Here is a 72,089-nt window from a genome sequence, read left to right as displayed (position 1 = left end):
AACTGAAAATGTTCTGGATGAATCGGAATATGAAGGTATGCATCCTGCAAGTCTATTGTGGACATATAATGTCCTTGCTGAACAAAAGGCAGAATAGTCCTTATAGTCACCATCTTGAAAGTTGGTACTCTTACATAACGATTCAAAATTTTCAGATCCAGAACTGGTCTGAACAAATTTTCTTTCTTTGGTACAATGAATAGGTTTGAATAAAACCCCAAACCTTGTTCCTGAGGAGGAACTGGCATGATTACCCCTGAAGACTCCAGGTCTGAAACACACTTCAGAAAAGCCTGAGCTTTTACTGGATTTACAGAGATGCGTGAGAGAAAAAATCTTCTCACAGGAGGTCTTACTTTGAATCCTATTCGATACCCTTGAGAGACAATGCTCTGAATCCAATGATTTTGGACAGATTTTATCCAAAAATCCTTGAAAAACCTTAATCTGCCCCCTACCAGCTGAGCTGGAATGAGGGCCGCACCTTCATGCGGACTTTGGGGCAGACTTTGGTTTCCTAAATGGCTTGGATTTATTCCAATTTGAGGAAGGCTTCCAACTGGAAGCAGATTCCTTGGGAGGAGGATTGAGTTTTTGTTCCTTATTCTGACGAAAGGAACGAAAACGGTAAGAAGCCTTAGATTTACCCTTAGGTTTTTTATCCTGAGGCAAAAAAACTCCTTTTCCTCCAGTGATAGTTGAAATAATAGAATCCAACTGAGAACCAAATAAATTATTACCTTGGAAAGAAAGAGATAGTAATCTAGATTTAGATGTCATATCAGCATTCCAAGATTTAAGCCACAAAGCTCTTCTAGCTAATACAGCTAAAGACATGGATCTAACATCAATTGTGATAATATCAAAATGGCATCACAAATAAAATGATTAGCATGTTGCAGTAAGCGAACAATGCTAGAAATGTCAAAATCCTATTCATGTTGCGCTAAATTTTCCAACCAGAAAGTCGATGCAGCCGCAACATCACCCAAAGAAATAGAAGGTCTGAGAAGATGACCTGAATATAAATAGGCCTTCCTTAGATAAGATTCAAGTTTCCTATCTAAAGGATCCATAAAGGAAGTGCTATCTTCCATAGGAATAGTGGTACGTTTAGCAAGAGTAGAAATAGCCCCATCAACTTTGGGGATCTTTTCCCAAAACTCTATAGATTTTGCTGGTAAAGGATACAATCTCTTAAACCTTGAAGAAGGAATAAAGGAAGTACCTGGCTTATTCCATTCCATAGAAATCATATCAGAAATAGCCCCAGGAATGGGAAAAACACCTGGGGAAACCACAGGAGGTTTAAAAACAGCATTTAAACGTTTATTAGACTGAACGTCAATAGGACTGGTTACCTCAATATCCAAAGTAATTAACACTTCTTTTAATAAAGAACGCATATACTCTATTTTAAATAAATAAGTAGATTTGTCAGTGTCAATATCTGAGGAAGGATCTTCTGTTTCAGATAGATCCTCATCAGAAGAGGATGAATTATTATGTTGTTGGTCATTTGAAATTTCATCAGCTAAATGAGAAGTTTTAAAAGACCTTTTACGTTTATTAGAAGGTGGAAATGCAGACAAAGCCTTCAGGATAGAATCAGAAACAAATTATTTAAAATTTACAGGTATATCATGCACATTAGAAGTTGAAGGAACTGCAACTGGCAATGTACTATTACTGATAGAAACACTATCTACATGTAAAAGTTTATCATGACAACTATTACAAATGACATTCGGTGGAATCATTTCTACAATTTTACAACAAATGCACTTAGCTTTGGTAGGACCGATGTCAGGCAGTGTTATAACTACACTATTTAAATGTTGTGTAGTTGTAATAGCGGAACAACCACAGGAAAGGCTTAGCCTGCAGTGTCAGTAATAGTACAGCACTTTAATAGTAATGGATGATTCCCAGCAGTGGTGTAAGAGTGAAACTGAGTGTTTGCAAAGTAATACAGCAGGTAGAGGTTAGGATAACTGCTGATATAAGTATAAATGACACTATGCAAAAATATACGGCTGATATGTTCTTAGTACTTTGATTGTTGCAAAGCATAAGATATGGATAGAATGCAGACTGGAGATTTAAGCAGCAAATGATAGAAAACAGGTTATCCAATAGATAAGCAAAGTATTGCAAGCAAGGAATGGCAGACAAATAACAATTAGAAGTTCAATACAGATTGAGATATACTTGCAAGTACTAGCAGCTGTAGCAGAATGAATCCGGTGGTTGGTGTATGTTAACACGATGAGAAGGGAGCAGTAGCAGTGTCCGTGAAAGCTACTGGAAGGTGTGAGCGTGAAACAGCGTGTAGATCCGGCTGTACAAAGTCAATCCGCTGGGAACAGGAAGTGTTCTGTAGCTGAGAACGGAGAGGAACTGAACAGCAAAATGTGTAACAAAAGAGTCAGGTACTTTGTTCAGGATAGCGATGAAGGCAACAAGTAGCCTAATAGGTAAAAAAGGCTTGAGGCTCAATATCTGTCAGCTGGAGTGGAGGAGTGTATCCTTTAACCTGTGCCAAACAAAATAATCAAGCAAAGAGGATAGCAGGAAGTGCACTTATAAAGCAAAAGAAGGTGGGGCTGAATTAAAGGGGACATTACAGGCAGCAATGTTCCAGCAGAAACTTCAGAGGCAGGATCAGATTGGGACATCTTGCTCAATGTAAGAGAAAAAACAACATATAAAGCAAAATTATCTATTTCCTTAAATGACAGTTTCAGGAATAGGAAAAAAATGCAAAAGCATAGGTCTCTTGATAGACAAGAAAGCAGGAGGCAAACAACAATGGGGTATTGAAATAATGAAGAAAATTTGGTGCCAAGTATGACGCACAACGTAACGTAAACTTTTTTGGCGCCAAAAATGACCGGAAATGACACACTTGTGTCACTAATGACGCCGCCGTGTGAAAGGTCTCGGCGTCACGTATGATGCCGGAAATGACGAAGTTGCGTCAAAAACGTATTTTTCCGTGCCAAAAAAGTTCACGCCAAAAATGACGCAATAAAGTCTAACATTTGACGCACCCGCTGGCCTAATACAATATTGCAAAAAGTAGTCAAATTGAAAAAAGACTAAACCCCAGGTAAGAAATACATTTCTTAAAGTGCTTATATTCCCAAATATGAAACATACAGTCTGCAGAAGGAAATACATGAACCTTACTCATGGCAAATATAATTACAATACATATATTTAGAACTTTATATAATTTGCATAAAGTGCCAAACTATAGCTGAGAGTGTCTTAAGTAATGAAAACATACTTACCAAAAGACACCCATCCACATATAGCAGATAGCCAAACCAGTACTAAAACAGTTATTAGTAGAGGTAATGGTAAATTGAGAGTATATCGTCGATCTGAAAAGGGAGGTAGGAGATGAATCTCTACGACCGATAACAGAGAACCCATGAAAAAGACCCCCGTTAGAGAAATCATCGTATTCAATAGGTGATACTCCCTTCATGTCCCTCTGACATTCGCTGTACTCTGAGAGGAATCGGGCTTCAACAATGCTGAGAAGCGCATATCAACGTAGAAATCTTAGCACAAACTTACTTCACCACCTCCACAGGAGGCAAAGTTTGTAAAAACTGAATTGTGGGTGTGGTGAGGGGTGTATTTATAGCCATTTTGAGGTTTGGGAAACTTTGCCCCTCCTGGTAGGATTGTATATCCCATACGTTACTAGCTCATGGACTCTTGCCAATTACATGAAAGAAAGGGTTGCAAAGGTATATGGGGGAAAAAGTTTGAAAAACCCTGGCATAGAGCATATAAGTGAGCAGGGTTCCATTTTATTTAGTTGCTAACAACACTCACAACTGCCATGTCCTGAGCATTGCTTTCTCACCTGAATAGCTGTTTAGATTATCAGAAAGGAGGTTTTTGGCCTGATATATGTAACCCCTCAGCTGGTAGTAGGTTGGATCTACAATAAAATGGAAGAGCAGAAGATGGGTCAAACAAGCAAAATAACTAGTGGGATCAGAGACATTTAAAGGGAGCAATATTACTACATCCAGTATAACATTTAAGAATTTCTTCATTCTTATTGTTCACATAAGATTCACAAATATTTATAACTGCTTAAACATGTTATCTTTTACAAATGTCATTTAGAATGACTAATTCACTCTAATTAATAAATGTGTTGTTTGGAGGTGCACTATTTTATGAACTATTTATATACTTACATTTTCCTTTCTATACAGAATACATCAAACAAGGAGAATACGCAACTGGATCAAAACCACAAAGCAGCAGCAAAAGAATTAGAGTGAAAGAGTTTACAGAAAAAGGCTTCTCAGTCAGTTTTCATACCTCATGAAATGTAACTGAGATTCCCATTGCTAGCATATTACAGGCACACCTCGTTTTATTGTGCTTCATTATATTGCGCTTTGGAGATATTGCTCTTTTTACAAATTGAAGGCTTGTGACAACTCTGTGTCAAGCAAGCCTACTGGCACCATTTTTCCAACATACTGTATATACACATATATAAACATAAATACACAGGAATACACACACACATATATATATATATATGTGATATGGGTTTTTTTCAGCTCCCTCAAGCGTCTTCAGCCTCGCTAGCCTCACCAGTCCTTATGTTATTAAAAGGCTATAATACCCAAATGTATAAACACTTTAAAGTGCTGCAGCATAGCTGTAAAAAGCTGACTAGAAAATATCTCCTGAACATCTCTATGTAAAAAAGAAAGATATTTTACCTCAAAAGTTCCTCAGTAGCCACCTCCCATTGTAAAGGATTTCTAAGCAGCATTTTAGTGTGTCTGTCCTGGGACAGCTGAAAGGATGAGCCTCGTGAACTCTCATATTATTTCACCAATCAGGTAAAGGAAGCTTACTATGAAATCTCATGAGAGTTAAGTCAAATCTCATGAGATCACAGTAAGAGTTCATGACCTCAGCACTGCTGATGCTGATTGGCTGCTGTTAATTTCTTCATTTTTTTTATTTTTTTACCTGCAGCTGGGAGCAGCCGAGTATAACTTTTTACACAGAACTTACTCTGCTGAGCTGAGGAAATTGTGAGGTAAAATATCTTCCTTTTTTACATAGAGATGCTCAGGTGATATTTTCCTGTCAGCTTTTTATAGTTATACTGCTTCAGTTTCAAGTGATTTAGCATATGAGTATTATGTCCCTTTAAATACTATTTAATAACATAAGGGCTGATGAGGCTAGCGAGGCTGAAGACACTCAAGGGAGCCGACAAAAAAAAATATCGCAAGTGTGCTGCAGTCAGCGCGCGACTTGTAATCTAGGCGACAGAGATGTGCTGATGGAATATACAGAGCAACAAAGTTCTTTTTTTTTTTGGAGTCTCACATATGCAAAACATGTGGTCCCATGAATAACTCCCATGGTGGCACTTGATTGGCTGCCACCATAGTCTATACAAGAATAATTCACAGAACATCATTTTATGAGGACAAAGGAAAGACGTAGTGCCATCATTACTTTAAAAGCAGGAAGGAAGAAGTCTCCAGAGTAGCATTTTTCATGTTAAAAATATAACAAAAACAAAATTTATGCTGATCTGATTTATTCATTACTCCTGGGATTGAACTCTTGGCGACTAGGAGGAGGCAAAGATTCCTAAAGCTCTAAGAGCATTTAATTACCTCCCATCTCTTTGGTATTCTAGTCTGACATAAAGCCAAGAAAGGAGAAGTAGAAAGGTAAGAAAGCAAAAGGTAGGGAAAATTAAGTGCAAACAAGAAATGCTGCAAGAAAAAAATAATTAAGTAAAAAATGAAAATGGGCGGGTCTCATGGACTGTCACCATCATGAAAGAAATGTATCTATCAGGTAAGCATATTTTTTTTCTTTTATATGGTGGTGAGATTTCAAGAGCCATTACTCTTGGGAATTGCCAAAAATGTTCAAGGAGTATTAGCACGGATATATAAAACTATACATAACTTATATACAACTAGATTACAAGTTATGCGTGCTACAGGGAAATTAACGAACGCAACAAAAGTTGCATTATTTAACCCCCTATAGCGCAGTCATTACAAGTTTTGAAAAAATGGCTTGTGCATGCAATATGGTGCTTTTAAGCTCCATACCACACAAAAAACAAGAGCTATTTTGACGTGCTCGTGCATGCTTTCTCCATAGACATCAATGGGGAAAGCGGGTCAGAAAAAAGTCTAACACCTGCGATTGCGGAAATAAAAGATCCATAACGCAGCCCCATTGATGTCTATGGGGAAAAAAACACCCCTAATATGCTGCCCCTGGCATCGCCGACACCGACATAATGTTATTAACCCCTAATCTGCCGCCCCGATATCGCCGCCACCTAAATAAAACAATTAATCCCTAATCTGCCGCTACCGATATCGCCGCAACTATACTAAAGTTATTAACCCCAATTCCCCTGCACCCCAACATCGTCCACACTATAATAAATCTATTAACCCCTATTCTGCCGCTCCCTGACATCGCTGCAACTAAATAAAGCTATTAACCCCTAAACCTCTGGCCTCCCACAGCACTACCACTAAATAAACCTATTAACCCCTAAACCGCCCGCTCCCCACATCACAACAACCTAGATTAAACTATATAAACCCCTAACCCTAACGTAACCCTAAGCCTAACCCTAATGGTAACCCTAACCCTAATACCCCCTAACTTTAACATAATTAAAATATAGCTAAATTAAACTTACAATTATTAACTGAATAATTCCTATTTAAAACTAAATACTTACCTGTGAAATAAAACCCAAGCTAGCTACAATATAACTAATAGTTATATTGTAGCTAGCTTAGGTTTTTTTTTTATTTTGGGGTGTTTTTTTTTTTTTAAAGGGTATTAGAATAGGAATCATTTTTATTGTTTTGCATAATTTCGTTTGTTATTTTTTGTAATGGTAGGTTTTTTATTTTTTGTAATTTTAGTGTTTTTTATTTTTTGTAATGTTAGGTTTTAGTGTAGGGCAGCTTAGGTTTTATTTCACAGGTAAGTTTGTATTTATTTTAACTAGGTAGACTAGTTGGTAAATAGTTATTAACTATTTAATAACTACCTAGTTAAAATAAATACAAACTTACCTGTGAAATAAAACCTAAGCTGCCTTACACTAAAACCTAACATTACAAAAAATAAAAAACACTAAAATTACAAAAAAATAAAAAAACCTACCATTACAAAAAATAACAAACGAAATTATACAAAACAATAAACATTATTCCTATTCTAATACCCTTTAAAAAAAAAAAAAACACCCCAAAATAAAAAAAAACCCTAATCTATAATAAACTACCAAGGGCCCTTAAAAGGGCCTTTTGTAGGGCATTGCCCTAAAGTTAACACCCCCTAACAGTATACAAACCCTTACCCCCCAAACCCACAAAATAAAAATAAAGTAAAACCAAATCTACCAACTGCCCTAAAAAGGGTATTTGTATGGGCATTGCCCTTAAAAGGGAATTTAGCTATTTTGCTGCCCAAGCCCTAATCTAAAAATAAAAACCCACCCTAAAGTGAAAGAAATACGTTACACAAAATAACAAACAAATTATCAAAAATAATAAAAATTATTCCTATTCTAATACCCATTTTAAAAAAAAAACACCCCAAAATAAAAAACATAATCTAGAATAAAATAAAATAAAACCCCAAACCCACAAAATAAAAAAAACTATCTACAAAACCTAATCTATCCATTGCCCTGAAAAGGGCATTTGCATGGGCATTGCCCTTAAAAGGGCATTTAGCTCTCTTGCTGCCCAAACCCTAATCTAAAAATAAAACCCACCCAAAAAACCCTTAAAAACACCTAACACTAACCCCTGATGATCCACTTACAGTTTTTGAAGTACCGCTTGAACGATCTTCATCCAGGCGGCAAGAAGTCTTCATCCAGGCAGCCTCTTCTATCTTCATCCAGGCGGCAAAGTCCTCATCCAGGCAGCGAGAAGTCTTCATCCAGGCGGCCTCTTCTATCTTCATCCAGGTGGCATCTTATATCTTGATCCCGGCGGAGCGGAACGGGTCCATCCTGAAGACATCCGGCGCGGAGCATCCTCTTCACACGGTCGCCACCGTACACTGAATCTTCAATGCAAGGTACACGATTCAAGATGGTGTCCCTTGCATTCCTATTGGCTGAAAAATTTGAATCAGCCAATAGGAATTAGAGCTGCTAAAATCCTATTGGCTGTTCAAATCTGCCAATAGGATTTAAGCAGCTCTCATTCTATTGGATGATTCATCAGTTAGTGTTAGGGTTTTTTAAGGTTTTGTTGGGTGGGTTTTATTTTTTGATTAGGGTTTGGGCAGCAAAAGAGCTAAATGCCCTTTTAAGGGCAATGCCCATACAAATGCCCTTTTCAGGACAGTGGGTGGATTAGGTTTTTTTAGAATTAGGTTTTTTATTTTGGGGGGTTAGTTGGGTTGTGGGTTTTACTGTTGGGGGGGTCTTTGTATTTCTTTTTCAGGGAAAAGAGCTGATATCTTTGTGGCAATGTCCCACAAAAGGCCCTTTTAAGGGCTATTGGTAGTTTATTGTAGGCTAGGTTTTTTTTATTTTGGGTGGACTTTTTTATTTTGATAGGGCTATTAGATTAGGTGTAATTCTTTTTTATTTTGGATAATTTCGTTTGTTATTTTTCATAATTTAGTGTTTGTTATTTTTTGTAATTTAGTCTTTTTTATTTTTTGTAATTAGATACTTTGTAATTTTTAGAGTAGTGTTAGAATTTTTTTAATGTGTAGTTTAGTTTTATTTAATTGGTAGTTAGTTTAATTTTAGTTTAATAATTATATTAGTTTAATTGTTAGTTTAAACTTAGTTCTTTTAATTTGACAGGTAAGTTTTAATTTAATTAAAGTTACGGAAATTTTAATTTTAATATAAAGTTAGAGGGGCATTAGGTTTAGGGGTTACTAGTGTAATTTAGTTTATTGTGATGTGGGGGGCTTTCGGTTTAGGGGTTAATAGTTTACTTTAGTATATTTCATTGTGGGGGGCTTGCGGTTTAGGGGTTAATAGGTTTATTATAGTGGCGGCGCTGAAGGGCTTAATAACTTAAGTATAGTGTGGGCGGATGGCAGATTAGGGGTTAATAATATTTAAATAGTGTTTGCGATGTGGGAGGGCGGCGGAATAGGGGTTAATAATTTTTTTCAGTGGCGGCGATGTCGGGAGGGGCAGATTAGGGGTTAATAAGTTTAATATAGTGTTTGCGATACGGAAGGGCCTCGGTTTAGGGATTAATAGGTAGTTTATGGGTGTTAGTGTACTTTGTAACACTTTAGTTATAAGTTTTATATAACAGTTTTGTAGCGTAAAAATCATAACTACTGCTCTCAGATGGCGTTTATGGATCTTGTCATTATAGGGTGTAACGCAGGTTTTTTAGCCTCACTGCAAAACTCGTAATGGCAGCGCTATGGGAATTCCATAAAAAAACTTAATTTTTACGAGTGTGGTACTGACGTTGCCTTACAGGCTAAAAGGCTTGAAGTACAGCTATACCGACAAGACTTGTAATGGCTAAAGTGCTGCTTTAATGCTGAAAAGTCCATTTTTTCAGCATTAAAACACAAACGCACCACTCGTAATCTAGGTGATAGTATGTTATTGGAGTATAATTACAGGGGAAACACTGTGATGAACAGATTAAAGAAAGTAGTCTGCTTCTCAATTGTTCTATTATTGTATCTGAAAAATAAATTGTGTAGAAATCAAAGGGTATCTACATGTCAATAACAATTTACAAATTCAGTTAAGATGATATGTTAGTCATTTGTACATAAATCGGTTGTACAGAAGGTATAAAGGTATATACCCATCCTAAGGATGCTAGATAAGAACTATCCTGTGTCTCATTACAGAATAAAACACCAAAATGCCTTAGAATCCACTCAATCAAATTCACCAGAGAAGGTTAAAAGGTTGTCACTGAGAGGGCTGGGGCTTTTCACCATACAATACGTAGACCCAAGTCTTGTGCAGTATGTTGAAAGAAACTATCTTTAACTATTTAAAATTGAGAAAAAATAAAAACACCTCTCCTAAGGCCATTTGTGTCCTCCTGCCCAACTGCACTATGAGAGATTTAACTGATAACTGCGCAAAGCAGTTACTGACTATTAAATAGATAGTACACATTTGTAGAAAAATGTATAAATAAGGTTTTTGAGGTAAAAATGGTAAATTGAGCTGCTGAGGAGAAATAGGATGACAAATAGGAGACAATTGTGAGCTTCCTCCCCCTGCAGAATGCTAGTCACCTCCTTTATGGCCAAGGAACTCCGAGTTCCTCCTTGGTGGTTGATGTAAGCCACTGAGGTGAAGTTGTCCGACTGGAACCTGATAAACCGGACTAAAGATAATTGAGGCTAAGCTGACAGGGCATTGAAAATTGCTCTCAACTCCAAGAAGTTTATTGGGAGAGAAGACTCCTCCCGAGTTCACAGGCCCTGAGCATTCAGAGAAGCCCAAACAGCTCCCCAGCCCGATAGGCTGGCGTCCTTAGTCACAATCACTCAGGAGGGTTTCAGGAAGTAAGTTCCCCCGAGACAGAATGTCCTGAGAAATCCACCATGAGAGAGAGTCTCTTGTAGGGGGTTCCAGATTTATCCTTTGTGATAAATCTGAATGGTCTCTGTTCCATTGACGGAGCATGCAAAGTTGTAGCAGTCACAGATGGAACCGAGCAAAAGGAATTATGTCCATGGAAGCCATCATCAGACCAATCAGCTCCATGCATTGAGCCACTGATGGACGAAAGGCAGACTGGAGGGAAAGACAAATAGCAAGAACCCAGAGCTTCTTACCTCTGTAAAGAAACACCTTCATGGAGAACGAGTCTATGACCATTCCCAGTATTTGGTACCAAAGGACTCTATTCCAAAATCACCTTTCACCCCAGTGAACGGGGAATCGACAACAGAGATGCAAATGAGATATTAAATGGAAGGATGGCGTCTGAACCAAGATTTCATCCAGGTACAGAGCCACCAAGAATTTCTGATCTAGCTAATGCTAGAAAACAAAAACTAGAACCTTCGTAAAATTTTGAGTGGCAGGGGCAAGGTCAAAAAAAGGACTACAAACATGTAAGGGTTTGTCCAAAAAAACAAACCGAAGGAATTGGAAATGTTCCCAGAGAATAGGAACATGCAGATACATGTCCTTCAGGACGGTGGTAGACATGAGCTGTCCCTCCTGACTAAAGGGAAGATAGAACAGAGTCTCCATATGAAAGACGGATTTCTCACTCTTGAATCAAACACCGAAAGTACAAAATCCATTACAGATAAAAAAAGAAAAAATTAAGCCACAGTTATAGGCCTAAAAACCTTCTGAAATGAGAAATATCAAGAAACCCTATTGAAAAAAAAGAAAGAAAAAAATGTACACACACATTCGAGAGACAAGTAGCTGGAGCAGATTCAAACTGCTCATCATGCTAGGTAACTAGACAAACTGTCCGACTACTAAAGTCCAAAAGGATTCCTTAAGAAATAATTCTCCTAGAGCCCCAAAAATTACTAGGCTCCTATATATATATATATATATATATATATATATATATATATATATATATATATATATATATATATATATATATAATATAAAAAGTCCAAATAGCATATAGCCCAGCACTCCAACCAGGTGGGGCAGCCACAACCTGGGTGCAATCCTTATGAGAGATAGTTAGAGAACAGTGTGGAAGAAGGGCACTCTCAGGGTTTGTATAGAGAAAAATATTTTCTTTATTCTTAGAACATTAATACATGGTCGACGTTTCGGCCCTCAGTTGGGCCTTCATCAGGACAGGTATTATCTTTAAACTGCCGAGTGGCAGTAATCACAGATCCAAGAGAAACATTAAATTACAAAAAATAACAAACACTAAATTACGAAAAATAAACTAAATGATCAAAAATAATAAAAAATTAAACCAAATCTAATAGCCCTATAAAAATAAAAAAGCACACCCAAAATAAAAATAAAACCCTAGTCTTCAATGAACTACCAATAGCCCTTAAAAGGGCCTTTTGTAGGGCATTTCCCTAAGTTTAACAGCTCTTTTACCTGTAAAAAAATAAAAGACCCCCCAACAGTAAAACCCACCACCCAAACAACCCCCAAAATAAAAAAACCTAACCCTAACAAAAACCTAAGCTACTTATTGCCCTGAAAAGGGCATTTAGCTCTTTTTCTTGACCTTAAAAGGGCATTTAGCTCTTTTAGGAAATGCCCAACCCCTAATCTAAAAAAACCCCACACAAAAAACCTTTGGATTAGGGTGGGCACTCTTAAAAGAGCTGAATGCCCTTTATAAATGCCCTTTTCAGGGCAATGGGTAGATTAGGTTTTTTTAGATAGTTTTTTTTTATATTTTGTGGGTTTGGGGGGTGGGGGTTTGCAATGTTAGTGGGTCTTGGTATTGTTTTTTAGAAAAAGAGCTGATATCTTTAGGGCAATGCCCTACAAAAGGCTCTTTTAAGGGCTATTGGTAGTTTACTCTAGATTAGGTTTTTTTTTTATTTTGGGGTAGGTTTTTTAAAATGGGTATTAAAAAATGAATTATTAAAAATAATAAAAATTATTCCTATTCTATTTTGTGTAATGTTTTTTTTTTTTCGTTTTGGGGTGGGTTTTTATTTTTAGATTAGGGGTTGGGAATTTCATTAAAGAGCTGAATGCCCTTTTAAGGCCAGGAAAAAGAGCTGAATGCCATTTTAAGGCCAATGCCCATACAAATGCCCTTTTCAGGGCAATGGGTAGATTAGGTTTTACTTTATTTTTATTTTGTGAGTTTGGGGGTTGGGGGGTTGTATACTGTTAGTGGGTGTTTGTTTTATTTTGTAGCAAAAGAGCTGTTAACTTTAGGGCAATGCCCTACAAAATGCCCTTTTAAGGGCCCACAAAAAGGCCCTTTTAGGAGCCCTTAGTAGTTTATTATAGATTAGGGTTTTTTATTTTGGGGTGTTTTTTTTTTTAAAAAAAAACAGGGTATTAGAATAAGAATCATTTTTATTGTTTTGGATAATTTTCTTTGTTATATTTTACAATGGTAGATTTTTTATTTTTTGTAATTTTAGTGTTTTTAATTTTTTATCATTTTAGTGTTTTGTTTTGTTTTTTAATGGTAGGTTTTAGTGTATGGCAGCTTTAGTTTTATTTCACAGGTAAGTTTGTATTTATTTTAACTAGGTAGTTAGTAAATAGTTAACTATTTGCTAACTAGTCTACCTAGTTAAAATAAATACAAATTTACCTGTGAAATAAAAATAAAAATAAAACCTAAGCTAGCTACCATATAACTATTAGTTATATTGTAGCTAGCTTAGGTTTTTTTTCACAGGTAAGTATGCATTTAAGTTTTAAGTTTTAAATAGGTATTATTTAGTTAATAATTGTAACCTTAATTTTAGCTATATTTTAATTATGTTAAAGTTAGGGGGTGTTAGGTTTAGGGTAGAGTTACAGTTAGGTTTAGGGTTAGGTTTAGGGGTTAATAGTTTAATTTAGGTTGTTGCGATGTGGGGGCTGGCGGTTTAAGGGTTAATAGGTTTATTTAGTGGCGGCGATGTCAGGGAGCGGCGGAATAGGGGTTAATAAATTTATTATTTTTGGTTCAGCACCTGGGTAGCACTTTCTGATTGGTGTCTAAATGTAGCCAGCTCTTAAGCTTACATTCAAATAAAGATACCAAGAGAATGAAGGTTAATGAGAAAGTTGCTTAAAATTACATGCTCTATCTGAATCATGAAAGTTAATTTTGACTAGACTATTCCTTCAAATCCCTTTTACTGTTTATATAACAAAGGTTGCATTGAGATGTAACTTAGATGAATAGTAAATAGCAGATATTATGCAATAATAAAGTTTCCATAATAACTAGCCCGAGGCCTTGTTTCTATTGCTGTTGTAAACTATGTAAACTGGTCTAATGTCTATGGGGATGTTTTATGTTACCACCAGTTTACACAGTTTACAACAGCAATGGAAACTAGGCCTAAGCATGAAAAGTCTAAGTAATAAAGGTGGAATTAGTCTGTTACATGTGTATGTCCCCTGGCTATGATGTACCTCAAAATTGGTGTAACTACTAATAGCCTGTGGGCTATGTGAGTGCAAGAAATGGCTGCACTTACCTCAGATGCACCCACTCTACCATGCATACTGGCTGCAGAGACCGGTAGAGAGACCATCCAGTGCTGTGCATGTAACAGCAGAGGATCCATGTATGGAGTATATTGACGACCCAACAGGAGGAGGGTAAGGGACCGGTCATCACAACACCAGTGACAGGTTTGTGACTAACTCTTTCTCTGGGAGGAATTGCATCACTACTCTATACTCTTCCCTATGTCTCTCAGTAGCAGCTCTCTGAGGGGAAAATGGGCTTCAATTCAGTCTGAGGACCTTCTTAACAAAGAATCAGAAGCAACTCAATTCTTCACCTTCCTCTTGTGGAGGCAAAGAAAAGACTAGAATACTAGAGAGGTGAGAGAAATTAAAAGGGAAATTAAACCCAAACATTTTCTTTCATGATTCAGATAGAGCATACATATGTAAACAACATTCAAATTTACTTCTATTATCAATTTAGCTTCATTCTTTTGTAATCCTTTCTTGAATAAGAAGCAATGAACTACTGGGAACTAGCTGAACACATTAGTTAGCCAATCACAAGAGGCATATATGTGCAGCCAGGCCTGGCGCTTGCATAAGGCATTTCTAAGCAGCCGCCTTAATGTGCCCAAGCAGGGGGAATTTTTATTTTATTTAGCCAGCCCAGCAACATTTAGTGAGAGTGCTGGTCTGTCCCGCATTACCTCGAGTCCACTGCAGTGTAAAGTTTAATTATTTTTTTTACATAAACGACTTTCTATTGGTTCCTTTTTACCGCTTAGGTAACTGGCATTGTCATGTGACGTTTTCCCCCAATGACATCCTGACCCTGCAGTGACATCCTGACATCCTGCCATCCTGACCTAGATCTCAGGTGGGTGATAAATAATAACGTCAGTTCCGTCCAGGTAGAGGTAGCGGAGTGGAGTGGTTCACTCACTCAGAGGATTCATAAATTATTTTTACCACCCGGTTCTCTTGTGACTGTCTTTTACTGCAGTGTGTAACCCAGCCTCTTCCTAACTAGTAGTGCTGAGGGTGGCAGGCCGGCAGCGGCTGTCGGCAAAGGAAAACAAACTTACTAGAATTAAATTGTAGGTGTAGCACTGGAGGATCAGGTAGTACTGAAGAGGGTCTGTGGGGCATGAGATTGCTATTGAGTGCTGTGCTGCCTAGCTCTGGGAGGAGGGTGTGGATGAACTGGGGTCAGCCGCACAAAGTGACAACAGATATGTGTGCAAATTGCTGTGCATGATTCCAGGGTCCCTAGAATACGTTCTGTGAGAGGTAGGTTTGTTTGTCAGTCGCCAGTACATGCTCTACATCACTCACATTTTGTATGGTACCCACAGGGCTTTCTCTCTCTCTTTTTTAATTTATTTTTTATTTCACATGAGGTTGGTATTTTCCACAAACTGTTGCCAGTACAAATGACCTAGAACACATTCTGTGAGAGGTTGGTTTACAAATAGCAACCTGCCTGATGCATAATGGCAGCATATGTGAGTGGACCCATAAATCTGAGGGCTTGCTCTTAACTGCAACTTGGTTGTCCCTTCTGTGTTTATACAAATGTCCATACTATGCCTAGAAGTACTTGAATATGCATGTATGATTTGTGTGTATATTGTGTGTCTGCATATATGTGGTGTGTGTATGTTGTGTCTGCATGTATATGTATGTGATGTGTTTATGTTGTGTCTGCATGTATGTGAATACTATGTGTCTGATTTGTTATGCAGCACTACCACTGTCTGATTTGCTATGCAGCACTACTGTTTGATTTGTTATGCAGCACTACCACTGTCTGATTTGTTATGCAGCACTACTGTTGTCTGATTTGCTATGCAGCACTACTGTTTGATTTGTTATGCAGCACAACCACTGTCTGATTTGTTATGCAGCACAACCACTGTCTGATTTGTTATGCAGCACAACCACTGTCTGATTTGTTATGCAGCACAACCACTGTCTAATTTGTTTTACAGCACAACCACTGCCTGATTTGCTATGCAGCACTACCACTGCCTGAATTGTTATACAGCACTACCACTGTCTGATTTGTTATACAGCACAACCACTGCCTGATTTGTTATACAGCACTATGACTGCCTGATGCTATGCAGCACTACCACTGCCTGATTTGTTATGTAGCACTACCACTGTCTGATTTGCTATACATCACTACCACTGTCTGATTTCTCATACAGCACTACCAATGTCTTATTTGTTATGCAGCACAACCACTGTCTGATTTGTTATACATTGCAACCACTGCATGATTTTCTATGCAGCGCTACCACTGCCTGTTTGCTATGCAGCACTACCACTGCCTGATTTGCTATGCAGCACTACCACTGCCTGATTTGCTATGCAGCACTACCATTGCCTGATTTGTTATGCATCACTACCACTGTCTGATTTGCTGTGCAGCACTACCACTGCCTGATTTGTTATGCTGCACTACCACTGTCTGATTTGCTGTGCAGCACTACCACTGCCTGATTTGCTATGCTGCGCTACAACTGTTTTTAAATTTAGTCACTAATTAGCAAGCGCTACCCAGGTTCTGAACCAAAAATGGGCAAGCTCCTAAGCTTACATTCCTGCTTTTTAAATTCAGATACCAAGAGAATGAATACAAATTGATAATAGGAGTTAATTTGAAAGTTGCCTAAAATTACATGCTCTATCTGAATCATGATAGAATAATTTGGGTTTCATATCCTTTAAACTAGCAATGGGATGGTATGTAATGGGGGTGGGGGAGGCAAAATGTATCCTCGCCTGTGTGGTCAAAGATCCTAGCACCGGCCCTGTGTGCAGCCACCAATCAGTAGCTAGCTCACAGATCCTGAGCCTATCTAGGTATGCTTTCAACAAAAGGATACTAAAGAGAACAAAGCAAATTAGGTAAAAGAAAAACATTGGGAAGTTGTTTAAATGTGTGTAATCATGAAAGAAAAACATAATTTATGTAAGAACTTACCTGATAAATTCATTTCTTTCATATTAGCAAGAGTCCATGAGCTAGTGACGTATGGGATATACATTCCTACCAGGAGGGGCAAAGTTTCCCAAACCTCAAAATGCCTATAAATACACCCCTCACCACACCCACAAATCAGTTTAACGAATAGCCAAGAAGTGGGGTGATAAGAAAAAAGTGCGAAAGCATAAAAAATAAGGAATTGGAATAATTGTGCTTTATACAAAAAAATCATAACCACCACAAAAAGGGTGGGCCTCATGGACTCTTGCTAATATGAAAGAAATGAATTTATCAGGTAAGTTCTTACATAAATTATGTTTTCTTTCATGTAATTAGCAAGAGTCCATGAGCTAGTGACGTATGGGATAATGAATACCCAAGATGTGGATCTTCCACGCAAGAGTCACTAGAGAGGGAGGGATAAAATAAAGACAGCCAATTCCGCTGAAAAATAATCCACACCCAAAACAAAGTTTAAATCTTATAATGAAAAAAACTGAAATTATAAGCAGAAGAATCAAACTGAAACAGCTGCCTGAAGTACTTTTCTACCAAAAACTGCTTCATAAGAAGAAAACACATCAAAATGGTAGAATTTAGTAAAAGTATGCAAAGAAGACCAAGTTGCTTGTTTTGCAAATCTGATCAACCGAAGCTTCATTCTTAAATGCCCAGGAAGTAGAGACTGACCTAGTCGAATGAGCTGTAATCCTTTGAGGCGGAGTTCTACCCGACTCAACATAAGCATGATGAATCAAAGACTTTAACCAAGATGCCAAAGAAATGGCAGAAGCTTTCTGACCTTTCCTAGAACCAGAAAAGATAACAAATAGACTAGAAGTCTTTCGGAAATCTTTAGTAGCTTCCACATAATATTTCAAAGCTCTAACTACATCCAAAGAATGCAACGATCTTTCCTTAGAGTTCTTAGGATTAGGACACAATGAAGGAACCACAATTTCTCTACTAATGTTGTTAGAATTCACAACCTTAGGTAAAAATTTAAATGAAGTTCGCAACACCGCCTTATCCTGATGAAAAATCAGAAAAGGAGACTCACAAGAAAGAGCAGATAATTCAGAAACTCTTCTAGCAGAAGAGATGGCCAAAAGAAACAAAACTTTCCAAGAAAGTAATTTAATATCCAGCGAATGCATAGGTTCAAACGGAGGAGCTTGAAGAGCCCCCAGAACCAAATTCAAACTCCAAGGAGGAGAAATTGACTTAATAACAGGTTTTATACGAACCAAAGCCTGTACAAAACAATGAATATCAGTTAGACTAGCAATCTTTCTGTGAAAAAGAACAGAAAGAGCAGAGATTTGTCCTTTCAAGGAACTTGCAGACAAACCTTTATCCAAACCATCCTGAAGAAACTGTAAAATTCTAGGAATTCTAAAAGAATGCCAAGAAAAATGATGAGAAGAACACCAAGAAATGTAAGTCTTCCAGACTCTATAATATATCTTCCTAGATACACATTTACGAGCCTGTAACATAGTATTAATGACGGAGTCAGAGAAACCTCTATGACTGAGAATCAAGCGCTCAATCTCCATACCTTCAAATTTAAGGATTTGAGATCCTGATGGAAAAAAGGACCTTGCGATAAAAGGTCTGGTCTTAACAGAAGAGTCCACGGTTGGCAAGTAGCCATCCGGACAAGATCCGCATACCAAAACCTGTGAGGCCATGCTGGAGCCACCAGCAGTACAAACGATCGCTCCTTTAGAATCTTGGAAATCACTCTTGGAAGAAGAACTAGAGGCGGAAAGATATAAGCAGGATGATACTTCCAAGGAAGTGACAATGCATCCACTGCTTCCGCCTGAGGATCCCTGGATCTGGACAGATACCTGGGAAGCTTCTTGTTTAGATGAGAAGCCATCAGATCTATTTCTGGAAGTCCCCACATTTGAACAATCTGAAGAAATACCTCTGGGTGAAGAGACCATTCGCCCGGATGTAGCGTTTGGCGACTGAGATAATCCGCTTCCCAATTGTCTATACCTGGGATATGAACCGCAGAAATTAGACAGGAGCTGGATTCCGCCCATACAAGTATTCGAGATACTTCTTTCATAGCCAGAGGACTGTGAGTCCCTCCTTGATGATTGACATATGCCACGGTTGTGACATTGTCCGTCTGGAAACAAATGAACGACTCTCTCTTTAGAAGAGGCCACGACTGAAGAGCTCTGAAAATTGCACGGAGTTCCAAAATGTTGATTGGTAATCTCGCCTCCTGAGATTCCCAAACCCCTTGTGCTGTCAGAGCCCCCCATACAGCTCCCCAACCTGTCAGACTTGCATCTGTTGAGATCACAGTCCAGGTCGGTAGAACAAAAGAAGCCCCCTGAACTAAACGATGGTGGTCTGTCCACCACGTCAGAGAGTGTCGACCAATCGGTTTTAAAGATATTAATTGAGATATCTTTGTATAATCCCTGCACCACTGGTTCAGCATACAGAGCTGAAGAGGTCGCATGTGAAAACGAGCAAAGGGGATCGCATCCGAAGCAGCAGTCATAAGACCTAGAATTTCCATGCATAAGGCTACCGAAGGGAATAATTGAGACTGAAGGTTTCGACAAGCTGAAACCAATTTCAGACGTCTCTTGTCCGTCAGAGACAGAGTCATGGACACTGAATCTATCTGGAAACCTAAAAAGGTTACCCTTGTCTGAGGAATCAACAAACTCTTTGGTAAATTGATCCTCCAACCATGTTCTCGAAGAAACGATACAAGTCGATTCGTATGAGATTCTGCTAAATGTGAAGACTGAGCAAGTACCAAGATATCGTCCAAATAAGGAAATACCACAATACCCTGTTCTCTGATTACAGATAGAAGGGCACCGAGAACCTTTGTAAAAATCCTTGGAGCTGTTGCTAGGCCAAACGGCAGAGCCACAAACTGGTAATGCTTGTCTAGGAAAGAGAATCTCAGAAACTGGTAGTGATCTGGATGAATCGGAATATGCAGATATGCATCTTGTAAATCTATTGTGGAAATATAATGCCCTTGCTGAACAAAAGGCAGAATAGTCCTTATAGTTACCATTTTGAATGTTGGTATCCTTACATAACGATTCAATATTTTTAAATCCAGAACTGGTCTGAAGGAATTCTCCTTCTTTGGTACAATGAAGAGATTTGAGTAAAACCCCAGCCCCTGTTCCAGAACTGGAACTGGCATAATTACTCCAGCCAACTCTAGATCTGAAACACATTTCAGAAATGCTTGAGCCTTCACTGGATTTATTGGGACACGGGAAAGAAAAAATCTTCTTGCAGGAGGCCTTATCTTGAAGCCTATTCTGTACCCTTGTGAAACAATGTTCTGAATCCAAAGATTGTGAATCGAATTGATCCAAATTTCTTTGAAAAATCGTAATCTGCCCCCTACCAGCTGGGCTGGAATGAGGGCCGCACCTTCATGTGGACTTGGGAGCTGGCTTTGGCTTTCTAAAAGGCTTGGATTTATTCCAGACTGGAGATGGTTTCCAAACTGATACCGCTCCTGTAGGGGAAGGATCAGGCTTTTGTTCCTTATTGTGACGAAAGGAACGAAAACGATTAGCAGACCTAAATTTACCTTTAGATTTTTTATCCTGTGGTAAAAAAGTTCATTTCCCCCCAGTAACAGTTGAAATAATAGAATCCAACTGTGAACCAAACAATTTATTACCCTGGAAAGAAAGGGAAAGTAAAGTTGACTTAGAAGACATATCAGCATTCCAAGTTTTAACCCATAAAGCTCTTCTAGCTAAAATAGCTAAAGACATATACCTGACATCAACCCTAATGATATCAAAGATGGCATCATAAATAAAATTATTAGCATGTTGAAGAAGATTAACAATGCTATGAGTATTATGATCTGTTACTTGTTGTGCTAAAGCTTCCAACCAGAAAGTTGAAGCTGCAGCAACATCCGCCAAAGATATAGCAGGTCTAAGAAGATTACCTGAACATAAGTAAGCTTTTCTTAGAAAGGATTCAATTTTCCTATCTAAAGGATCCTTAAAGGAAGTACTATCTGCCGTAGGAATAGTAGTACGTTTAGCAAGAGTAGAGATAGCCCCATCAACCTTAGGGATTTTGTCCCAAAACTCTTATCTGTCAGATGGCACAGGATATAATTGCTTAAACCGTTTAGAAGGAATAAATGAATTACCCAAATTATTCCATTCCCTGGAAATTACTTCAGAAATAGCATCAGGGACGGGAAAAACATCTGGAATAACTACAGGAGGTTTAAAAACCGTATTCAAACGTTTAGATTTAGTATCAAGAGGACCAGATTCCTCTATTTCTAATGCAATTAAGACTTGTTTAAGCAAAGAACGAATAAATTCCATTTTATATAAATATGAAGATTTATCAGTATCAACCTCTGAAACAGAATCCTCTGAACCAGAAGAATCATTATCAGAATCAGAATGATGATGTTCATTTAAAAATTCATCTGAAAAATGAGAAGTTTTAAAAGACCTTTTACGTTTACTAGAAGGAGGAATAACAGACATAGCCTTCTTAATAGATTTAGATACAAAATCTCTTATGTTAACAGGAACACCCTGAATATTAGATGTTGATTGAACAGCAACAGGTAATGGAACATTACTAAAGGAAATATTATCTGCATTAACAAGTTTGTTATGACATTCATTACAAACAACAGCAGGAGGAACAGTTACCACAAGTTTACAACAAATACACTTAACTTTGGTAGATCCAGCATCAGGCAGCAATTTTCCAGAAGTATCTTCTGATTCAGGGTCAATCTGAGACATCTTGCAATATGTAATAGAAAAAACAACATATAAAGCAAAATTGATCAAATTCCTTAAAAGACAGTTTCAGGAATGGGAAAAAATGCCAATGAACAAGCTTCTAGCAACCAGAAGCAAATAAACAATGAGACTTAAATAATGTGGAGACAATAATGATGCCCATATTTTTTAGCGCCAAAAAAGACGCCCACATTATTTGGCGCCTAAATGCTTTAAGCGCCAAAAATGACGCCACATCCGGTGACGCCGACATTTTTGGCGCAAAAACGTCAAAACAATGACGCAACTTCCGGCGACAAGTATGACGCCGGAAATGACAAGAAAATTTTGCGCCAAAAAAGTCAGCGCCAACAATGACGCAATAAAAACATAATTTATGTAAGAACTTACCTGATAAATTCATTTCTTTCATATTAGCAAGAGTCCATGAGCTAGTGACGTATGGGATATACATTCCTACCAGGAGGGGCAAAGTTTCCCAAACCTCAAAATGCCTATAAATACACCCCTCACCACACCCACAAATCAGTTTAACGAATAGCCAAGAAGTGGGGTGATAAGAAAAAAGTGCGAAAGCATAAAAAATAAGGAATTGGAATAATTGTGCTTTATACAAAAAAATCATAACCATCACAAAAAGGGTGGGCCTCATGGACTCTTGCTAATATGAAAGAAATGAATTTATCAGGTAAGTTCTTACATAAATTATGTTTTCTTTCATGTAATTAGCAAGAGTCCATGAGCTAGTGAAGTATGGGATAATGAATACCCAAGATGTGGATCTTCCACGCAAGAGTCACTAGAGAGGGAGGGATAAAATAAAGACAGCCAATTCCGCTGAAAAATAATCCACACCCCAAACAAAGTTTAAATCTTAAAATGAAAAAAAAAACTGAAATTATAAGCAGAAGAATCAAACTGAAACAGCTGCCTGAAGTACTTTTCTACCAAAGACTGCTTCAGAAGAAGAAAACACATCAAAATGGTAGAATTTAGTAAAAGTATGCAAAGAAGACCAAGTTGCTGCTTTGCAAATCTGATCAACCGAAAGCTTCATTCCTAAATGCCCAGGAAGTAGAAACTGACCTAGTTGAATGAGCTGTAATCCTTTGAGGCGGAGTTCTACCCGACTCAACATAAGCATGATGAATCAAAGACTTTTACCAAGACGCCAAAGAAATGGCAGAGGCCTTCTGACCTTTCTTAGAACCAGAAAAGATAACAAATAGACTAGAAGTCTTTCTGAAATCTTTAGTAGCTTCAACATAATATTTCAAAGCTCTAACTACATCCAAAGAATGCAACGATCTTTCCTTAGAGTTCTTAGGATTAGGACACAATGAAGGAACCACAATTTCTCTACTAATGTTGTTAGAATTCACAACCTTAGGTAAAAATTTAAATGAAGTTCGCAAAACCCCTTATCCTGATGAAAAATCAGAAAAGGAGACTCACAAGAAAGAGCAGATAATTCAGAAACTTTTCTAGCAGAAGAGATGGCCAAAAGAAACAAAACTTTCCAAGAAAGTAATTTAATATCCAGCGAATGCATAGGTTCAAACGGAGGAGCTTGAAGAGCCCCCAGAACCAAATTCAAACTCCAAGGAGGAGAAATTGACTTAATGACAGGTTTTATACGAACCAAAGCCTGTACAAAACAATGAATATCAGGAAGATTAGCAATCTTTCTGTGAAAAAGAACAGAAAGAGCAGAGATTTGTCCTTTCAAGGAACTTGCAGACAAACCTTTATTCAAACCATCCTGAAGAAACTGTAAAATTCTAGGAATTCTAAAAGAATGCCAAGAAAAATGATGAGAAGAACACCAAGAAATGTAAGTCTTCCAGACTCGATAATATATCTTCCTAGGCACAGATTTACGAGCCTGTAACATAGTATTAATTACGGAGTCAGAGAAACCTCTATGACTGAGAATCAAGCGTTCAATCTCCATACCTTCAAATTTAAGGATTTGAGATCCTGATGGAAAAAAGGACCTTGCGATAGAAGGTCTGGTCTTAACTGAAGAGTCCACGGTTGGCAAGTAGCCATCCGAACAAGATCCGCATACCAAAACCTGTGAGGCCATGCTGGAGCCACCAGCAGAACAAACGAACACTCCTTTAAAATCTTGGAAATCACTCTTGGAAGAAGAACTAGAGGCGGAAAGATATAGGCAGGATGATACTTCCAAGGAAGTGACAATGCATCCACTGCTTCCGCCTGAGGATCCCTGGATCTGGACAGATACCTGGGAAGCTTCTTGTTTAGATGAGAAGCCATCAGATCTATTTCTGGAAGTCCCCAGATTTGAACAATCTGAAGAAATACCTCTAGGTGAAGAGACCATTCGCCCGGATGTAATGTTTGGCGACTGAGATAATCCGCTTCCCAATTGTCTATACCTGGGATGTGAACCGCAGAAATTAGACAGGAGCTGGATTCCGCCCATACAAGTATTCGAGATACTTCTTTCATAGCCAGAGGACTGTGAGTCCCTCCTTGATGATTGACATATGCCACGGTTGTGACATTGTCCGTCTGAAAACAAATGAACGACTCTCTCTTTAGAAGAAGCCACGACTGAAGAGCTCTGAAAATCGCACGGAGTTCCAAAATGTTGATTGGTAATCTCGCCTCCTGAGATTCCCAAACCCCCTGCGCTGTCAGAGACCCCCATACCACTCCCCAACCTGTCAGACTTGCATCTGTTGAGATCACAGTCCAGGTTGGAAGAACAAAAGAAGCCCCCTGAACTAAACGATGGTGATCTGTCCACCACGTCAGAGAGTGTCGTACATTCGGTTTTAAAGATATTAATTGTGATATCTTTGTATAATCCCTGCACCACTGGTTCAGCATACAGAGCTGAAGAGGTCGCATGTGAAAACGAGCAAAGGGGATCGTGTCCGATGCAGCAGTCATAAGACCTAGAATTTCCATGCATAAGGCTACCGAAGGGAATGATTGAGACTTAAGGTTTCGACAAGCTGAAACCAATTTCAGACGTCTCTTGTCCGTTAACGACAGAGTCATGGACACTGAATCTATCTGGAAACCTAAAAAGGTTACTCTTGTCTGAGGAATCAACTAACTCTTTGGTAAATTGATCCTCCAACCATGTTCTCGAAGAAACGATACAAGTCGATTCGTATGAGATTCTGCTAAATGTGAAGACTGAGCAAGTACCAAGATATCGTCCAAATAAGGAAATACCACAATACCCTGTTCTCTGATTACAGATAGTAGGGCACGAGAACCTTTGTAAAAATCCTTGGAGCTGTTGCTAGGCCAAACGGCAGAGCCACAAACTGGTAATGCTTGTCTAGAAAAGAGAATCTCAGAAACTGATAGTGATCTGGATGAATCGGAATATGCAGATATGCATCTTGTAAATCTATTGTGGACATATAATGCCCTTGCTGAACAAAAGGCAGAATAGTCTTTATAGTTACCATTTTGAATGTTGGTATTCTTACATAACGATTCAATATTTTTAAATCCAGAACTGGTCTGAAGGAATCCTCCTTCTTTGGTACAATGAATAGATTTGAGTAAAACCCCAGACCCTGTTCCAGAACTGGAACTGGTACAATTACTCCAGCCAACTCTAGATCTGAAACACATTTCAGAAACGCTTGAGCCTTCACTGGATTTATTGGAACACTCGAAAGAAAAAATCTTCTTGCAGGAGGCCTTATCTTGAAGCCTATTCTGTACCCCTGTGAAACAATGTTCTGAATCCAAAGATTGTGAATCGAATGGATCCAAATTTCTTTGAAAAATTGTAATCTGCCCCCTACCAGCTGGGCTGGAATGAGGGCCGCACCTTCATGTGGACTTGGGAGCTGGCTTTGGCTTTCTAAAAGGCTTGGATTTATTCCAGACTGGAGATGGTTTCCAAACTGATACCGTTCCTGTAGGGGAAGGGTCAGGTTTTTGTTCCTTATTGTGACGAAAGGAACGAAAACGATTAGCAGCCCTATATTTACCTTTAGATTTTTTATCTTGTGGTAAAAAAGTTCCTTTCCCCCCAGTAACAGTTGAAATAATAGAATCCAACTGTGAACCAAACAATTTATTCCCTTGGAAAGAAAGGGAAAGCAAAGTTGACTTAGAAGACATATCAGCATTCCAAGTTTTAAGCCATAAAGCTCTGCTAGCTAAAATAGCTAAAGACATATACCTGACATCAACCCTAATGATATCAAAGATGGCATCACAAATAAAGTTATTAGCATGTTGAAGAAGATTAACAATGCTATGAGTATTATGATCTGTTACTTGTTGTGCTAAAGCCTCCAACCAGAAAGTTGAAGCTGCAGCAACATCTGCCAAAGATATAGCAGGCCTAAGAAGATTACCTGAAGGATTATCTAAAGGATCCTTAAAGGAAGTACTATCTGCCGTAGGAATAGTAGTACGTTTAGCAAGAGTAGAGATAGCCCCATTAACTTTAGGGATTTTGTCCCAAAACTCTAATCTGTCAGATGGCACAGGATACAACTTCTTAAACCTTTTAGAAGGAGTAAAAGAATTACCCAGATTATTCCATTCCCTGGAAATCACTTCAGAAATAGCATCAGGGACGGGAAAAACTTCCGGAATAACTACAGGAGGTTTAAAAACCGTATTTAAACGTTTAGATTTAGTATCAAGAGGACCAGATTCCTCTATTTCTAAAGCAATTAAGACTTCTTTAAGTAAAGAACAAATAAATTCCATTTTAAATAAATATGAAGATTTATCAGTATCAATCTCTGAAACAGAATCCTCTGAACCAGAAAAATCATTATCAGAAACAGAATCAGAATGATGATGTTCATTTAAAAATTCATCTGGAAAATGAGAAGTTTTAAAAGACTTTTTACGTTTACTGGAAGGAGGAATAACAGACATAGCCTTCCTAATAGATTTAGAAACAAAATCTCTTATGTTAACAGGAACACCCTGAGTATTAGATGTTGATGGAACAGCAACAGGTAATGGAACATTACTAAAGGAAATATTATCTGCATTAGAAAGTATGTCATGACATTCATCACAAACAACAGCCGGAGGAACAGATACCACAAGTTTACAACAAATACACTTAACTTTGGTAGATCCAGCATCAGGCAGCGATTTTCCAGAAGTAGCTTCTGATTCAGGGTCAATCTGAGACATCTTGCAATATGTAATAGAAGAAACAACATATAAAGCAAAATTTATCAAATTCCTTAAAAGACAGTTTCAGGAATGGGAAAAAATGCCAATGAACAAGCTTCTAGCAACCAGAAGCAAATAAACAATGAGACTTATATAATGTGGAGACAATAATGACACTCATATTTTTTAGCACCAAAAAAGACGCCCACATTATTTGGCGCCTAAATGCTTTTGGCGCCAAAAATGACGCCACATCCGGTGACGCCGACATTTTTGGCGCAAAATCGTCAAAAAAATGACGCAACTTCCGGCGACAAGTATGACGCAGGAAATGACAAAGAAAATTTTTGCGCCAAAAAAGTCCGCACCAAGAATGACGCAATAAAATGAAGCATTTTCAGCCCCCGCGAGCCTAACAGCCCACAGGAAAAAAAGTCAAATTTTTAAGGTAAGAAAAATTGATTATTCATATGCATTATCCCAAATAATGAAACTGACTGTCTGAAATAAGGAATATCGAACATCCTGAATCAAGGCAAATAAATGTTTAAACACATATATTTAGAACTTTTATATAAAAGTGCCCAACCATAGCTTAGAGTGTCACAAAAAATAAGACTTACTTACCCCAGGACACTCATCTACATGTAGTAGAAAGCCAAACCAGTACTGAAACGAGAATCAGTAGAGGTAATGGTATATATAAGAGTATATCGTCGATCTGAAAAGGGAGGTAAGAGATGAATCTCTACGACCGATAACAGAGAACCTATGAAATAGACCCCGTAGAAGGAGATCATTGAATTCAAATAGGCAATACTCTCTTCACATCCCTCTGACATTCACTGCACACTGAGAGGAAAACCGGGCTCCAGCCTGCTGCGAAGCGCATATCAACGAAGAATCTAGCACAAACTTATTTCACCACCTCCACGGGAGGCAAAGTTTGTAAAACTGATTTGTGGGTGTGGTGAGGGGTGTATTTATAGGCATTTTGAGGTTTGGGAAACTTTGCCCCTCCTGGTACGAATGTATATCCCATACGTCACTAGCTCATGGACTCTTGCTAGTTACATGAAAGAAATGAAGCATTTTCAGCCCCCGCGAGTCTAACAGCCCACAGGAAAAAAAGTCAAATTTTTAAGGTAAGAAAAATTGATTATTCAAATGCATTATCCCAAATAATGAAACTGACTGTCTGAAATAAGGAATGTTGAACATCTTGAATCAAGGCAAATAAATGTTTAAACACATATATTTAGAACTTTATATAAAAGTGCCCAACCATAGCTTAGAGTGTCATAAAAAACATAATTTATGCTTACCTGATAAATTTATTTCTCTTGTAGTGTATCCAGTCCACGGATCATCCATTACTTGTGGGATATTCTCCTTCCCAACAGGAAGTTGCAAGAAGATCACCCACAGCAGAGCTGTTATATAGCTCCTCCCCTAACTGCCATATCCAGTCATTCGACTGAAACTAGCCAAGAAAGGAGAAACCATAGGGTGCAGTGGTGACTGTAGTTTAATTAAAATTTAGACCTGCCTTAAAAGGACAGGGCGGGCCGTGGACTGGATACACTACAAGAGAAATAAATTTATCAGGTAAGCATAAATTATGTTTTCTCTTGTTAAGTGTATCCAGTCCACGGATCATCCATTACTTGTGGGATACCAATACCAAAGCTAAAGTACACGGATGATGGGAGGGACAAGGCAGGTACTTAAATGGAAGGGACCACTGCCTGTAGAACCTTTCTCCCAAAAATAGCCTCCGAAGAAGCAAAAGTATCAAATTTGTAAAATTTTGAAAAGGTATGAAGCGAAGACCAAGTCGCCGCTTTGCAAATCTTTTCAACAGAAGCCTCATTTTTAAAGGCCCAGGTGGAAGCCACAGCTCTAGTAGAATGAGCTGTAATTCTTTCAGGGGGCTGCTGTCCAGCAGTCTCGTAGGCTAAGCGTATTATGCTCCGAAGCCAAAAAGAAAGAGAGGTTGCCGAAGCCTTTTGACCTCTCCTCTGTCCAGAGTAAATGATAAACAGGGAAGATGTTTGACGAAACTCCTTAGTCGCTTGTAAGTAAAACTTTAAAGTATGGACTACGTCTAGATTATGTTACAGACGTTCCTTATTTGAAGAAGGATTAGGACACAATGATGGAACAACAATCTCTTGATTGATATTCTTGTTAGAAACTACCTTAGGTAAAAACCCAGGTTTTGTACGCAGAACTACTTTATCTGTATGGAAAATCAGATAAGGAGAATCACATTGTAAGGCCGATAACTCAGAGACTCTACGAGCCGAGGAAATAGCCATCAAAAACAGAACTTTCCAAGATAAAAGTTTGATATCAATGGAATGAAGGGGTTCAAACGGAACTCCTTGAAGAACTTTAAGAACCAAGTTTAAGCTCCATGGGGGAGCAACAGGTTTAAACACAGGCTTAATTCTAACCAAAGCCTGACAAAATGCCTGAACGTCTGGAACCTCTGCCAGACGCTTGTGCAAAAGAATAGACAGAGCAGAAATCTGTCCCTTTAAAGAACTAGCTGATAGTCCTTTTTCCAAACCCTCTTGGAGAAAAGACAATATCCTAGGAATCCTAACCTTACCCCATGAGTAATTCTTGGATTCACACCAATAAAGATATTTGTGCCATATCTTATGGTATATTTTCCTGGTGACAGGCTTTCTTGCCTGTATTAAGGTATCAATGACTGACTCTGAGAAGCCACGCTTTGATAATATCAAGCGTTCAATCTCCAGGCAGTCAGCCTCAGAGAAATTAGATTTGGATGATTGAAAGGACCTTGTATTAGAAGGTCCTGTCTCAAAGGCAGAGTCCAAGGTGGAAAGGATGACATGTCCACTAGGTCTGCATACCAGGTCCTGCGTGGCCACGCAGACGCTATCAAGATCACCGATGCTCTCTCCTGTTTGATTTTGGCAATCAGTCGAGGGAGCAGAGGAAATGGTGGAAACACATAAGCCAGGTTGAAGAACCAAGGCGCTGCTAGAGCATCTATCAGCGTCGCTTCTGGGTCCCTGGACCTGGATCCGTAACAAGGAAGCTTGGCGTTCTGGCGAGACGCCATGAGATCCAGTTCTGTTTTGCCCCAACGATGAACCAATTGAGCAAACACCTCCGGATGGAGTTCCCACTCCCCCTCTGACGACTTAGAAAATCCGCCTCCCAGTTCTCTACACCTGGGATATGGATCGCTGATAGGTGGCAGGAGTGAGTCTCCGCCCAGCGAATTATCTTGGATACTTCTAACATCGCTAGGGAGCTTCTGGTCCCCCCTTGATGATTGATGTAAGCCACAGTCGTGATGTTGTCCGACTGAAATCTGATGAACCTCAGTGTTGCTAACTGAGGCCAAGCTAGAAGAGCATTGAATATTGCTCTTAACGCCAGAATATTTATTGGGAGGAGTTTCTCCTCCTGAGTCCACGATCCCTGAGCCTTCAGGGAATTCCAGACTGTACCCCATCCTTGAAGGCTGGCATCCGTTGTTACAATTGTCCAATCTGGCCTGTGAAAGGTCATACCCTTGGACAGATGGACCTGAGATAGCCACCAGAGAAGAGAATCTCTGGTCTCTTGATCCAGATTTAGTAGAGGGGACAAATCTGTGTAATCCCCATTCCACTGACTTAGCACGCATAATTGCAGCGGTCTGAGATGTAGGCGCGCAAATGGCACTATGTCCATCGCCGCTACCATTAAGCCGATCACTTCCATGCACTGATCCACTGACGGGCGCGGAATGGAATGAAGAACACGGCAGGAATTTAGAAGCTTTGATAACCTGGACTCCGTCAGGTAAGTTTTCATTTCTACAGAATCTATCAGAGTTCTTAGGAAGGACACTCTTGTGAGGGGTGATAGAGAACTCTTTTCCTCGTTCACTTTCCACCCATGCGACCTCAGAAATGCCAATACTATGTGCGTATGAGATTTGGCAATTTGGAAATTTGACGCCTGTATCAGGATGTCGTCTAGATAAGGGGCCACTGATATGCCCCTTGGTCTTAGGACCGCCAGAAGGGATCCCAGAACCTTTGTAAAAATTCTTGGGGCTGTAGCTAACCCGAAGGGAAGAGCCCCAAACTGGTAATGCCTGTCTAGAAAGGCAAACCTTAGGAACCGATGATGGTCTTTGTGAATCGGTATGTGAAGGTAAGCATCCTTCAAATCCACTGTGGTCATGAACTGACCCTCCTGGATCATAGGTAGGATGGTCCGAATAGTTTCCATTTTGAACGATGGAACTCTGAGGAACTTGTTTAAGATCTTTAGATCCAAAATTGGTCTGAAGGTTCCCTCTTTTTTGGGAACCACAAACAGATTTTAATAAAATCCCTGTCCCTGTTCCGTCTGTGGAACTGGATGGATCACTCCCATTACTAGGAGGTCTTGCACACAGCGTAAGAATGCCTCTTTCTTTATCTGGTTTACAGATAATCTCGAAAGGTGAAATCTCCCTTGTGGGGGGGAAGCTTTGAAGTCCAGAAGATATCCCTGAGATATGATCTCCAACGCCCAGGGATCCTGAACATCTCTTGCCCACGCCTGGGCGAAGAGAGAAAGTCTGCCCCCTACTAGATCCGTTTCCGGATAGGGGGTTGTTCCTTCATGCTGTTTTAGAGGCAGCAGCAGGCTTTCTGGCCTGCTTGCCTTTGTTCCAAGCCTGGTTAGATTTCCAGGCCGGCTTGGATTGAGCAAAAGTTCCCTCTTGTTTTGAAGCAGAGGAAGTTGATGCTGCACTTGCCTTGTAGTTTCGAAAGGCACAAAAATTAGACTGTTTGGCCCTTGATTTGGCCCTGTCCTGAGGAAGGGTGTGACCCTTTCCTCCAGTAATGTCAGCAATAATTTCCTTCAAACCAGGCCCGAATAGGGTCTGCCCCTTGAAAGGAATGTTAAGTAATTTAGACTTTGAAGTCACGTCAGCTGACCAAGATTTAAGCCATAGCGCCCTACGCGCCTGGATGGCGAATCCAGAATTCTTAGCTGTTAGTTTAGTCAAATGAACAATGGCATCAGAAACAAAAGAATTAGCTAGCTTAAGTGTTCTAAGCTTGTCAAGTATTTCAGTCAATGGAGTAGCTGTCTGAAAGGCCTCTTCCAGAGACTCAAACCAGAACGCCGCAGCAGCAGTGACAGGCGCAATGCATGCAAGGGTCTGCAGGATAAAACCTTGTTGAATAAACATTTTCTTAAGGTAACCTTCTAATTTTTTATCCATTGGATCTGAAAAAGCACAACTGTCCTCGACAGGGATAGTGGTACGCTTTGCTAAAGTAGAAACTGCTCCCTCCACCTTAGGGACCGTCTGCCATAGGTCCCGTGTGGTGGCGTCTATTGGAAACATCTTTCTAAAAATGGGAGGGGGGGGAAACGGCACACCGGGTCTGTCCCACTCCTTATTAATAATTTCTGTAAACCTTTTAGGTATAGGAAAAACGTCAGTACACACCAGCACTGCATAGTATTTATCCAGTCTACACAATTTCTCTGGCACTGCAATTGTGTCACAGTCATTCAGAGCAGCTAAAACCTCTCCAAGCAACACCCGGAGGTTCTCAAGCTTAAATTTAAAAGTAGACATATCTGAATCAGGTTTCCCCGAGTCAGAGACGTCACCCACAGACTGAAGCTCTCCTTCCTCAGCTTCTGCATATTGTGACGCAGTATCAGACATGGGCCTTAAAACATCCGCATGCTCTGTATTACGTCTAACCCCAGAGCTATCGCGCTTGCCTCTATATTCAGGCAGTCTGGCTAATACTGAAAAAAGATAAAACACAGAGGTGCCAAACATGGCCTAGTATAGCCAAAAAACAGATGATAAAATCCACAAGGTAGCGATTAGATACTCACAATGGAGGCGCACCCATTGGTGCTTATGAAGCAGTCTGGAGCCTCTCAGTGGTCCAGCTCACTGGTATACTTCATGGGTCAAATAGTGGTCCTTGGTCGTGGTGATTAGCAGGTTCCTGAGTGAACACAAAATATGCAAACCATAGCCCAGTAACGTCTAGACAAGTGAGTGGTAAACTGAGCAATCTTACTTACAAGATCCAAAGCACCAGCAGGTGCATATACCGCAGACTGGAACCAAACAGTCGCCCAGTAGACTGATCCCTCCAGGTGATAACAGGATAACTCTCAGGTGCCAGAGAGTTAGCAGCATACAAATGATATAAAAGGTGTCCAAAAAGCAAGTGTATTTCTGTAAAAATCTTTATTAAAAAGCGACGCGTTTCTCAGCTAATACAAGCTGTTTCCTCAGGCTAAAACATAATAAATAATGTATAATGAATAATGTTTTAGCCTGAGGAAACAGCTTGTATTAGCTGAGAAACGCGTCGCTTTTTAATAAAGATTTTTACAGAAATACACTTGCTTTTTGGACACCTTTTATATCATTTGTATGCTGCTAACTCTCTGGCACCTGAGAGTTATCCTGTTATCACCTGGAGGGATCAGTCTACTGGGCGACTGTTTGGTTCCAGTCTGCAGTATATGCACCTGCTGGTGCTTTGGATCTTGTAAGTAAGATTGCTCAGTTTACCACTCACTTGTCTAGACGTTACTGGGCTATGGTTTGCATATTTTGTGTTCACTCAGGAACCTGCTAATCACCACGACCAAGGACCACTATTTGACCCATGAAGTATACCAGTGAGCTGGACCACTGAGAGGCTCCAGACTGCTTCATAAGCACCAATGGGTGCGCCTCCATTGTGAGTATCTAATCGCTACCTTGTGGATTTTATCATCTGTTTTTTGGCTATACTAGGCCATGTTTGGCGCCTCTGTGTTTTATCTTTTTTCAGTTACCCATCTATCAGGAAGATCATCCTAAGACTGAGAGCTGCCTACCGTGTTTTGGATCCATTTTATGATTGGGACTGTATCACTATAACTCTTTTGGACTTTATGTTGGTACATCTTCATATATATGTATAAGCATATTTGTATATTCTACAAGTAACAATTTAGGTTTTTGTTATTGCTTTAGCATTTGTTTAGTTGATACGCCTTAGGAGGCGCCCCCTAAGGGTAGTAATACACACTGGTGTGTATTACACCCTCATTTTCTCAGTCTGGCTAATACCACTGACAGGGTATTATCCATGATCGCCGCCATGTCTTGTAAAGTAATCGCTATGGGCGTCTTTGATGTACTTGGCGCCATTTTAGCGTGAGTCCCTTGAGCGGGAGTCAAAGTATCTGACACGTGGGGAGAGTTAGTCGGCATAACTTCCCCCTCGTCAGAATCCTCTGGTGATAATTATTTTAAAGATAACAGCTGATCTTTATTGTTTAAAGTGAAATCAATACATTTAGTACACATTCTCCTATGGGGTTCCACCATGGCTTTTAAACATAATGAACAAGGAGTTTCCTCTATGTCAGACATGTTTATACAGACTAGCAATGAGACTAGCAAGCTTGGAAAACACTTTAAATCAAGTTAACAAGCAATATAAAAAAACGTTACTGTGCCTTTAAGAGAAACAAATTTTGACAAAATTTGAAATAACAGTGAAAAAAGGCAGATAAACTAACGAAATTTTTACAGTGTATGTAACAAGTTAGCAGAGCATTGCACCCACTTGCTAATGGATGATTAACCCCTTAATACAAAAAACAGATTAACAAAACGAAAAAAATGTTTTTTAAACAGTCATAACAACTGCCACAGCTCCTACTTTTGAAGCCTTTTGAGCCTTTCAGAGATGTCCTATAGCATGCAGGGGACTGCTGAGGGAAGCTGAATGTCACAGTTTGTAATTTTAACTGCACCAACTGTAACTTTTATACTATAACAGTGGAAAACCTCAGGAAACTAGGCAAAAATAAAGCCAGCCATGTGGAAAAAACTAGGCCCCAATAAGTTTTATCACCAAAGCATATATAAAAACGATTAAACATGCCAGCAAACGTTTTATATTGCACATTAATCAGAGTATATACCTCTGATAGCAAGCCTGATACTAGTCGCTATTAAATCACTGTATTTAGGCTTTTACTTACATTAATCCGGTATCAGCAGCATTTTCTAGCAAATTCCATCCCTAGAAAAACTTAACTGCACATACCTTATTGCAGGATACCCTGCACGCCATTCTCCCTCTGAAGTTACCTCACTCCTCAGACATATGTGAGAATAGCAGTGGATCTTAGTTACTTCTGCTAAGATCATAGAAAAACGCAGGCAGATTCTTCTTCTAAATGCTGCCTGAGATAAAATAGTACACTCCGGTACCATTTAAAAACAATAAACTTTTGATTGAAGAAAAAACTAACTATATTTTACCACTTTCCTCTTACTACCTCCAGCTATGTTGAGAGTTGCAAGAGAATGACTGAATATGGCAGTTAGGGGAGGAGCTATATAACAGCTCTGCTGTGGGTGATCCTCTTGCAACTTCCTGTTGGGAAGGAGAATATCCCACAAGTAATGGATGATCCGTGGACTGGATACACTTAACAAGAGAAATAAGACTTACTTACCCCAGGACACTCATCTACATGTAGTAGAAAGCCAAACCAGTACTGAAACGAGAATCAGTAGAGGTAATGGTATATATAAGAGTATATCGTCGATCTGAAAAGGGAGGTAAGAGATGAATCTCTACGACCGATAACAGAGAACCTATGAAATAGACCCCGTAGAAGGAGATCATTGAATTCAAAATAGGCAATACTCTCTTCACATCCCTCTGACATTCACTGCACACTGAGAGGAAAACCGGGCTCCAGCCTGCTGCGAAGCGCATATCAATGAAGAATCTAGCACAAACTTACTTCACCACCTCCATAGGAGGCAAAGTTTGTAAAACTGATTTGTGGGTGTGGTGAGGGGTGTATTTATAGGCATTTTGAGGTTTGGGAAACTTTGCCCCTCCTGGTAGCAATGTATATCCCATACGTCACTAGCTCATGGACTCTTGCTAATTACATGAAAGAAATGTTGAGTTTCATGTCCCTTTAAGGACTCTTAGAGCTTTAGGAATATTTGCCTCCTCCTAGTGGTCAAAAGTTAAATCCCAATAGTAATAGCTCATGGACTCCCACTATCTTAGGTCCTGCTTATGTGGCAAAAAGAAGAAATAGTAAATATCTAAAGTCTTCCAATATTAAAAATCACCATGGTAATAGTAATATATACAGCTTTCATAAACAGAAACTCACCTTGACAGAGACAGTATATTATTGGGGTGTTATTGCGAACAAATATTCTGTTGGCACCTTTGCTAGTATCATTGTCAAGCATTTCCAGTTTTAAGTCCTAAAAAATAAGGAGAGGGAGATGAACAGAAGGGGATTGAATGAGGAAGAAAGCTAAAAATGCCTAAAAGGGTATGAAAATATGGAGAGTGAAGAAAACCTCAGTGTGTCTTGTATCTGTGCCTGCTACAAATACATATAGAAACATGCTAGAGTTTTAGAGGCATATGACAAAAGAGTATTCATTCAAAGAAAGCCTGTACCCTGCATATAGTGTGATAGGGATAGAAACCCAAAAGTGCTCTTTCACGATTCAGACAAAGCAAGCAAATTGTAAACAACTTTCCGATTTACTTCTATCATTTAATTGTTTTCATTCTCTTGCTATCCTTTGTTGAAAAGCTTAGCAATGTAGGCTAGCAGCTGATTGGTGGGTGCACACATATGCCTATTCAGCTAGCTACCTCTAGTGCACAGCTGCTCCTTTAACAAATAATTCCAAGAGAATAGATAACAAAAGTAAACTTGAAAGTTGTTTAAAATTATAAATCTCCAAAAGATTTTGAGTGATTTAACGTTGACTTAAGGGACATGGTATATGGTATGGTGTTGGGATGGCTCAAATGTGTATAGATAGATAAATAGATAGAGAGATTGATAGATAGATAATGTATGTGGATTTGTATGTGTGTATGTATACATGTGTATGTTTGTGTACACACATTATACAAATCCACTCACATACTGTACATATTTAACTTTCAGCCCTTCCAAGTCCAACACCTTTTTTATACCTTATCCCATAAGATCAGTGTTAAAACGCTTTTATTAAAAACACACACACATATTGTTTGTCTATATACTGTATATATATATATATATATATATATATATATATATATATATATATATATATATAAAATACATATATATATATATATATATATATATATAATACATAAAATATATATATATATATAATACATATATATATATATATATATATATATATATATATATATATATATATATATATATATATATATATATATATATATATATATATATATATATATATATATATATATATATATATAATTTCAAAACAGACAAGCACTCCAGAATCCAATCTTAAATTCACCTGGGGTGCAGAAGAAAATTTGTACAACAGTAAGAAAGAGTGCACGAACCAGGACTTTTTAATCTATTTATTATTCTTTTAGATGTTAACGTTTTCAGGGAGTTTAACCCCTTCCTCAGACTTTCTGTATATCTAAAAGAATAAATAGATGAAAAAGTTCTGGTGAGTGCACTCTTTCTTACTGTTATAAATATATATATACAGTACATATATACATTTAAGATATAGGGGCATATCTATCAATGTGTCAACCGCAAATATGCTGAAATTCTGCATCGTAATTGTTGCGAGATTGATCTGACCTAGTTATCAAAGCCTCAAGACTGGCAAAAGTTGAAATTTGTGACGTAACATACGATCCGCCGGTCTCAATCCGATGCAGATCAATGCTTACGTCATTACAGATGTTCCGAATACACATTCGGCTCTATCTGACACTTTTTCCCAGTTATCAAACTTTTAACAGGTACGCTAGCGTCTTTTCCGACCCAGCATACCCTGGAGGCCGCGGATGTCATAGAAATCAATAGAAATCAATAGGAGTCTGAAAGCAGCAAAAGCTTATGTTCGATGCTGCAAGACAAAGAAATATAACCCATTGATTCCTATGGTAGAAAACAAGTAACATTTACACCTAACACCCTAACATTAACCCGAGTCTAAACACCCCTAATCTGCCGCCCCGACATCGCTGCAACCTAAATAAAATGTATTAACCCCTATTCCGCCGCTCCCCGACACCGCCACCACTAAATAAACGTATTAACCCCTAAACCTCTGGCCTCCCACATAAATTTAGCTATTAACCCCTAAACCTAACAACCCCCTAACTTTAAATTTAAATTACAACATCCCTATCTTAATATAAATAAAAACTTACCTGTAGAATTAAAATAAACTATTTTAAACTATTAATTAACCTACCCTAACTATTATACTACAATTAAATTAAAATACCAATTAAATAAACTAATTACATATTAAAGAAACCTAACCCTACTCAAATTATTTAAATATACATTTAAACATTAAAAAAGTACAAAATTACAGAAAAAAAACAAACACTGTTACAAAAACAAACAAACACTAAATTACAAAAAATAAAAAAACAAATTATCAAAAAAAAAAAAAAAGAATTACACCTAATAGCCCTATAAAAATAAAAAAGCCCCCCCAAAATAAAAAAAACCCTAGCCTACAATAAACTACCAATGGTCCTTAAAAGGGCCTTTTGTGGGGCATTGCCCCAAGGATAATAGCTCTTTTACATTGCAAAAAAATACAAACACCCCCCAACAGTTAAACCCACCACCCAACCCCCCCAAATAAAAAACCTATCTAAAATAACCTAAGCTCCCCATTGCCCTGAAAAGGGCATTTGTATGGGCATTGCCCTTAAAAGGGAATTTAGCTATTTTACATGCCTAGACCCTAATCTAAAAATAAAACCCACCCAAAAAAACTTTAAAAAACCTAACACTAACCCCTGATAACCCTCTTACAGTTCTTGAAGTCCCGCTTGAAGGATCCATCCAGCCAGAGAAGTCCTCATCCAGGCGGAAAGAAGTCTTCATCTGGGCGGCCTCTTCCATCTTCATCCAGCCGGAGAAGTCTTCATCCAGGTGGCAAGAAGTCTTCATTCAGATGGCATCTTCTATCTTCATCCATCCGGCGTGGAGTGGGTCCATCCTGAAGACATCCAGCGCTTGAGTATTCTTTCCATACGGTCACTGCCGTAAACTGGAACTTCAATGCAAGTGACGCCATCTAAGATGGCGTCCCTTGCATTCCTATTGGCTGAAATATTTCAATCAGCCAATAGGATTAGAGCTGCTAAAATCCTATTGGCTGTTCCAATCAGCCAATAGGATTGAGCTCTCATCCTATTGGCTGTTCCAATCAGCCAATAGAATATTGGCATTAATTGCATTGACGTTTCAGTTTACGCTGCTCCGCACCGGATGGATGAAGATAGAAGATGCCGTCTGGATGAATACTTCTTGCCACCTGGATGAGGACTTCTCCGGCTGGATGAAGATAGAAGAGGCCGCCCGGATGAAGACTTCTTTACGCCTGGATGAGGACTTCTCTGGCTGGATGGATCCTTCAAGCGGGACTTCAAGAACTGTAAGTGGATCGTCGGGGGTTAGTGTTAGGTTTTCAAATAAGAAGCAGATTTTCTGGAGGACTTCCGGTGGGGGCGGAGCCGTTAGACACGCTGCACGGCTCACGGCGCTCTAGAGAAGGGAGCTAGGAAATCTCCCCCAGCTAAAAGTTTCTTGCGCTATCCGGAATCCCTGGGACCGGTTGCAAGTTTTTCAGACGAAGTCTACATCTGAGCAGAGGAAGCCCTTTATCGGCGGCAAAGCCTGGCGGTGGATACCGCAACTACTGCAGAAAAAAACGGCAGATTGGAGGAGAAGGACAGTAAAGTCGGGTAAGAGAGATATTACCCGTGAAGTGGTTGGCCTCGCTGACTGGAGTAGCCGCTTGTAGGAGGGGGTAGTCTGCCTGCAGAGAGATCTGTGGGGAGCGCGCCCTCCTCGCGGTGAAGAGCGTCACAGTTGTTTGTTTGGCCTGACTGACCGAAAGCGGGAAGGAACCCCGGCTTCACCTCTATAAGGTTTTCTAAGCGGACTGCCAAATGTTTGTTTGTACCTAGTGAGGCATATCTGGCTTACAGACATAGCTTATATACACTGGGTAGCTTGGTTCCTGGGAGCTGAAGATTCACAGGAGGTTTATGATGCTAAGTGACTCCCTTGAGGGGTTGAATGGACGTAAGTTAGGGAGAAGTGGCGTTTCTTCTATCCGGTGAATTCCCTTTTCACCCCCTTCTCCTGCTCATCTATCTCCCTTTCGATGGCCTAGGGGTAACAAGAGTCTGAAGTGTTCCCTAAGAAGAATTAGGAGTATTTCTACATCAAGGTGCCAAAGTATAGCAGAACTGATTACAACTGATGGTATTTAGAACTGCCACAATTAGTTCATAAAGATGAACTCTGCCTTAAGATATAAGGAGCAACAGTATATCGGTTCCTGACTATTTTGAAGATGGTGTCTCTCATTATCTAGACTATCCCTATGCTACCTGGAGGCCTATAGAGATTTATAGAGAGCTAAGAGATTAGGCCTGTGCAATCTGGCTTTCTCCCCATGTTATACATTATATGTTATATTATATGTTTCATGAATGGTACACCTATCTTCTGTTTAACAGTTTCCCTCTTTAGGAGAGAAGAGGAGAAGAGAAAGAGGGATTTAGTCTGTTAAGTAATTGCTTAAATTCAGTTAAACAAATCGATCCTTTTTCATGTTGATATAGATTGGTATATGCAATTTTCCTGCTTTCCTTTTAGTATAAGTTTATTAATTGCACTGAGAAATGATTTACTATACTGCCAAAGATATGCTGGTTAAATTATGAATGTTTAAAGGATATAACCCTTACTAATTTCTATCTGTATATTATTTGCTGATCTACACAAGTGCTCGCTTTCCATAACTATAAATTGGGTGAGATAATAGACCGTAATTTCACTAATTATTATAAATATACACTTATAGTTTAAAAACAGTCACGTTAAAAAAAAAAAAAAAAAAACACATACATACACTTGAACTTGAAGCTTAACTTATAGTTTTTACTTTTTTTTAGGGACCCTAGTCCCCCTTGGATTTGATCACTTTTTTCACATTTTCTTTGTTTTACTTTTCACACTCACTATCAGTAATCACAGAGTATATGGAAAGATATATTATACACATGAAACAGAGTTCCCCCATAATGCCACCCAAAAGCAAGGATAGAAAGGTTAGGAGTGCGGATACCTCAATGGACCCGTATCAGAGGGGGCTATATCCCATCTGGACATAGGTAGTTTAGTATCTCAATTAACCGACGTTTTCACTCCTCAATTTGATATTATTAAGAAGGAGCTCAGTAGTATTTCTACAGCCATTATTTCTCTATCAAATGAGGTTAAGCAATTCGCCTCAAGGATACTAGAAGCGGAAAATAGGATCTCTGACTTAGAGGACCGGGTTAATGTCCAAGACAAAGTAATCCAAGATTATGATGGCAAGATTACTGGTTTACAATTCCGTCTGGAGGATCTCGAGGATCGCTCCAGACGGAATAATATAAGAATCATTGGTCTTCCTGAGTCCCCTGAGTACGAGGATCTTATAAAAGTCACTTCTCTATTATTACCCAAAGCACTAGGTTTCCCTGAACAACAACTACCCCTAGAGGTAGAAAGAGCTCATAGGGTCGGATACAGTAGAACAAATATGGCTAGGGATGATAGAAGCAGAATGTGCATTTTTAAGCTGCTTAGATTTCAAGATAAAGTAAACCTGTTAAAAGCATATAGAAAGATGGGGGAATTTGTGTTTGAAAAAAACAAGTTATTAATGTTTCAAGATTTTTCAATAGAAACATCTACCAAAAGAAAACAGATGATCCCGCTATGTACCAAGATTATTGATAAAGGGTTCAAAGCCTGGGTTGTGTACCCCGCAAAGATTATGATAGAAGAAAATGGGGTTAGACGAATCTTTAATAATCCCCAAGAGGCCCATGAATTTATTAGTACCCTGTAGTATATTAGGGAAATTAATTTAGGTTCAGATAGGGAAAATTATGTTAAGTAAGATAGATGCATTATGCGCCTAGGTATGCTCTGATTTTTTTTTTATTTTTTTTTGTGTTTGCTATGATGATTATAGATATGTATTGGATGGTTGCAGTGCACACTAATAGTGTTGAATGGAAAAAAGAATTTATATTGATGTTGAGCACTTACTATTTTAAAATTGAATATTCTGCAGGTATAGGATGGGCAGTTTCTTTTTATTATGTAGGGTTCCCCCTTTTTTTTTTTTTTTTTTTTTTTTCTCTCTCTTTTCCTCTTCGTCCCTCACTTTCTCCTCCCACCTCTGGGTTTATAGTTAATTCAGACCGTAGTTTAAAAATGTTTTGTCAGTGTACCTATATTTTAAATATATCTAATGGCAGTCAGGATTAATATGCTTTCTTGGAATGTAGGGGGCATTACGTCTCCTAGAAAACGCAAATTGATTATTAAACATCTGGTGAAATTTAATCCCGATATTGTGATGTTGCAGGAAACACATTTGAATTTGGCAGAAGCTATGAAATTAAAGTGTAAATGGGTAGGGGAATGTGTTGCAGCTCCAGGAGTTAAAAGAAAATCAGGGGTAGCTATTTTGCTTCATAAAAATCTAGATTACAATATTGTGAAGAAGGAGATTGACCCAGAAGGAAGATACCTGATATTACATATCCAGATTAATAGGTGTAATTTTGTCATCTGCAATATATATGGTCCCAATTCTTTTTCCCCTATTTTCTGGGAAAATATTAGAAGTAAATTATTTTTATTATCAGCAGCTAATTTAGTTTTAGGGGGGGGTTTTAATATGACGTTATGTCCTATTTTAGGCAGATTGTCCTCAAAAAATCTACGTGAAAATAATAAAGTAGCAAAATACTTTAAATCTTTTTGCCATGAATTAAAATTAATTGATATATGGAGATTTAAAAATCCAGAATTGCGTAGTTTTTCATGTGAGTCTAAATCCCACATGACATTCTCGAGAATAGATATGTTTTTAATCTCTAAACCACTTGCCTTATGTAGATCAGAAGCAAATATCCATGATATTGCTATTTCTGATCATGCGGTAATCTCTTTCACATTGGTGGCCATCTCCCCCCCTAAGGCCCAGAATACGTCTTTTTTTTTCCCTCGATTTTTGACTGATAGTCCTAAGTTTAGCAATTGGTTAAAACAGAAGTGGAAGGACTATGTTACCTTTAATATAGGGCAATTTAGTAAACCAGAGGTATTCTGGGAAGCAGCGAAAGCTGTATTAAGGGGGGAAATTAAACTCTATTTATCTACTTGGAAGAAGAAAAAGCTGGAGCAAGAATTACAATTAACAGCACAAGTTAGAAATGCTCTTAGAAAATTCTATGTCGACCAGACAAGAGATAACTGGGATAGATATTGTAAATTGAAAAGGGAAAGAGATATCTTTCTTAAACAAAGGTCACAGGAAGATGAATTAAAAATAAACTATCAATTTAGAGGACATTATGGGACCTCAGCCAAATTCTTGGCTAAAGTAGCTAAGGTGAGAAAAAGCAAGAATCTTATTTCGACTATTAAAGTGGAGAACATAAAGTATTCTAACACAGAGGATATTAGTCAGACGTTTTTCAACGTATTTCAACGGCTTTATTCGGAAACACAGTTTAGTGTGGACAACGCATTAAACTTTTGGGCGAGTGTCAATCTCCCTAGTATTTCGGAGGAGAATTTATCAGAGCTCAACAGACCTATCTCAGAGGAGGAAGTTCTTGAGGCTATACAATCAGCTAACCTTAATAAATCACCAGGACCGGATGCTATTCCGATAGAATTTTACAAAATTCTGAAGGAAGAAGTAAAATTATCATTAGTGAATCTGTTTAATTATTATTTTTCTTCTGGTAATTCAATGTCTAATTATTTCTCGGCTGCCCGTATATCCTTGATTTTAAAGAAAGGTAAGGACCCGGAAGATCCAGGGTCGTATAGGCCTATATCAGTACTCAATGCTGATTATAAATTGCTGACTGCTATTATCTCGATTAGGCTGGCCAAGTTATTAGATGGGATTATTCATCCAGATCAAACTGGATTTATGAGGGATAGGAATTCTCTTAAGAATATACGTCAAGTTACTACATTTTTGGATTATGCATGGAATTTAGATTCCAAGAATGAACAATTTAAAAAGATTTCTGAAGCAGCTATTTTAACAGTAGATGCTGAGAAGGCCTTTGATGCAGTGAATTGGAACTATCTATTTACAGCATTGGAGCGGTTTGGATTCAAGAACCAGTTTCTGGAATTTGTTAGAAATTTATATAAAAACCCGATTTCATTTCTCTGCATCAATGGCCATTCTTCCCCATATATTTCACTTAAAAGAGGGACAAGACAAGGGTGTCCCCTCTCCCCATTGCTTTTTAATTTAGCATTGGAGCCATTTGCTATTTTATTGCGGGATAGGCTATTAGGGATTCAATTGGGTTCCTTTAGGTTAAATACTCTCTTATATGCGGATGATCTGTTAATATTCTTGGATAAGGCGCAATATTCCATCCCCATATTGTTACAATTATTCAAAACTTTTTCCTCCTTCTCAGGATATAAAATAAATTTCGATAAGAGTGAACTCCTCTGGGTATATAAGAAAGGATCCAATTGGGAAGATCATCCTTTTAAAGTGGTTGAGTTCTTTCGGTATCTAGGTATTACCTTCCATAGAAACCCAACAATCTGGTATAAATTAAATTTTCCTCCGATATTACAAAAAATTAAAAATGATCTTGAAAACTGGGCCTCGCTTCCTATCTCACTGACTGCTAGAATTAATCTGATTAAAACTATTATCTTTCCTAGAGTGCTATATCTTCTCCAAAATCTCCCGCTATTTATGACCAATAAAGATATTTGTAATGTACAGTCCTGGCTATCTAAATTTATATGGGGTAATAAGAAGCCAAGGATTAGTCTTAGTAAACTGATGCAAAAACGTTCTAGGGCAGGGCTGGCTTTGCCAGATTTTAGGCTTTATAACTTGTCTAGTTTAGTCAAGCTGGCCCTCGATTGGATCACAGGGGTAGATAAGTTTGTGACAACAGAGCTAGAATCATTCCTGATCTCCCCTTTCTCATTGAAAGCTGTTCTCCATTGCCCGGTACAAAAGTTACCCTCAAATCTTAGTAAACTAATTTCCCTTAAAAATGTTATTATAGCTTGGCAAAAAATTTGTCGAATGTTAAAAATTTCGCCATTTTTTTCGGAATTTCTCCCAATAGTAGGTAATCCGGAATTTACTCCGGGTATAAATCAGGGAGTGTTTAGATTATGGGCTGAAGCTGGACTGACCTATGTTTATCAGTTATTTGATGATGATCAGTTATTACCCTCAGAATTATTATTTCAAAGGTTTAATCTACATTGTTCGAATCTATTTGCCTATTTTCAATTACGGCATTATATATTTACGCAAAAATGGAATACTGAATTTCTAGGGGATTGGTTGGATATTAAGAATATTATCCGGCAATTTTCTCTGGGTCAGTCTTCGATATCATTGATCTACGATATTCTTCTGGCTAGACAGGGTGAATTATGCGTAGATAAACTATATAACTATTGGATGAAATATTTGCCTGAATTAGAGGAGAATAGGATTGAGCGAAGCTTTATAAAGTTAGAAAAATTACAAGTCTCCATATCATGGAAAGAAGCGCACCTAAAATTAGTCAACAATTATTATCTTTCCCCAGATAAAATGGCCAGATTCTATCCTTCTCAGAATTATGCCTGTCCAAGGTGCTCTATGGATAGGGCGGATATTCTTCATATGTTTTGGTCTTGTCCAAAGATTCAACAATATTGGCAAAAGATAAGATTCTGGTATAGTAAAATCTATAAAGATATGGCTCCATTCACTGCTGATGAGGTAGTTTTTCTAACTAATGTTGAGTTACCCCCTAAAAGGGTGATAAAGATATTTAACACAATTATTATAATTGCGAGACAGTTAATTGCTAAAGGCTGGAAAGATCATACAGCCCCTAGAGTCACAGGGTTCCTTAAAGAAATTCAGTTTCAAATTTTATTTGAATCCTTTCATACCAAATTTGTAGCTGAACGTAGGGTCAGGGCTTTCCTTCTGGATTGGTCTCCACTGATTATTTCTTACCCATTACAGATTCAAAGACGTATTTTACAACCTTTCTTAAATACTATAGCCTTCTTAGAATTGGTTATATTAGAATTATTCCCGTCAACATGGATATCGGGTCCCCGGGAGATAACATTATGAAATAGTAATTACGTAACAACAAGTAGAGAAAGAGAAGAGGTAGGGTAAGTAAGAGAAGTAGGTGGGCGGAGCGGGTGGGGGGGGGGGGAGAGAGAGAGAAAGTGTATAGTATAGATTATTTCGATTTTTTTTTTTCTTCTGTTTTGTTTTGTTTTGTTTTGTTCCCCTTTCTCTTTTTTTTGGTTCATTAGTTGTTTAAATATTTATAAAATCTCCAGCGATATAGTTGGCCAGATCCTAAAAGTCAGGTATTAGTATTTACTTGTCTTGTTATGCTTACTGGGTATCACATACTATTGTTATTCTTTATATTTTTGTCTATGTATATGTATGAAGGCCTTGCATGGCACAATGAAATACACCTTGACATGTATTTATTTTTTGTTGTTGCTGGAATTAAAGATATTAAAAAAAAAAAAAGTGTTAGGTTTTTTAAGGTTTTTTTTGGTGGGTTTTATTTTTAGATTAGGGTCTGGGCATGTTAAAGAGCTAAATGCCCTTTTAAGGGCAATGCCCATACAAATGCCTTTTTCAGGGCAATGGGGAGCTTAGGTTATTTTAGATAAATTTTGTATTTGGGGGGGTTGGTTGGTTGGGTGGTGGGTTTAACTGTTGGGGGGTGTTTGTATTTTTTTGCAATGTAAAAGAGCTGTTATCTTTGGGGCAATGCCCCACAAAAGGCCATTTTAAGGGCCATTGGTAGTTTATTGTAGGCTAGGGTTTTTTTTATTTTGGGGGGGGGCTTTTTTATTTTGATAGGGCTATTAGATTAGGTGTAATTATTTTGTTATTTTTGATAATTTGGTTTTTTATTTTTAATAATTTAGTGTTTTGTTTTGTTTTGTAACTTAGTGTTTGTTTTTTTCTGTAATTTAGTATTTTTAATAATGTTTAATTGTATATTTAAATAATTTGAGTATTGTTAGGTTTCTTTAATATGTAATTTAGTTTATTTAATTGGTATTTTAATTTAATTGTAGTATAATAGTTAGGGTAGGTTAATTAATAGTGTAAAATAGTTTATTTTAATTCTACAGGTAAGTTTTAATTTATATTAAGATAGGGATGTTGTAATTTTAATTTAAAGTTAGGGGGTTGTTAGGTTTAGGGGTTAATAGCTTAATTTAGTTTTTGGTGATGTGGGGGGCTGACGGTTAGGGGTTAATAGGTTTAGGTAGTGGTGGTGATGTAGGAGGCCAGAGGTTTAGGGGTTAATACGTTTATTTAGTGGTGGCGATGAGCGCCTGGATAGGGGTTAATAACTTTATTTAGGTTGTGGCGATGTCGGGGAGTGGCGGGATAGGGGTTAAACACTTTAGTATAGTGGCGGCGTTTAGTGACAGGGTATAAATAAAGTTGGGAAGAAGTCAAATAGACACAAGATCGATGACTGCTAGTTAACAACAGTCCGATGCTCCTCGCCCCGTACTTGGTGCGCGTCTTTTTGCCAGCTTTTTTAATAAATAAGTAAGAGTGTATTGAGATACGCAGCCACGATGTTAGGCGAGCGTATTGATGCCGGCGAATGCAACACAGTTAACGGCTTGATAGATATTCCCCATAGTTTAAGTCTTCGCAAAGAACACTATTTCTTCTTTTGTTATCACACCTTTTGCTTAGGGCACTTTGGGTTAGAGCTTGAGTAAAAGCTAGGCCTCAGTTTTATATCGCACCCTATAGAAGTTTTTAGGTGAGGGATTTAGTGCTGCTGCACTATCCAACCTCCAAATGTTAGTTTACTTTCCTCTTGTAATATAGAAGTAAAAATGGAAGCACGATGGACTGCGCTCTAGCAATGTTACAACTCCATAGTGCTAACATTTTTACACTGCACTTGTAGTCTAGGCCAAAATCTTATTTGTAAAAAGAGATTATGGAAGCACAGGGAAATAAGCAGTGAACATGGACAGATCCCTCACCATGGATCCTTCAAGTAGAAATAGAGAATTCATTCCCTGCTCCTCCTGAGGCACCATTACTCGCTTCCAGCGGCGTCTTCTGTAAACATCTGAGGGAGTACAAATGTCATGAAACCTCCATTTGTTGGATTCGGCGTACTCCCAGCACTCAGATGGTGAAATGTTCTCAGATTGCTGCTACAAAAGATCAAACATTAATCAGACATGTAATGATGGGACAGATGTGTAATGACAATAAGTCAGGCTGATGGAATTGGATAAGCCATTGATTTAATTATTATACTCACATTATAGGTTAACTGGGCCAGGGTTGGTACACTGGGACCCTCGAGTGTTCTTGTCTTGACTTGCACCCTGAAACATGAAACAAAGTTATAAAGTGTAAACACTATCATATGTAAAACAGAATCTAAAGATTTTCCCAGTGCCATGTCCATAAGCAGCTCTATCTATCTATCTATCTATCTATCTATCTATCTATCTATCTATCTATGTATCGCAAAGTATTCAGTAGATATATGGCTTTGTTTTTTCAGATCAGGAGACAAAAGAAAAGAGAAAATCTAAGCGAGGAGCTTGATTCATATGACTTGGAATGGAGACAGACATACCTCCGTTGTGGCTCGATGCCCCATTCTCCTTCCCACTGCCAACCTGGGGGAGGCTGGAACATTTCACGTGGGGCACTTATTTTGCCTGTGATATCAGAATATGGAGGGTGGGATCTTATTTTTGAACTCCAATTGCCCCAAGATTTTGTATGGTTCTCATACTGAAGAATAAAGAGAAGGGAAACGTTAAATATTTTATTTATATTTTATGTGAGCATTTTATGTGATCGACTGTTTAAATGATACGTGTCAGGTATTCCAGAGCAGGACAGTGCATTTAGATGACGTCCCACAAATATATATGTTAAATGGCAAAAAAAAGTTTATATGAGAGTTAACCTTCTCAAACGTAAACACATAGGGAAATTCCTGCTTTACACTCTCTCCTAATGTAAATTAAAAACACAGACTCCGTCCTTAACCCCAATATACTTCATGCAAGCACAACTAGCAAAATCACTGCATAACCTTAAAAAGAGATATTTAACTTAAATTGTAATGCCCAGTGACATTTTTAATTATGCATAGTAAAATAAGTCTGCAATGAGCTTTCATTATTCATTCTCCCTGCTTTTCCTGTAATCTAAATATGGAAATTGTATAGTTGCCAATAGTCTCTGATTTCCAGGAAAAGTCCCTGAATGTTGTTGTAAATCCCTGGATTTTCCTCCCCTGAAAATGTCCCTTCCAGGAGATTTGTAAGGCTGCAGATGAGCTGAAGCATGTGTGATACAAGTTACTGGGGAGGAGCTGCCGGTGAGGCTGTGCGTGCAGCAAGTACTCTGCTTGATCACTCAGAGCAAATCTAGGCAGGGACTTCTTACACTTTCTCTGAGTGATCGATGTTTAAACTGTCGGGGCGGAGCTTGGCCAAGCTCGAAGATGGCAGCTTGAAGAGTGAGCTCCGCACAACAACCGAACTAGTCACAGTAATATAGCCTGCTAGATGGCCTGACCAAACGATTTGGAGACATCACAGGGCAATATCAGAAGCACCACTACTGGAGATCATAAAAATCAATGCCCAGAGGTAACGCTGCTTCTCCGATCCCTTCATGCGTCACAGTAGCTATGATTTCAAGGCCTAAAGCCTAATCTGAAGATAGAGGCTCTTTAACGGCCCATCGGAAGTGCACTGAATGATCGCTCATACAGATTTGTGCGAGGACACTGCGATCAGCAAGGGGAAAAAGATTCTACCGCCAATTGACCTGACCACTTCACGGAGGTAACAAAAATTCCCTCAGAGCAGAGCGGTACAATAATTCAGGGTGTGAATAGGTAATGGAGGGGGTAGGAAACAGCCTACTATAAAAACGGAGCTTATTGCACTTAATTACAGCTATTATAGCACACAAGGGCCCATATTTATCAAGCTCCGTATGGAGCTTGAAGGGCTGTGTTTCTGGCGAGCCTGAAGACTCGCCAAAAACAGCAGTTATGAAGCAGCGGTCACAAAGACCGCTGCTCCATAACCTGTCTGCCTGCTCTGAACAGGCGGACAGACATCACTGGAAATCAACCAGATTGAGTATGATCGGGTTGATTGACACCCCCCTGCTGGCAGCCCATTGGCCGCGAGTCTGCAGGAGGCAGCGTTGCACCAGCAGCTCTTGTGAGCTGCTGGTGCAATGCTGAATACGGCAAGCGTATTGCTCACCGTATTCAGCGAGGTCTGGCGGAACTGATCCACAGTGTCGGATAAGGTCCGCCAGACCTTGATAAATAAAGCAAAAGGTATGGTGCAAATATGACTCTCTGTCCTAAAATTCCCATTAAACCCAAGGAATTTATCATTTAACACAATGAGGCCCATTTATCAAGCTCCGAATGGACCTCCGAAGACCGCTGCTCCATAACCTGTCCGCCTGTTCTGATTAGGTGGACAGAGATCACCACAATTCAACCCGATCGAGTACGATTGGGTTTATTGACACCCCCTGCTACCTGCAGGGGGCGGTGTTGCACCAGCAGTTCACAAGAGCTGCTGGTGCAATGCTGAATACGGAGAGCGTATTGCTCTCCGCATTCAGCCATGTCTGTCGGACCTGATCCGCACTGTCGATAAATAGGCCTCAATGACTCTCATGGGGTAACATTAACCCTTAAAAATGGTCAGAACACCTAAAGAGTAGCAATCTTAAAGATATATACAACATATGGGGCTTTAACAGCTTACACTACAAGATTATATTTATATTATTCATCTTCCCCTAAATCTTTACAAGTAGGGTGTCACAATATCTGACGATTCTCTGCTAAATTATCTCTTCTAGAAGCATTTAATAAAGTTTTCAGCTTCATCCTCTATACTGATTAAAAGAACCTCTCTAATTCAGAGCTATCTGAAAATATCACCTATAAACTCAGCCACCTAGAAAGGGATATCTCTTACTGTTTACTGTATTTAATTTAACATACTTAAAAAGGCTTAGTTTAACACTATGTCGGCTAGGAGATCCTCTAAAAGCGAAAAATTCTCCAAATCAACTTCGGTGTCTCACTTTTTCAAAACTTCTCAACTTTCTAAGGCTACCAATATGGCGGAAGTAGAAGAGGAAAGAGACAGATATGAATGCAATCCCACCAGATTTACGCTCCCTAGTGTCTAAACAAGACATAACCTCAAGTTTTGATAAACTATGGGATAAGATGGATACCATGCATACAGCCATGACTAATAGTTTATCAGAAATAAAATCAGACATAGCGGAACTAGGGGGCAGGATTGACATCCTAGAGGAACACAAATCACTTACAGAAGAATTTAATACAGTCTCCCATACCATCACCTCTCTGCAACAACAACTCTCTGAGATGAAGGAGAAACTAGATTACTTAGAAAACAGGAGTAGGAGAAACAATATAAGACTTAAAGGAGTAGCGGAAACCATAACCAACAAAGACCTACCATCTTGGAGAAAAGACAAAATTTTAGGAATCCTAACCCTACTCCAAGAGTAGCCCTTGGATTCACACCAATAGAGATATTTACGCTATATCTTGTAGTAAATTTTTCTAGTCACAGGTTTATGAGCCTGAATTATGGCCTTTATGACCGATTCTGATAAAAACCCCGCTTGGATAGAATTAAGCGAGCAATCTCCATGCAGTCAGTTTCAGAGAAACTAGATTCAGATGAAGAAAGGGCCCTTAAAGTAGAAGATCCTTCCTCAACTGAAGTCTCCAAAGTGGACAAGATCATATGTCCACCAGATCTTCATACCAAATCCTGCAAGGCCAGGCCGTTGCAATGAGGCTCACCGACGCCCTCTCCTGCCTGATTCGAGCAATGACTCGAGGAAGAAGAGCGAACAGGGGAAATAGGTATTCTAGACTGAAGGTCCAGGGCACCGTCAAGGCGTCTATCAGTACCGCCTCAGGTTCTCTGGATCTCGATCCGTACCTTGGAAGCTTGGCATTCTGACGAGATGCCATGAGATCCAATTCCGGCTGACCCCATCTGAGAATCAGGCTGGAGAACACTTCCGGATGGAGTTCCCACTCCCCCGGGTGAAAAGTTTGCCTGCTCAGGAAGTCCGCCTCCCAGTTGTCCACCCCTGGGATGTGGATTGCCGACAGACAACAGGCGTGGGTCTCCGCCCACCGATTAATGTTGGTTACCTGCTTCATTGCTAAGGAACTCTGCGTTCCTCCCTGATGATTGATGTAGGCCACTGATGTTATGTTGTCCGACTGGAACCTGATAAACTGGGCTGAGGCTAACTGAGGCCAAGCCAGAAGAGCAATGAGGATCGCTCTTAGCTCCAGAATGTTGATTGGTAGAACCGACTCTTCCTGAGCCCAAACTCCCTGAGTCCTTAGGGAGCCCCTGACTGGTCCACATCCCAGAAGGCTGGCATCTGTTGTCACAATTACCCAAGAGCAGGTTCCCTGTGAGAGATAATCCTGAGACAGCCACCATTGAAGAGAATCCCTTTTCTCTTGCTTCAGAAATAATCCAGGAGACAAATCCACATAATCTCTGTTCCATTGACTGAGCATGTTTAGCTGCAGAGGTCTAACATGGAAACAAGCGAACGGGATGATGTCCATTGCCGCTACCATCAGCCCGACTACCTCCATACACTGATCCACTGACGGCTGAGGAGCAGACTGAAGCGCTAGGCAAGAATCGAAAATCTTTGATTTCCTGACTTCTGTCAGAAAAATTTCATTAAGAGGGAATCTATTATGATTCCCAAGAAGGTTACCCTTGTATTTGGAACTAAGGAGCTCTTTTCCAAATTTACCTTTCATCCGAGAGATCGCAGGAAGGATAAAAACATTTCCGTGTGAGACCTTGCTTGTTGAAAGGATGGCGCCGGGACCAGGATGTCGTCCAGATAGGGTATCCCTGCAATGCCCCATAATCAAAGCATCGCCAACAGAAATCCCAGAATCTTTGAGAAAATCCTGGGAGCTGTGGAAAGACCGAAAGGAAGAGCTACGAATTGGAAGCGTTTGTCTAGAAAGGCAAACCTTAGAAACTTGTGATGATACCTGTGAATGGAAACATACAGGTACGCGTCCTTTAAATCCACGATTGTCATACATTGACCCTCTTGGACCAAAGGAAGAATTAAATGAAAAGTTTCCATCTTGAAGGACGGTACTCTGAGGAATTTGCTTAGACTCTTGAGATCTATTGGTCTGACGGTTCCCTCTTTTTTTAGGAACCACAAACAGATTGGAATAAAATCCCAGACCCCTTTCCTGCATCGGAACAGGAACTATCACTCCCAGGTCCAGGTCGGAAAGGTTCTGTACAAGTGTAAGAATACCTCTCCTTTTGTCTAGACTACAGAAAATCTTGAAGGCAAAAAACCTGCCCCTAGAAGAAAAAGGTCTGGAACTCTACTTTGTATCCTTGGAACACGATGACCATGGATCTAGAACATCTTGAACCCAAGTCTTTGACTCAATATTAGGCTTCTCGGATTGCTTTCTTCTTTCCGAAGACTGGTCGGGCCTCCAGGAACACTTGGACTGCTCCTGCTTGGAGGAGGAAGAGGAAGGATTTCCTTTGAAATCTCTAAAGGAACAAAATTTACTCTGACGTCCTTTTAGTTTATTTCTCTTATCCTGAGGGAGAAAATGTCCTCCCGTAAGGTCAGAAATTGTCTCCGTCAAAACAGGCCCAAACAAGGACTCTTCCTTGTAAGGAATCGCCAAAAGTCTGGACTTAGATGACACATCCGCAGATTAATATTTTAACCATAAGGCTCTGTGGACCAATATGGCAAAGCCTGAAATCTTAGCTCCCAGCTTAATAACCTGAAGGGAAGCTCTGTAATAAAAGAGATAGCCAACTTAAGGGCCTTTATCCTATCCTGGAATAGTTTCCGAGGGGAGTGTCTGTCCGAATAGAATCAGTCAACGCATCCAGAATGCTGGAGCACTAATGATAGTAGTAATACAAACCTCAGGAGATCATTGTAACCCGTGAACGACCCCTCTAATATCTTATCCAAAGGATCTTGAAAGGAACAACTATTCTCTTTGGGAATAGTAGCTTTCTAGGCTATCATGGAAATTGCCCTTTTCTTATAACTATAGGGAATGAAGAAAAAAGGATACTCTCTCTCATTTCATAGTAATAATCACTGTAGCCCTATCTGGTACAAGAAAAACTTCCGCCATGGAGGGCACACTACAAAAACTTGTTTTGAATTGACTTTGAACGTAGTAACAGAGTCGTCCAGGGTAGCTAAAACCTCCTTAAGTAGTTAACGGAGGTGCTCTAGCTTAAATCTGAAGGATACAACTTCAGAAATCAGAGGAAGTAATTACACTGACTGAATCTGAAATGTTGCCCTCAGGTGATACCGAAATATCATCCTCTTCAAGCTTATGAGAGGAAAGTTTGGGATAGATATAGTCATGACAGAAACCATACACACTGATTTTTTACATTTCCTCTGGCGCTCTCCCTGTAGCAAAGGAATTGGGAGGAAAGGCATGGCACTGATTTATTAAGAAAAAAGTTTTGGGACACCTGAGGAGAAAAACTGCGTCTTATTTTGTTCAGTTAACAATAATGGCTCAAAAAAACTAGAAATTTGTGTTCTCTCCAAACCTGAGGGAAAGAAAAACAGAATTTATGCTTACCTGATAAATTACTTTCTCCAACGGTGTGTCCGGTCCACGGTGTCATCCATTACTTGTGGGATATTCTCCTCCCCCACAGGGAAAGGCAAGGAGAGCACACAGCAAGAGCTGTCCATATAGTCCCTCCCAGGCTCCGCCCCCCCAGTCATTCGACCGACGGTTAGGAGAAAAAAAGGAGAAACTATAGTGTGCCGTGGTGACTGTAGTGTATAGAGAAAGAAATTCTTCAAACCTGATTAAAAAACCAGGGCGGGCCGTGGACCGGACACACCGTTGGAGAAAGTAATTTATCAGGTAAGCATAAATTCTGTTTTCTCCAACATTGGTGTGTCCGGTCCACGGTGTCATCCATTACTTGTGGGAACTAATACCAAAGCTTTAGGACACGGATGAAGGGAGGGAGCAAATCAGGTTACCTAAACAGAAGGCACCACGGCTTGCAAAACCTTTCTCCCAAAAATAGCCTCCGAAGAAGCAAAAGTATCAAATTTGTAGAATTTGGACAAAGTGTGCAGAGAAGACCAGGTCGCTGCCTTACATATCTGATCAACAGAAGCCTCGTTCTTGAAGGCCCATGTGGAAGCCACAGCCCTAGTAGAGTGAGCTGTGATTCGTTCAGGAGGCTGCCGTCCGGCAGTCTCGTAAGCCAATTGGATGATGCTTTTCAGCCAAAAGGAAAGAGAGGTAGCAGTAGCTTTTTTGACCTCTCCTCTTGCCAGAATAAACTACAAACAGAGAAGACGTTTGTCTGAAATCCTTTGTTGCTTCTAAATAGAACTTTAAAGCACGGACTACATCTAAATTGTGTAACAAGCGTTCCTTCTTTGAAACTGGATTCGGACACAAAGAAGGCACAACTATTTCCTGGTTAATATTCTTGTTGGAAACAACCTTTGGAAGGAAACCAGGTTTAGTACGCAAAACAACCTTATCTGAATGGAACACCAGATAGGGCGGATTACAATGCAGAGCAGATAATTCAGAAACTCTTCTAGCAGAAGAATAGCAACCAAAAACAGAACTTTCCAAGATAACAACTTGATATCTATGGAATGTAAGGGTTCAAACAGAACCCCTTGAAGAACTGAAAGAACCAAATTTAGACTCCAGGGAGGAGTCAAGGGTCTGTAAACAGGCTTGATCCTGACCAAAGCCTGAACAAAAGCTTGAACATCTGGCACAGCTGCCAGTCGTTTGTGTAACAAGACAGATAAAGCAGAAATCTGTCCTTTTAGAGAACTCGCTGATAATCCCTTATCCAAACCTTCTTGGAGAAAGGAAAGGATCCTAGGAATTTTAATCTTACTCCATGAGAATCCCTTGGATTCACACCAACAGATATATCTTTTCCATATTTTATGGTAATCTTTCTAGTCACAGGTTTTCTGGCTTGTACCAGAGTATCTATCACAGAATCCGAAAACCCACGCTTAGACAAATTCAAGCGTTCAATTTCTAAGCAGTAAGCTGGAGAGAAACTAGATTTGGATGTTCGAATGGACCTTGTACTAGAAGATCCTGTCTCAAAGGTAGCTTCCATGGTGGAGCCGATGACATATTCACCAGGTCTGCATACCAAGTCCTGCGTGGCCACGCAGGAGCTATCAAAATCACCGAGGTCTTCTCCTGTTTGATCCTGGCTACCAGCCTGGGAATGAGAAGGAACGGTGGAAACGCATAAGCTAGGTTGAAAGTCCAAGGCGCCACTAATGCATCCACTAGAGTCGCCTTGGGATCCCTGGATCTGGACCCGTAGCGAGGAACCTTGAAGTTCTGACGAGACGCCATCAGATCCATGTCTGGAATGCCCCATAATTGGGTCAACTGGGCAAACACCTCCGAGTGGAGTTCCCACTCCCCCGGATGAAAGGTCTGACGACTCAGATAATCCGCCTCCCAGTTTTCCACTCCTGGGATGTGGATCGCAGACAGGTGGTAGGAGTGATCCTCCACCCATTTGATGATCTTGGTCACCTCTCTCATTGCCAGGGAACTCCTTGTTCCCCCCTGATGGTTGAAGTAAGCAACAGTCGTCATGTTGTCTGATTGGAATCTTATGAATCTGGCCTTTGCTAGTTGAGGCCAAGCCCGGAGAGCATTGAATATCGCTCTCAGTTCCAGGATGTTTATCGGGAGAAGAGACTCTTCCCGAGACCATAGACCCTGAGCTTTCAGGGAATCCCAGACCGCGCCCCAGCCTAATAGACTGGCGTCGGTCGTGACAATGACCCACTCTGGTCTGTGGAAGCTCATTCCCTGGGACAGGTGATCCTGAGTCAGCCACCAACGGAGTGAGTCTCTTGTCTTCTGATCTACTTGAATCACTGGAGACAAGTCTGTATAGTCCCCATTCTACTGTTTGAGCATGCACAGTTGTAATGGTCTTAGATGAATTCGCGCAAAAGGAACTATGTCCATTGCTGCGACCATCAACCCTACTACTTCCATGCACTGAGCTATGGAAGGCCGTAGAACAGAGTGAAGAACTTGACAAGCGTTTAGAAGCTTTGACTCTCTGACATCTGTCAGGAAAATCTTCATTTCTAAAGAATCTATTATTGTTCCCAAGAAAGGGACCCTTGTTGACGGAGACGGGGAACTTTTTTTTCTATGTTCACCTACCACCCGTGAGATCTGAGAAAGGCTAGAACAATGTCTGTGTGAGCCTTTGTCTTTGAAAGAGACGACGCTTGAATTAGGATGTCGTCCAAGTAAGGTGCCACTGCAATGCCTCTGGGTCTTAGAACCGCTAGAAGGGACCCGAGCACCTTTGTGAAAATCCTTGGAGCAGTGGCTAGTCCGAATGGGAGAGCCACAATAGGTAATGTTTGTCCAGAAAGGCGAACCTTAGGAACTGATGATGATCTTTGTGGATAGGAATATGCAGATACGCATCCTTTAGATCCACAGTAGTCATAAATTGACCCTCCTGGATTGTAGGTAAAATCGTTCGAATAGTTTCCATTTTGAACGATGGCACTCTGAGAAATTTGTTTAGAATTTTTAAATCCAGAATTGGTCTGAAAGTTCCCTCTTTTTTTGGGAACTACAAACAGATTTGAGTAAAACCCCTGACCTTGTTCCACAGTTGGAACTGGGAGTATCACTCCCATCTTTAACAGGTCTTCTACACAATGTAAGAATGCCTGTCTCTTTACTTGGTTTGAAGATAAGTGAGACATGTGGAACCTTCCCCTTGGGGGTAGTTCCTTGAATTCTAGAAGATAACCCTGAGAGACTATTTCTAGTGCCCAGGGATCCTGAACATCTCTTGCCCAAGCCTGAGCAAAGAGAGAGAGTCTGCCCCCTACTAGATCCGGTTCCGGATCGGGGGCTACCTCTTCATGCTGTCTTGGTAGCAGCAGCAGGTTTCTTGGCCTGTTTACCCTTGTTCCAGCCTTGCATTGATTTCCAAGCTGGTTTAGTCTGGGAAGCGTTACCCTCTTGTCTAGAGGCTGCCGAGTTGGAAGCCGGTCCGTTCCTGAAATTGCGACAGGAACGAAAATTGGACTTATTCTTAGCCTTGAAAGGTTTATCTTGTGGGAGGGCATGGCCCTTTCCCCCAGTGATGACTGAAATAATCTCTTTCAATTCTGGCCCAAAAGGGGTCTTACCTTTGAAAGGGGTATTAAGCAATTTTGTCTTGGAAGATACATCCGCCGACCAAGACTTTAGCCAGAGCGCTCTGCGCGCCACAATTGTAAACCCTGAATTTTTTGCCGCTAACCTCGCTAACTGCAAAGCGGCGTCTAAAATAAAGGAATTAGCTAACTTAAGTGCGTAAATTCTGTCCATGACTTCCTCATACGGAGTCTCCCTACTGAGCGACTTTTCCAGTTCCTCAAACCAGAACCACGCCGCTGTAGTGACAGGAATAATGCACGAAATAGGTTGAAGGAGGTAACCTTGCTGTACAAAAATCTTTTTAAGCAAACCCTCCAATTTTTTATCCATAGGATCTTTGAAAGCACAATTGTCCTCAATAGGAATGGTCGTGCGCTTGGCTAGAGTAGAAAACTCCCCCTCGACCTTAGGGACTGTTTGCCATGTGTCCTTCCTGGGGTCGACCATAGGGAACAATTTCTTAAATATAGGAGGAGGGACAAAAGGTATGCCTGGCTTCTCCCACTCCTTATTCACTATGTCCGCCACCCGTTTAGGTATCGGAAAAGTATCAGGGTGCACCGGGACCTCAAGGAACTGTCCATCTTGCACAATTTTTCTGGGTTGACCAGATTGTCACAATCATCCAGAGTAGATAGCACCTCCTTAAGTAATGCGCGGAGATGCTCTAATTTAAATTTAAATGTCACAACATCAGGTTCTGCCTGCTGAGAAATTCTTCCTGTATCAGAAATTTCCCCATCTGACAAACCCTCCCTCACTGCCACTTCAGATTGGTGTGAGGGTATGACAGAAAAATTATCATCAGCGCCCTCCTGCTCTACAGTGTTTAAAACAGAGCAATCGCGCTTTCTCTGAAATGCTGGCATTTTGGATAAAATATTAGCTATGGAGTTATCCATTACTGCCGTCAATTACTGCATAGTAACAAGCATTGGCGCGCTAGAAGTACTAGGGGTCGCCTGCGCGGGCATAACTGGTATAGACACAGAAGGAGATGATGTAGAACTATGTCTACTTCCTTCATCTGAGGAATCATCCTGGGCAACTTTACAATTTGTGACAGTTCTGTCCTTACTTTGGACGCTATGGCACAATTATCACACTATATTTGAAGGGGGAACCACATTGGCTACCATACATACAGAACATGATCTATCTGAAGGTACAGACATGTTAAACAGGCTTAAACTGGTTAATAAAGCACAAAAACCGTTTTAAAACAAAACCGTTACTGTCTCTTTAAATGTTAAACAGGGCACACTTTATTACTGAATATGTGAAAAACTATGAAGGAATTATCCAATCTTTACCAAAGTGTCTTAATACATTCAAAGTATTGCACCCCAATTTTCAAGCTGTTAACCCTTAAAATGTGGAAACCGGAGCCGTTTTTAATTTTAACCCCCTTACAGTCCCAGCCACAGCCTTTGCTGCAACTTCACCAATCCCAGGGGGGTATATGATACCAAATGAAGCCTTCTAGGAACGTTTTTAGTGGATTCCAGACCCTCACACATGCAGCTGCATGTACTGAACTCAAAATTAACTGCACAGTAATGGCGCGAAAATGAGGCTCTGCCTACTACAGAGAAAGGCCCTTCCTGACTGGGAAGGTGTCTTAACAAGTGCCTGGTGCTAAAAACGTTCCCCAATGTTATAAAAGTGTGAAATACAACTTCAAACTGCATATAATACTTAAATAAAGCAATCAATTTAGCCCCTAAAAGTGTCTACCAGTTTATAGCCCATAATAAGCCCTTTATTCTGTTTGAGACTAAGAAAATGGCTTACCGGTCCCCATGAGGGGAAAATGACAGCCTTCCAGCATTACACAGTCTTGTTAGAAATATGGCTAGTCATACCTTAAGCAGAAGAGCCTGCTAACTGTTTCCCCCAACTGAAGTTATCTCATCTCAACAGTCCTATGTGGAAACAGCAAACGATTTTAGTAACTGCTGCTAAAATCATAATCCTCTCACAAACAGAAATCTTCATCTCTTTCTGTTTCAGAGTAAATAGTACATACCAGCACTATTTTAAAATAACAAACTCTTGATAGAAGAATAAAAAACTACAACTAAACACCACAAACTCCTCACCATCCCCGAGGAGATGCTACTTGTTCAGAGCGGCAAGGAGAATGACTGGGGGGGCGGAGCCTGGGAGGGACTATATGGACAGCTCTTGCTGTGTGCTCTCCTTGCCTTTCCCTGTGGGGGAGGAGAATATCCCACAAGTAATGGATGACACCGTGGACCGGACACACCAATGTTGGAGAAAAGGATTGGCGGACTATATAATAATTTAAACCAAAGGACATTAGATATCTGTAATCTATAACAGACAATAGAATTTTTTTTCTAAAATGTTATCCAGAAAACATAACATTACTGTTTTTTTAAAATGTTAAAAAGAAACTGCTTTATTTCTGTGCAAACAAAAACGGAACAGCTTTATTATCTGAACTGAACACATGTTTTACTAACGATAAAACTGTCTTTTCTTAAATACAGATTTAACACACAACAAACAGCTTTTCCACTTTAGCTATAACTGTTAAGTCTGACACCTTGTCGGATTACCGGAATAATTTATGTTATGAAAACCGGAACTGAAGTATAGCAATTCCAGCTGAAGCTGCTGCTAATGTAAAACCCATAAATCCGTTTCACTAACAAAACGGCACATAATACTACCGCCACACAAGTCCCGCCCATCGTGGGCATGTTCACACTAACTAAAATGTTAGCCGACATTTTAAGTGAAAAACTCTGTAATAAAAACTGACAGAGTATCACCAAATTGAGTTTGATCTCCTCGATCCCCAGTGCCTGCCAATGCTGCCCTATATGATCCCTATATATACATTAGGAATATTATATAGATCCAGGAAAAAAATAAATGTCATCCTTTTCTGAGTCCTTTTCTCTTCTAGTCCCAGAAAAAATAAAGTCAGCACTTACCTTATAAATCTGCCAGGCAGCAAGGCAGCTCACCAGGTTTGAGAGGTGCTCTCCCTCACATAGACCTGTGGAACAAAGGATAAAGACTGAGTCATCTTACTAAGACTTCCAGGATTAGGGCAGCATAAATGTATGGGAGGCGCAGTGAGAATTATGTCCCACAAGTTCCCATTGCTCTAAAGTCACCACTGCTCTACTGAAGAGACTGGTATGGGCTACGGCTACACCCTAGAACAAAGCAGCACAATCCTGTACTACTTTAAAATAATAAACTCTTGATTGAAGAATCATTTACTAACACCTAACTTTACCACTTCCTAGCTCTAAAGTAGGCAAAGAGAATGACTGGGTTGGGAGGGAAGGGAGGTGATATTTAACAGCTTTGCTGTGGTGCTCTTTGCCGCCTCCTGCAGGGAAGGAGTGATATTCCCAATAGTAATTAGATGATCCATGGTCTCATCGTGTCAATAAAAAGAAATAACCCCACCTTCAAGTTTCAAGGGAACGTCATACAATTTTTTCAAGACATGAGTATGAGAACTCTCAAAAAGAGATATGCCCTGAAGCCTCTAACAACACTACTCCATAAGCATCAAATTCAATATGGTTGCTTCCCCTTTGCCCTACAGATAAAAAAAAAAGACTCTAGAATTATTACCCTCAAGGAAAAAGAAGATATACTAGAAGTCTGCAAGATATTACACCTGGAAACTCCAACTATACCAACTTCCTCCTCTTCAACATCCCGGATGGACACTTCAAAGTCTCAATCTTTGACACCAGCTACTAATTGGACAAAAGTCAATAGGAAGAAACAAAAAACCTGAACCCTAAAGACATGTTATTTTTCAGGTACAATCTTAATTCCATTGAAAAGAAGGACTATACCTTCAGGGAAGACTTGAATCAACCCCCATCAATCCAGTACTGGTATCCTTTTTGACTATATATACTCTCTTTATCTGTGTTAATTGACGTTACTAAAATGCCATTTTTATATTTCAGTTTGGTTATTACTGTTGCTGTGTACTAATCTATATTTACTGTTTATGATATAAATTGCTGTTGTGCTTAATAGCAATAGGACATCCCGCATATTGGGATATGTTATATCCATAATTTATCTTTTAAAATTTATACCCCACCCTACCCCAATCTACAACACCAGGATTGATAGACATTCACACACCTCCCACAGAGAAACCATAGACAAACATAAAGAAACTAACTTCTACATCTTTCGACTAATGAGCTGACCAGTAACCATTAAGCCACCATTTGAACCCATCACTGCGATTACTTATGACTTCTAAACTCTGTATACTCTCTCACAATGTGAGAGGATTAAATACAGACATCAAACGCAGAATGGCTATGAACCAGTATACTGCACTCCACGCTAATCTTATATTCCTTCAAGAAACACATGTTGTCAAAGCCCAAATTCCCAAATATTGGGCTAAACAATTCATATCAGATTACCACGCAACAGCTGATGCAAAAAAAGAGGGGTCTCTATCCTCATCCACTCATCCCTAAATTTCATCCACGAATATACAATAGCAGATAAGGAAGAGATGTATTTAATAATTAAGGGTCAAATAGACAATTCAGATATAGTACTGTGTAATATATATGCGCCTAATAGACACCAACATAAATTCTTTGAGAATGTTTCACATTTATTAACACAATGGTCACAACATAAGATCATTCTAGCAGGAGATTTCAACATAACTATGCACCCATGTAAATTGACCCCCTAACTAAAAGAAAGCACTCTCACAACTGAATTGTTAAGTCCATACAAGAGACGTTAGCTCCCCATTCTTTAATAGAAACATGGCACACACTAAATGGAATAACCAACGACACCACATACTATTCACCAGCTCATAACACATATGTTAGATTGGACTATATTTACACATGTCAAGTGTTACAACCTCTGTTACTATCCTCCTCCATTCACACCTCTGTGTGGTTGGACCATTCCATAGTGACACTCCAACTTAATGGGGTTCAGGATATTCGGAGATCTAGAACTTGGACATATGACACTACATACCTAAAAGATCCAATCACATATAATAAAACACTTCAACAAATGACAGAATACTGGGACATAAACACAGAATCTACGTCCAACCCAATCCATGGTTGTGCGGCCCACAAAACAGTATTGAGAGGATTACTAATTCAGGATAAATCTATCCAACTTAAATATCAGAAAACTATTATAACGCAAATGTATGAAGATATAGAGTTGCTGGAATGCCAACATAAACTCAATGGGTTGCAAACGACCCTACATATGATTCAAAATAAAAAGAATTCGCTAGCTAAGCTATTAAACACACAAGCAATCAGGGCTATTCAAAAACTTAAAACACAATACTACATATATGCCAACAAGCCGGACAAATTCATGGCCCATAAAATAAGGGAAAGATGTAGAGCCTCTGCAATACCAATCTTAGAAAAATCGGATGGCAAAACAACTTCACACCCGCAGGAAATTGTGAATGAATTTGCGAAATATTATGGGAAATTGTATGACGGGAAAAAAATAGACCATTCTTTAGAGGTAACTAAACATACACATAAATTTCTACATACAACCCCATTACCAAAAATAACAGAATAGGAAAGGAAGACTTTAAACACTTCCATATCCCAGGTTGAGGTTATTTCAGTCATTAAATCACTTAAACCGGGAAAGGCGTCGAGCCCTGATGGCTTTCCCGGGAATATTATAAAATGTTCAAATCCGCCCTAATCCCACATATCACGAAATTCTGTAACTATATCTTAGAAGGTCACACAATCCCCCAAGAACTTTTGCTAGCCAAACTTGTAGTCATTCCAAAACCCAGGAAAAAACATAAATTCTGCCCCAATTATCGCCTAATATTACTTATCAATCAAGATTTAAAAATATTTTCAAAAATCCTAGCCAACCACCTAAAACAAGTTCTACCTAACCTGATCCACCAAGACCAGGTGGGGTTTATTAAAGATAGGGAAGCATCAGATAATGTTCGCAGGATGGTTAACATTATACACTATTTGTCAGAATCGGGCATGCCTTCTCTGCTCCTTTCACTGGAACACTTAACCATATGGGATTCGATGGCTCCTTTGTTAGGGCCCTTAAAGCCATATATTCCACTCCAATGGCGCAGGTATCCTCGGCAGGCTATAAATCTAAACCCTTCGACTATACTCAAGGGCACAAGACAGGGATGTCCCCTTTCGCCCCTTCTTTTTGCTTTATGCATAGAACCCCTGGCAGCCAACATCAGAAACAACCCTGACATCACAGGCATTAAAATTGGAAAGTCAGAATATAAATTAACACTATTCGCAGACGGCATCCTACTCACTATCACCAAACCACTCATTACCCTGCCCAACCTATATAAATCATTAGATAAATTCTTTAGAAAATTTGGGATATAAAATAGTGCAGAATTATATATTATATTAGTGCTAGCTTTATGTAGCATAATATTGCCGCTGGAATTTTTATTAAAAAAGAGGGTTTTTTCAGCCCTGCCCTCTGTGCTCTACTGAGAGGGTCTAGTTTTCCCTCTGTATAGTCACAGCCCAGCCCGATTGCGCCCTTACACTCAATGTAGCTCGCTTCCACTGTCAGACAGAGCAGGAGCAAGCTACATTGAGTGTAATGGCGCGATCGGGCCGGACTGTGACTAGACAGCTGCCCAGATGCGCTCAGAGGGAAAACCAGACCCGCTCAGTAGAGCACAGAGGGCAGGTCTGAAAAACCCTCTTTTTTAATAAAAATTCCAACAGCAATATTATGTTACATAAAGCTAGCACTAATATAATGTTATATAATTCTGCACTATGTGCAGAATTATATAACATTATTTTCTATGTTTACTGCCCCTTTAACTATAACACACTTTATAAAGAAATAAGGAAAGATCTAAATAAATGGAAAAACTATAACTTTTAGTGGCTGGGTCACCTGGCTGCAGTCAAGATGACCATCTTACCCTGACTACTATAACTGTTTAGAACTCTTCCCATAAAAATCATAATACCAGAACTAATAACACTACAAGCCAAAATAACCGCCTTTATCAGGGAGAAATGCCAGGCAAGAATCTTAAATAAAACACTCACTAGGCATAAGAGGCTAAGGGGAATAGGGCCCCTAATCTCCTTGACTATTATCACGCGGCTAGACTAGCCCAAGATACCTTGATCAATAGAAGAAAAAAAGATGCGTTATGGATCACTCTGGAGCCAGAGATAGGAGGGTGGGATGCCCCGGATGTATTGCTGTGGGAACAAAAATCTTTAAACGAATCACCTAAATTTCATAGACCCCTCCCACGACTGACACCACTATATATATATATATATAAATATATATATATATATATGGAACAAACTAGTCAGAGGTTTCAAACTCCTCCCCGACCACTCTACATTAATGCCAATAAAATACTTATTAGAGGGTGACCACCGACAAATTATAAGTAAATGGGAGAATAAGGGGTTATATAGAGTGGGGTATATTTTGGAAAAGGGTAAGATACTTACATTTTCACAACTACAATCTAAATTAGATCCTTGCAAACTTCATTGGTACATATATCTTCCGGTTACTTCCTCCATTCAAAAATTCCTTAGGAATGCTCCTGACCACAGACCCACTACAATAGCTTTATTGAGCACCTCACCTACTAGACCGAAACAAGCCATCTCTAGATTATATATCAATATACAGAACTCTTCAAAAAATCCCAAAACCTTGACGATACTTAATTGGGAGAAATATTTGGGTGTCTTCTTAGATAGAGAGACCTGGGAAAATATTTTTAGCTCAGCAGACAAAGGCTTACTAAGTGTAGACCTAAAGGAGAATTCCACCAAAACAATTTTAGGTGGTACCTAACCCCCCTAAGAACATCACATATGTCTCAATCTAATACGAGAAGATGTTACAGGGGATGTGAGGACCTAGGCACATACAAACACATGTGGTGGGAGTGCTGTAAAGCTCAAACAATATGGAAGACTTTGTCCTTACTTATTAGTTACTTATTAGATGAAGAGGTGCAACTCACAATAATACAAGCCCTCTTACATGAACCTATTAAAAAATACAATAAACCCATCAATACACTTATTAAAATACTTTGCACAGTCACTAGAACTTGCATGGCGAAGTACTGGAAAACTGGCTTACTGACCTGGTCCGAAGTTAGTAACAAAATCACAAACACCTTTACCATGTATGACTCAGTCGCATATATTTTAGATAAGAGGGAAAATGTTAATAAAACGTGATATTACTGGTTTCTAAAGGATGGTCCCAATTTTAAACAGTAAAAATACATATGAAGGATTGACCCAATAAGGGGAGATATCCTCACATAAAAACCAGACTGGTCAATTTCTATTGAGGTGTGAATACATTATACAGCAAAAGTAAAAAAAAATAATCTAGTCTATTATCCTGGTTTCCCCAGTTCTTTTTTGTTCTGTTTAAAAAAAAAAAAATCTTTCTAATGTATCACGTAGTTTCACGTTGTATCATTGTTTTTTTTGTGATGTAATTACTGTCTCGTTACAATGGTCCATTATTTCCTTTTTCATAGTTTTTCCCCCATAATTATGGGAGAAGAATCCCAGGTCAACATATTCGTGGATTCCCTTTTGGATGGACTTCAACAATTCTCTTATTTAAGGATCCAAGGACATAAACGATCATATAAACACAAAAGGGACTTTGACATACTATGTGGACATTTATAAACTTGAGATTACGTTGTATTATGTTTACTATATACATGTAACACTTGAATAAAAAAATATTTAAACTTAAACTGTCACAAATCAGAAGAAAAAACACTTAAAAATAGCTCCTACTAACTAGCAGGTAGATTACGAGTTGTGCATTCGTGTTTTAACGCTGAAAAAATGTCCATTTCAGCGTTAAAACAGCAATGCAGCCATTACGAGTCTTGTCGGTATAGCTGTACAGCAAGCCTTTTAGCCTGTAACACAATGTCAGACCCGCACTCGAAAAAAAATTACGTTTTTGCATGGGATTCCCATAGCGCTGCTATTACGAGTTGTCCAGTGAGGCTAAAAAGCTTGCGTTACAGCCTATAACGACACAATCCGTACCGCCATCTGAGACCAGTAATTATGAGTTTTACACAACAAAACTGTTACACAAAACTCATAACAAAAATGTTAAAAAGTACACTAACACCCATAAACTACCTATTAACGCCTAAACCAAGGCCCTCCCGCATCACAAACACAATTTTTAAGTTATTAACCCCTAATCTGCCGCTCCTGACATCGTCGCCACTAATAAAATGTATTAACCCACATCGCCCACACTATACTAAAGTTATCAACCCCTATTCCCCCGCACCCCAACATCGCCCACACTATAATAAATATATTAACCCCTATTCCGCCGCTCCCTGATATCGCTGCCACTAAATAAAGTTATTAACTCCTAAACCTCTGCCCTCCCACATCACTGCCACTAAATAAACCTATTAACCCCTAAACCGACAGCCCTCCACATCGCAAAAAAATAAATTAAACTATTAACCCCTAAACCTAACACCCCCCTAACTTTATATTAAAATTACAAGATCCCTGTCTTAAAATAAATAAAAACCTACCTGTGAAATAAAAAAAAAACTAAATTTAAACTATAAATTAAACTAACATAACTATTAGACTAAAATTAAACTAACTACAAATTAAAAAAATTAAATTACAAACGGCTAGATTACGGGTTGTGCGTTAGGCTTAAAAAGCAGCGTTAGCCGGTCCTAATGCTGCTTTTTAATGCCCGCTGGTTTACGAGTCTTGAAGTTACAGGCTCAAAGCTCACTTTTTTGGCCAGATTTGTAAATACCGCAAATCCACTTACGTAAATTGCGTATCCTATTTTTTCAATGGGACTTGCATAGCGCCGGTATTATGAGTCTGCCAAAAAGTGAGCAGTAGACCCTCTCCTGTCAAGACTGGTACCGCATTTTAAAATCAGTAGTTAAGAGTTTTATGGTACAACGCCGTAGCATAAAACTCTTAACTAAAGTGCTAAAAAGTACACTAACACCCATAAACTACCTATTAACCCCTAAACCGAGGCCGCCCCCATATCGCAAACACTAAAATAAAAATTTTAACCCCTAATCTGCCGAACCGGACATCGCCGCCACTATAATAAATATATTAACCCCTAAACCGCCACACTCCCGCATCGCAAACACTAGTTAAATATTATTAACCCCTAATCTGCCGTTTCTAACTTTGCCGACACCTACCTACATTTATTAACCCCTAATCTGCAGCCCCCAACATCGCCGCCACTATTCTAAATTTATTAACCCTTAAATCTAAGTCTAATCCTAACCCCCACTAATTTAAATATAATTTAAATAAATCTAAATACAATTTACTATAATTAACTAAATTATTCCTATTTAAAACTAAATACTTACCTATAAAATAAACCCTAAGCTAGCTACAATATAACTAATAGTTACATTGTATCTAGCTTAGGTTTTATTTTTATTTTACAGGCACGTTTGTATTTATTTTAACTAGGTAGAATAGTTATTAAATAGTTATTAACTATTTAATAACTACCTAGCTAAAATAAAGACAAATTTACCTGTAAAATAAAACCTAACCTAAATTACACTAACACCTAACACTACACTATAATTAAATTAATTTCCTAAATTAAATACAATTAAATAAAATTAGCTAAAGTACAAAAAAAACCCAAAAAACACTAAATTACAGAAAATAATAAACAAATTACATGATTTTTAAACTAATTACACCTAATCTAATCACCCTAACAAAATAAAAAAGCCCCCCCCCAAAAAAAAAAAAGTCCTACTCTACACTAAATTACAAATAGCCCTTAAAAGGGCATTTTGCGGGGCATTGCCCCAAAGTAATCAGCTCTTTTACCTGTAAAAAAAATTACAAATCCCCCCCAACATTAAAACCCACCACCCACACAACCAACCCTACTCTAAAACCCACCCAATCCCCCTTAAAAACACCTAACACTAACCCCTTGAAGATCACCTTACCGGGAGAAGTCTTCATCCAACCGGGCCAAAGTCCTCAACGAAGCCGGGAGAAGTCTTCATCCAAGCCGGACGAAGTGGTCCTCCAGACGGGCCGAAGTCTTCATCCAGAAGGATGAGGAGCGGGTCCATCTTCAAGACATCCGACGCGGAGCATCCTCTTCATCCGACGGCTCTTCTGGAATGAAGGTTCCTTTAAATGACGTCATCCAAGATGGCGTCCCTTCAATTCAGATTGGCTGATAGAATTCTATCAGACAATCAGAATTAAGGTAGAACAAAACCTATTGGCTGATGCAATCAGCCAATAGGATTGAAGTTCAATCCTATTGGCTGATGCAATCAGCCAATAGGATTGAGCTGGCATTCTATTGGCTGTTCCAATCAGCCAATAGAATGCGAGCTCAATCCTATTGGCTGATTGCATCAGCCAATAGGATTTATTCTAACTTAATTCCAATTGGCTGATAGAATTCTATCAGCCAATCGGAATTGAAGGGACGCCATCTTGGATGATGTCATTTAAAGGAACCTTCATTTTTTTAAGGGGGTATTGGGTGGGTTTTAGAATAGGGTTGGTTGTGTGGGTGGTGGGTTTTAATGTTGGGGGGATTTGTTATTTTATTTTACTGGTAAAAGAGCTGATTACTTTTGGACAATGCCCCGCAAAAGGCCCTTTTAAGGGCTATTTGTAATTTAGTGTAGGGTAGGGCTTTTTTTATTTTGGGGGGGCTTTTTTATTTTGTTAGGGGGATTAGATTAGGTGTAATTAGTTTAAAAATCTTGTAATTTGTTTATTATTTTCTGTAATTTAGTAGGGTTTTTTTTTGTACTTTAGCTAATTTTATTTAATTGTATTTAATTTAGGGAATTAATTTAATTATAGTGTAGTGTTAGGTGTTAGTGTAATTTAGGTTAGGTTTTATTTTACAGGTAAATTTGTCTTTATTTTAGCTAGGTAGTTTATTAAATAGTTAATAACTATTTACTAACTATTCTACCTAGTTAAAATAAATACAAACTTGCCTGTAAAATAAAAATAAACCCTAAGCTAGCTACAATGTAACTATTAGTTATATTGTAGCTATCTTAGGGTTTATTTTACAGGAAAGTATTTAGTTTTAAATAGGAATTATTTAGGTAATGATAGTAGGTTTTATTTAGATTTATTTTAGGGGTTAATAACTTTAATATAGTAAATATATGTATATATGTAGTAAATATATGTATAGGTAGGTGTCTGCGATGTTAGGGCCGGCAGATTAGGGGTTAATAATATTTAACTAATGTTTGCGAGGTGGGAGTGCAACGGTTTAGGGGTTAATATGTTTATTATAGTGGCAGCGACATTGGGGGCGGCAGATTAGGGGTTAATAAATATAATGTAGGTGTTGGCAATGTTGGGGCAGCAGATTAGGGGTTCATAAGTATAATGTAGGTGGCGGCGGTGTCCGGAGCGGCAGATTAGGGGTTAATAATATAATGCAGGTGTCAGTGATGTCGGGGGCGGCAGGCAGATTAGTGGTTAATAAGTGTAAGATTAGGGGTGTTTAGACTCGGGGTTCATGTTAAGGTGTTAGGTGTAGACATAACTTTTATTTCCCCATAGGAATCAATGGGGCTGCGTTAGGAGCTTTACGCTGCTTTTTAGCAGGTGTTAGTTTTTTTTTTCAGCCGGCTCTCCCCCATTGATTCCTATGGGGAAATTGTAATACTAGCGTTGTCTGTAGGTGAACGGTGAGCATAAACTGCTCGTTAGCACCGCACCCCTCCTAACGCAAAACTTGTAATCTAGGCGAAAATTATCCAAAATAAAAACAATTACACCTAATCTAATAGCCCTATAAAAATAAACCTAGCCTACAATAAACTACCAATAGCCCTTAAAAGGGCCTTATGTAGGGCATTGCCCTAAGTGAAACAGTTCTTTTACCTGTAAAAAAAATACAAAGACCCCTCAAACAGTAAAACCCACAACCCAACCAACCCCCAAAAATAAAAAAACTTACTCTAAAAAAAAACCCATGCTACCCATTGCCCTGAAGAAGGCATTTGTATGGGCATTGCCCTTAAAACGGCATTTAGCTCCTAAACTAAACAAAAAAACACCCAAAAAAGTTTAAAAAATCTTAACACTAACCCCCAAAAATCCACTTACAGTTGCTGAAGTTCCGCTTGAAGGATCTTCATCCCGACGGCTCCATCTTCATCCAGGTAGCTCCATCTTCATCCAGGCGGTATCTTCTATCTTCATCCCGGCTGCGTCTTCTATCTTCATCCCGGCGGCGTGGAGCGTGTCCATCCTGAAGACATCCGGCATGAAGCATCC

The sequence above is a fragment of the Bombina bombina genome, chromosome 6 (genome assembly GCF_027579735.1).
Source record: "Bombina bombina isolate aBomBom1 chromosome 6, aBomBom1.pri, whole genome shotgun sequence".
Taxonomy (NCBI): domain Eukaryota; kingdom Metazoa; phylum Chordata; class Amphibia; order Anura; family Bombinatoridae; genus Bombina; species Bombina bombina.
The sequence above is the reverse complement of the archived record's forward strand: the minus strand, read 5'-3'. Positions refer to the sequence as shown.